Here is a 72,089-nt window from a genome sequence, read left to right on the forward strand (position 1 = left end):
TAGCAAGATAAATTAATTAATACGATTAAAATGATATTAACACATAACATCAAACCTGCATAGTTAAAAAAATAATACTTTAATTCAAGTATTGTGCAATTGCGCACAGGTAACAGGTATAGATAAGTAATATGTTTAATTAGTGATAAATTATAATACATAATACACGTTATTTGTGTATGTTAAAATTAGACATAGTGATTAGTGGTTACACATTTAAGTAGGTAGATTTTAAATCATTGTATGATATTTTAATAAAAATTGTGTTTAGAAAATAAATAAATACAAATTATAATTTTAAATTTTAGGTTCAAAGATTGGTAAAAACATATTAATTAAATGTTAACAAAAAAATGTATTGCTTAATTTTTCCAATAAGTTATTGGATAAATAAATGGAATCTTCCAATTGTAAATCTAAAGACTTCCCATGTTATTCTCATACTTTTAATAATTAAACACAGTCAATGTTATAAATTCATATAGCCATATGGTAGCTTTTGCGATAGCATAAATAATATAACTGAAAAATAGTATAATGATTAGTAGTCTATACAAAAATAAAAATAAAGTGTATAATTGTCTTTAAATTTACAGATTTTACCACAGGTAGTAACATTTCTAAATAATTAGTTCCAATTATTGATTCATTTTTGAAAAAGTGATACTAGTTCAAAGAACATGCAAAAAAAGGCTTTGAAAAGTATTAACCATAAATGGTATTGTGTTTGTTTATAAAATATCATTATAACTTATTAACAAAATTTTATCTTTAAGCTAGAAATACTTAATTTAGTACTGAAATTGAAATCAAGTATTAATAACTTATGTTGACAATGTACACTTATTTTTATAATTTAATATTATATTTTTGTTTCATAATTATTTAAGAATGAAATTGTATCATTTATTTATTAGAATTAAGTATTATATTTATAATATTAACAACAATTAACTAAAAACTTATATACCTACTATAATTTATTATTATTTGTTAAAATGATAAACAATTTCAAATTATTCTGTCTATCAATATTTATCATGGTTAATGCCATCTATCATCTTCACCTATGTTATCACTTATCAGTCTTCATGAGTTTTAATTTACACATGCCACCCGAATGGCATAAAAGTTCCATGAAATCAAAATTAAAAAATACTAAATTTACCTAATACGCTAGGTAAATATTGGGTATTCACCAACAATTGTATTTACCCACCACTACCCATTAGTGTGTAGGACTAAAAAAAAAATAGTTGTAGAAGTATCAATTATGCATTACATGAAAATTAACCACTACAGACAATTTATACCTTAAAACTAAATAGTGGTATACATATTTTTAATTTCAGAATAAATTCATAAAACATTTTTTTTAAAATTTTTTATTATGACGCTCCAATATGAATAGTTTTCACGGTAAACATGATCATATTCTTATATTAAACGAGATTAACATTCAGAGGATAATATTATTACATACATATTAAATGATTTGCCGAGTTTGTTATTTCATGGCGAGATAATTTAGAACACTTTTCTTAGTACCCATCATATAAGTTTAAAAAAAAAACATGATTTGTCATTTTGTAGTACACATATTATATGAGTAATGATTTCATTACTACATAGGTCCAAACATACATTAGGTTCCATATAATGATATATCTCATGATCAATCAAATAACAAATAATCGGAATACCCGATTGGTGGTCTGTGTAAATTAGAACCTAGACGAGTATTATTTATTGTATGTGTAATATTATATTATTTTTTTTGTATATAGATGAGTTTTTGAAAAATAATTTACTACAATATATTAAATATATTAATGTATAATACAATGATAAATAGTGATCAAAGTGAAAGGAATAATGCGACACTTTTGTTACGATAATTGAAATATTTAGTTAAATAAACATTTAAAAATAAGAATAAAACACCTTGTGTAATTAATACAAGACATGTAGAAATAGTATTAATTTATATTGCAACTGTACACTCTCCGTGAGTGCAATTCATTTATAAAATAATAAGATATACATAACATACAAAAAAAATTAACTACAGTAGGGTGTTTGTGCACTAGTTTGTGCTGTACAATTAACACACCTACTAGTTTGATTATTTTATAAAATAAAACATAAAATGAACTATCATTATTATTATTATTGTTATTCATTCACATCCTTAGTAACTTGGGTCCAATATATATTATTTCATTATTTTATTTTCATATTATTTGCTTTTAGAATCTAAACTAGGTAAAAAAAAAAAATAATAATAATAAATAATAATAAAATAAACAGTACATTGATAAATAAAAATAATATATGCATGTATATAGACATATAAAATAAGATTATATAAATAATAAATCATTAAAACGGGTTTAACAATATATAGAACGTAATATTATACAGTACGATTAGAGAACACACTTAATACGTTGTGCAATTATTAAGTTAGTTCCATGGTTTGGACAACACAAAGAACACAATGTACAATATGTTTATTAAGAAGACCATAATGGTTCAAATATATTATAATAAACATTTTATCAGTTCGGATACAATATAAAGTTTCTCTTTTCTTTTTGTGTAATTGGAATTAGTTGTTTTATGTATAATTAGATAGAAAATAAATAAATAATATAAACATTTACACGTTTATAAAGAAATATATAAAAAAAAAAACAGTAATAGTAAAATAAATAATTAAACCACCAATGAAAATTTTACTATTCTACTAACAATAATATTGTCTATAAATTGGTTCAGTTGATTTGTTTTTTATAAGCATAAAATAAAGAAAAGTAAACAATTACTTCAAACATTTTATTTTAAATTAATTAATTTTGTTGTCAATATTAAGGAATTAGGGCTCATACTATAAATGAATATACTAAATATTGGCCTACAAACACTTATATGTTAGATATATATAAATGCATAAATGGTACCTATAATTACACTTCTGTAATCCTTTAATAAATACATACACAGAATTATTTATATATATATTTAAATATATATTTATAAACATTTTTTTTTATTTATATGTATTTGCACATCCTTACAATTATGGGTTTGTTAAGTAATATTTATTAAACAACTATTAGAATTGAAAATTGTTAACAAGTCGAAATACATTTATTATAATTTAAAAAAAAAATGAATTTTAATTAAATGCTAAATTTTTCTAAGCTACAAACATCAATTTATTTAGTGTCAAAAAATGCTGTTCATAAGGACAAAAGAATAAAGAATTTCAATTTTTACTCTATTGTATTTTAGACACAATAACTATAAATGAGTACCATGTGTGATTGTACAAATTTTGTAATAACAGAAGTTATAAATGATTATGTTTGTTCGTTATCACAAGAATATTATTGTGCGTCATACGTACAGGTACAATATATGGCAACGATGACCATTTATTTAATATTTAAATAAATAAAAGATGCATGATCAAAGAATATTATGCCAGATTGAAACATAGTAGGTATATAAATAAGGAATTGTATGATCAATGTTTTAGGTTGAAAAAAATTTGTCTTATGAGTAGGTATATGAATAAGGAATTGCATGATCAATGTTTTAGTTGAAAAAAATGTGTCTTACGAGTTGGATTGGATCTATTAGCTTTTCATGGCGCAAACATGTACTGACATAAAACTATGTTTTGGATAGATATAAAAAATTTTTCAACTATTTGATAAAAAATAATTTAAGATTAATTTGAATCTAATGTTTCCCAAACAGAAAATTAATTATCAAAATTGTTTTTGTTATAGTTAGAACTTAATGCGTTTCGTAAATGTATAACAATAAATTAAGATTGTGAAGGGTAGTAGAGCACACAATTTTGGAAAATACTCATCAAGTTTTAACAGGTAAACCTATTATACTTATAACTGGTGTTTATTTGTAACCCTGGATGATTGAAAACGCGATTCAAAACAATTAATGAAATAATACAATAATAATGTTAAGCTCAATTAAGAAAAAAGACCAACTAAAATAATATATTCAGACTAGATTTTGACTTAAATACATGATTTATATTCAATCCAAATGTACACAAATTACATAGCAGCTAATATAATTGTATCAGTATACTCAAAACCCAGAAATTAAAAAATGTTAACATAGGTACAAACGGTTTTTAATACGCTACATTTCTTTAGTTGATTATTTAGTTATTTTAAAATTTATGTATTTAAAGAAACGGGCTATATATAATATTGATAAAAGAAATATTTAGTTATAAGATTAGTATTGGAATAATCGATAATATAAATTTTTTTTAAGTTTATGTATTATGCCATGGGAGGTTTGAGTTTATGGTGTTTTCAAAGTTGATGAATAATTCAATGAATTCAGTATTATGTCATGGTTGATTTATTGCAAATCTAAACCTAATGTGCTGATTTTTAAATTACCGAGAAACAACAGTTATTATTGGCAGCATAAATTTCAAAACAATCACAATTTTATAATTGGAACGTTTGTTAATGAGAAAATATTTAACACAAAATGATTGATGAGTTATTAACTTTAAATTGAGAAATGATAGGTAGCAGATTTTATTTTAAGACGAAATTTATATTTAACTAAATGTTGGCACTTTGATGGAAAACTGTGTTAAGAATATTAATTTTTTAAATAACATTTCAAAAATAGAGAAAAAATGTAATGTTTTCAAAAAATGCAGTTAGAAAAATAAGGAATTATTGACACATTCGATTTACAAACAAAAACGGCCAATTACACATTGTTGTTAATTTGTGTAAATGTTTTATAATTAATGGTATTTACAAAGATCCAGGCCTCAGAAAATATTACAATTTTGGCTATATCCAATAATGAACAATAAAATAATAATAATAATAATAATAATAATAATAATAATAATTAGGTACTTATAAATTAAAAAAAAAAAAGTACAAAAGCAATTTGGAAAAGTCGATTTAGCCATTTAAAATAAAAATTAGTAAGCAATAACAAATTTAGCATTGACTCATAAAACAATATTTTTACCACATTGTTAAACATTCCTTTTTTTCTACGTGGATTGTTGGCATTGATTGTTGTTTCATCATTGTTATTAAGCTATTTAAAGAAGAGCGCACAGCGACTTCTTTTTTTGTTTCTGTTTTTTCTCTGGACTTTTTTTGTTGATCTGTCTCACTAAGTCATAGAATATCTAAAACAAATAAATAAATAAACATATTTAGCATTCATCATTTTATAGCCCAATTTAAATGAAAAAAATAAACTAACATTTTGTACGTTGATGTACTTATAATATTTAGTATGGATGATGTTTATGAAATTAAATTAGTTTAAATAAAAAAAAATTGTATTCAGTATCATGCACTGTCTTTAAGTCTTATGTTATAAACTTAAATCCTAGTTATATAAAAACAAAAATTAAAAATATTTGTTAATATAAAATCAAATTTATTTTGACAATTCAGTTACTTATAATATTATGTTCTAACAAGAAAGATTTAAGTGGTTTAATGTAATATTATAATAAAGTTACTATTAATTCTGGCAATTAAGACAGGATAATAGTATATTATAATATTATTAAAAGGTAATACTGTTAATGTTCAAACATTGAAAGAAATGAGTTTTTAATGTTATAACAAATTCAATTTTTTTTAAATACGTAAAATAAATAAACAAAATAAAAAATAGAAGAATGGAAATGTTCTATATTAAGTAAATACAAATTACTAGTTTATTCTAATTTTGATGATGAAAATTTATACTAATTTATTAAAATACTCACACTTTGATGTTTCTAAAAAAAAAAAAAAAAAATTATAATAATAATAGAGGGAATGAAATTAAGATATTAATATACATATAAGCAAATCATGTCTATTTCACACTACTATACTATCAATAAAATATAATACACACATACATATATATATATGAAATTATAATACTTACATCAATGACATTGATTTTAGCTTTAGCGGATGTTTCCATAAAAGCACAATTGAATTGACGAGCAAGATTCACTCCATGTTCTTTACCGACTACTCTTTCTTCTTCTAAATCACACTTGTTTCCCACTAATACCATGGGGACATCATCAGTGTCCTAATTTTTTAATTTGAATTCATTAATATAGGCAGGAGGTTATTAAAGTAATAATTGTTTTGTTTAAAAAATAATTATACCTTCACTCTTAAAATTTGTTCTCTTAAATCTTGTAAGTCATTAAATGTTGATTGTGCTGTAATAGAATATACGAGAACAAAGCCTTGGCCGTTTTTCATATACAAATCTCTCATTGCTGTAAATTGTTCCTGTAAACAATTTATTATGTAAGCATCAATACATACATTTTTAAATAAAATATCTCAAGGATATTATTCAAAAAATTATTTGATTTGATTTTCTTGCATTATTGATATTAAATGACAAAGAATTTATAATTTATTTTCCTTATTGAAATATAAGATCTATATTTATGGTGAACAATTAGTATGTGTTAATATTATATATTAATATTAGTCAACCGTGTTAATGAAGTAATAAATAGAAATACATAATATTTTCATAATAAACTTTAATGTGAACAGCCATCCATTAATACAACTCAGTTGACATTAAAAAAAAAAATTTTCGTAAGCTGTATTAATCCTAGTCTGTTTGTACATCATAACAAATTTTATATTGCATTAAAAATATACAATTTTACAAGATAGAAATGAACAAGTCCATTACTAAAATCTAAAACAGACTTAACCTTTTTTTACAGCGGGACAAAATTGTTTGGGAAGAAATTGAGTAATTTATTAACATTTTATAGTTTTATTTGATAATCTTGTTTTTATTGACCTAAATAATTTCTGCACAATAACAACTCAAATATAATATACAAAGCTAGGATTTTGTAGTTCAAAATCAATACATAATTCAGCAAGGCGACAAAATATAATTAGAAGTTTCCACACTAATGATGATCTACAATCATTATAAACCCTATATTTCCAAGAATTGTGTTGGTATATAAGTACACATACGGTAGGTATATGTACTAACCTAACCATAGTAAACATATTATATTATTTAAAGTAACTTAACTTTCAGTTTTTAACAAGTAAAACTTATAGACAGTATTAAAATTAAAAAGTTGAATAAATTAAGATAGTGGTGTTAGTAGAGGTCAGAAAATTATTTTCTTAAACTTCTAATTAAATTCTGAATCCAATGGTTTACATCAACAATTTAAATTAGTTTTTAATATTAAGTGAAAAAAATTGTATTTAAAAAATTAATAATATTTATGATACAAACATACTTCAATGAAAAATGTCAATCAGTATAAAAACTTATACAAATAAACAAAATATTTTGAATGAACTAAATTAGTTAATGCTTGCTGCATAATTATGTAATTGTAGTAAAGGTGGTGGTAAAGACCATTTATTATAAAGAATGCAAAAACTCATACTGTTATATTTAGTCTTTTTATAAGTATAAATCATCGAATCTCTAGGTTGATCCAGAGTTATGATTGAAAAGAAATGTTTTTCAAGATAATTGTTAAACTAAGAATATCTAAAAGTTCTTCAGTGTTAGGTATTATAACATAAAATGGTTGATAATATGCTAAATGTTAAATACTCCTTACTAAGATAATCAAATTTTATGAATTTAATGTACAAAATATTGGAATTATAAAGAAGCCTAGTACTACAAATTTAAATTATTAACATATATTTTTAAAGTGGAATTTAACAGTAAGAAAATGCTTTACATTTTGCTTGGTTACCCTATATTTTAAGCACTTTTTAGAACTTCAAAGTTTCTGATATCATCTTGTAAATTGCATCTATAAGAGAGAAAATATTTGGAAAAATATCAATACAAATAATTAAGTTGTTGCACAGTATACCTATATGTGTTTATTATTAAAATAACCCTAGTGCATTAATTTACGGAACTAATAATTCTAACTTTGACTTCAGTTTGATGCGACAGTTATACTTGATACTTACCTTAATAAGTACCCAGTAACTTTATTATAGAATTAATTTTAATTTATTTACTGCAAATTTGAGATCAAAAGAATGATTTTTGTTTACTGAGTCATAACACAAACTTAATTCTTTCAATAAATAAATACAAGAAGAATTAGTAGAAAGAATCTAAACATCTGTAGAATATTTAATAATATTGGTCACAGAAGTCACAAAAAGGCCTTGAAACAGTATTTTAAGTAGTACAATATTAAGTTAATGTATTAGTTTACAGTACATCATCTTGTATAGGGATGAAAATAAAAACTTCTCACTTTTTTTTAGAACTAAATATTTAAGTACATTAAAACTTTGGAAGACGGAAAAATTGGACTCTACCTTGGTGAGGTTTTACTGTTTTTATACTTATTTTTAAGTATCAAATTGTTAATTATGTATTCATAAATAAAATATACATTTCTTAATACATACCGTTCCAGCTGTATCAAGAATTTCAAGCATACATTGTTGTCCATCCACTTCAACTTGTTTACGATAACTGTCTTCTATGGTTGGATCATACTTCTCAACAAATATACCTTGCACAAATTGCACTGTCAATGCAGATTTACCAACTCCACCACTACCCAGAACAACTATTTTGTATTCCCGCATTTTATTAGAAATTGTCTCAAATATATACTATATTTTTAAAATGTATCCTTTAGGTGCTGAAACAAAAAATATTTTATCACAATTAGAAAACAACAAATTATTTATTAATATACTGTAAAAAAACCCTTATTCATAACTTATGAAAGTTATATCTATAAAAATAATAATAGACAATGAATTGAAGCGTGGGTGCTGGTAGATACCTAATATTTAATTAAAATAGCCAGCATACAAAGTTCAATGCTTAATTAAAGATCAAATGGTTAGATAGCTACTAATAATATACGCAGGACAATGCCGAGGTAGGCAATACTATTTTACTGGAAAGTAGTTGATGAGATTCCTAAAAAATTGCCTCATTTAGTTTATAATATCACTTAAAATATTACGAAATATATTCTTCAGATACAAAATAAAAATACTGAATAAAAACACTCAAATTAAACAAATTTCAACTGTTTAGGTTTTGAAAACATTTAACAATCTTACCTGTTACAAATCACCTAAATGTATTATATTTAAAAACAAACAATAGTACCTATTAATTAGAAGATATTATATATATATGCAGATTTTACAGTTTAATTTTGCAAAGTATTTAAATTAACACAAGAATAAGGAGTAAGGCTAACAATATAAGACAATAGGCTTAATTATTGTTAGTCAAGATAATTTTAAATGTTTAAATTTAGTTCAAACTATTTTTTAAGTTAAAAACAATTATTGATAAAAAAATTTTAACATAGGTAAATGTTTTTTTTTTGTTTCTGACCGATGTTTTGTAAGGTTTACATTGTTATGGTTAATTTTTAACAAAAACATATTTATGACTCAGATTATTTAAAAAAATATAATATACCAATAGACATATTTTTTAAATTAAACATTGTGCAAGAAAATATTTTTTACAAGCAATTTATACTAGGTTAAGATAATAAATGTTATGTTTGATAATTATATCAAATTCTAAATTTGCACAATATTAACAACCATGATTTTTTTACTATAGAAAATATACAAATAACAATTATTTTTCCATAAAATGAATGATATTTTGTCACAAACCCACCCTTTTTAATGATGTTGATTGTATCATCTATAGGTGTGGGAATTTATTTATAATACATTAATGGGGGGGGGGGGGATTACATGAATAATCACTTAACATTTAACGAATCAATAATGATGAAACATGTTTAACATGATTTAGTGATTATTCTATTACACTTTATTGAACTATTAAATTCATGTATTTTTCATGTAACCCGGCACTAGTGTCGTTTAATCGCCTTACACAAAAAATGAGGGTATAATTGGAGAAATCATCAATTGACCATAAAATTAAACATTTTGGCTCAAAGAATGAACCGCTTTCAAGCACAAACAGTAAGTTGCCGATAATTGCCTGACCCCCACAGGCAATCAAATTACGTTCGGTGATTGGCAACAGTCAATGCAGTTTCGTGATGGCCGACACCAACAAGGGCGCTGTGGTGCCGGTTTTGTGACGAGAATGCCCAAATAAGATAAGTTTTGATTGGCTGAGTAGTTCATTCTTAACGTGAACAAAGTATTGAAGGTCAGGTAATTTTAACAGCATTTATTTTATCCATTATGAAGTTGTTTTACAAATCTTTCATTGAATACCTATGCAGTTGTTGTCATATAACTTGACAGTCAGCAGACCAACTAAGTTAGGCCACTGCCGTGCTAGCAATAATTTTCAGGTTAACTAGTTTTTTTTGATCGGTTATCACTAATCACTCAAAAACCAAAGATAGATATAAAATGAAAATAAGTATGTAATATACAAGTGTTTTATTTCACACACACTTAATTATAGAGATTTAATCTGAAGTTTAATAAATATCAGAAAATGCATAAAACCATTGTTTAGTGCTTGACAGTGGCGCAACACCAAGTAGGTATTCTGATAACGACTGCATATAGTTATGTATATTATTTAACATTACATTTTTACAGATAGTGAGATACATACACAAACAAGTGACGAATGTGCAAAATTAATAGAGAGTGAGTGATTTATATTTTATGTATAATTTAAATATATAAATAGCTAAGTACTCTAGTTTAGAAAATAAATACAAAATGTACCTACCTAAATCTTAAATATAACAAATTGGTATAGAAATTGTTTGAACAATTAAAAAAATATATCATATTCATATATATAAAAGTACCGAGCCCAGGTTGCTTTAATATTGATGACAATTAAATATAATTTGCAACCACGTTAATTTTTGTGATTAATTAATATTTAATTAGGTATAAAAACATTCACGGGAGATCACTGGTGTACCCAATTATTGTGTGTGTGGGGGAAAGGTAGGGAGGTAATCACTTGTACGTCGGTGGACAACGAGACATGCTCAGAGTACACCCTTACCGAGCGATTGATAATAAGTCGATTGTGGAAAAATGGGATATTAATTGGGGAAAAATCAAAGAAATCTTAAATCTTAGATCACCACTCAAGGTAGAGTGATGAATGGTGTCGGGGGTGGGGGAGGTGGATTTATAGCAAAGTGGACCAACAACAAGGGGCGGGGTATGCGAAAATAAATTCATACAGAAACGTGTTTGAGAAGGTACATACCAATTACCAACGAGAATCGATCCGATCACGAAGCGTCGTGAATGCTAATCGCGAATGACCGGAACACGAGAGTAAAAAATTGAAAAAAGCAAATACAACGCTGGCGAGAACAAACGACGGAAACGACGGCGTTTCGGCGTGCTGATAAGACTACGCGATTGACCGGACCGGAGCGGACGCGAACGGCGGATGATTATAGATGGGTGGTTGGGGGGCGGGGAGGGGTCGGAGAGACACGCTAATAACGGAATGATATTATTGAAAATATCGAAACGGAAAATCGCAACAAGTCCGGCCGTGTCGTACCGTAGTTTGCTTACGGTTTTAACAACAATACGAAACGTCGGCCGGACGGGCGTGAGACGACGTCGAGTGTTGGCGTGCCCACCGGTGAACGACGTGAGACGCGGAAAGGAAACGGCACGGCCACCGGAAACGTATCGGATGGGCGGACGATATCCGCCGATCGCGCACAATCGACGACAATAGTCGGAATAACAATATAATAGGTGTGCTTATGCAATAATAACGACAGAACAATAATCCGTGCTACCGTCGTTGGCGTGCGAACGAAAGACGACTTACCTGTGAGCTCGGAGAAGGGTGTAGCGGCGACGGCAGAAGACAGACGACGATCCCATGCAAAGCGGACGCTACCGGGGGAGAAATAGCGGCGGAAAGAAACGAATCGTAATAATGATGATGATTGTAGTAGTAATAATAATAACGACAACTAAACGAGATTAATAACTGTGCGAGTGGTCGGGCGAGTCGGTGTCGGGATCGCGTTATGATGGTATTGTATCGGCGTACACGACCGACGGACGCACTCACACACACACACACACGCACGCACTCACACACACGCACGAACACGCACAAACGTTCGCGCACGCACACACGCGCACACACACACACACACTCAAGACACACACACACAACACGCACCGTGCTATGTGAACGATGCGCTTTTTTACGACCGACTGACTGACTGACGACGACGAGTGACGACTGACGACGACGACGACGACGCCGCCGCCGCCGCCGCTGGTGCTGCTGCTGTCGGTACTCGGTCGAGTCGGCCGTACGTCGGATCGGCGCGACCTCGGCCAAGCGTACAGTGAATCGCTGCGCGGTCAGATAATTTATTATAAATTATAATATTATCGGTTTACTCCGACGTTTATCGAAACAATAAATCTGTTTTTGCTATCGCTGTGTTGCCGCCCCACGGGCGAGTCGCGAACGTCGATTTGGCCTGTACCGTTTTAATTATTCCTCGGGCAAATATTACTATCGTAAGGTGGTTGGTACGGCAATATAAATTATAATGATATCTGGTGCATAGGCGTACAGCAACAAGGGCGTTTAAAACACTCTCAACCGAGCGATATATGTGTGGCTCGTTTTTGGGGAACGGATGGGAAAAAAAGTTGATAAATGAACATGATTACACTAATAATAATAAGAAGAATTCGATAACCGATTACCATGTATTATTATAATTATCATTGTTACATTCGAATATTCGATACGAGTGTATGTATGTATACATGGGGAGCGTGTCGTGCGCGTGTGTGCATCGTCGTGTGTGCGCGCGCACGTGATACTACATCGGACGCCCTGCAAAGGTTACCGGCTACCGTGTTACCGATGCCCCATCCTATCACCGGTAACGAGGCGATACCGTCGAAAAACACGGTTACATTTCTACCATCTGCGTACCCGGTGTCTTGCTGTCATGCCGCCGTACTCGGTATACATGATAAACGTATTATAATATGTTTTATTGTATTTAGTAATATAGTATGGCGTACATCTGTATAGTGTATATAAAACTGTACACTACACTAGAAAGCTCAGATGACGCCCTGTTGGCTGTTTTTTGTAGGATGATCTAATTTTAGATTCTGAGCGGAGCGATGAATGTATTGATTTTACGATGATGTGTGTTTTTTTTTTTAAGTCTGGAGTCTGTCATCACTTTTTAGGGCAGTATAAGTGCTTCGATTTTCTTCAACAGCATCTTTTCTGGTAGGAAAGTGAATCTAGTTGGTACTTCGGTGGGTCAAAAGTAAAAAAAAAATTTTACTGAAAATTGATTTTGGTTTTTGATGTTATTAATAAAAATATATTATAGTCATTTTCACTGAATGTTTATAACTGCATTTTCCGTTCATAGTTTCACCATAATACTTTCAAAATATTTTTACTAGTGTTAAACCATTTATAGGCCTATGTGCAATTTTCGATTATTAATTGTTTTTTTTTAAACTGATGTATGTAAAAATTGTTAGCTCTGTCAAAAAACTTGAGTATGTAAAATAAGGTTTCTCGCAAATTGTTGTTAGTGGAAATTAAAGTTGAGCGGAAGTCCACAATATTTTTTTTAAGAGCGTTAGTGTGTTAAGTTAAAATTTTGACAAAATTGAGAAATGATTTTGTATTTAAAAATGTATTAAATGTTCAACTTTTACAGCTAAGGATTGAAAATGTACCCTAAAAAAATTATATTGTATGGTTTAACCAAATAGGTTTGTTGAAGAATATATTGTAGTTACTACTACCAGAAAATTGTAATACCTACATACAATATTGTATTGTTTTCAGTAGGTAAAGTTCTCTTTCTGTTAGTTGGTGATGGTGAAAAGAACAAAAAGATTTGCAGTGTTTAAAAATTATTACGTAAATACAACAGAATAATCAAACTAACAAAAGTTTAATAGATGGAACAATATTTCTGGTAATTTAATGTTTATTAGATACAATGTATTTTGAAACTGACTATTTTAATTTATATCAACCACTGAAAGATCTATAGAAAGTACAGAACATTTATGATTTCAATAAAACTGTGCAGTAATAACAAAAAATAATAAGGTTAACCCTTAAATATTTCTGAAATTATTAGATAATAGATAGGCCTATAGTTGATACTGAGTAGGCAATGTGGTGATGGATCTAATCGACACTGAAGAAGACTAGTCAGGGAAGAGCAAACTGCGGATTCACTCGTTGAGCGTTTAAGCAATTAACTTTGGTGACGCTGTTTGATATCCAAGGCAAATCAAAGAATTTAATTACCTACCTATTACCTAAGGAAATTCACTACTCACTAAGAATAATGTAGAAATTTAATTTAATTTGTTCACATAAAAAAAAACTAGTTAGTATAATTTAAAAAGCTTCAAAAATAGATTTAGTAGAATGAAATTTTAAATTAAAAAAAATAAGAAAAAGCAAATGAAATAGTCCAGGATATTTTACTGCCAATCATAATAATAATAAAATTTAATCATCTACAGTATTTTATTTTTTTCTTTGACTGAAAACAATAAAGATATGAAGACCATACCCTTGCTAACTGAAGCCACGATGATGGAATTAATTCCTAGTGTAATTTGTACACTTATTTGTAATTGTATTATTGTGCAACTTATTAACTATCATAAAATACCTATGTAGTACGTATTAATCTATTTTATATATCTTTATTCTCAACTATTATGTTTTGCATTAAATAGCATTAAATTATGTTTAATTTGTATTTACCTACCCTTATATTTGTATTCACCTGTTTTATTGACTAATTTTAAATAATACTGTGCAAATATATTTTTCAATAAAAGAAAACTGTTGACTAATTAAATTTGAAATTTTTTAATTTGTGATAAAATATAGTTTAGGACACTTGCTAGACAATTAGTGTTGAATAATAAACTTATAATTTATAATTATGATTTATGTTAATAAATCATTATTGTATATACAACATTTAATTTTTCAAGTAAGAAGTAGTAAATATATTATTGACTCACATAACATAAATACCTATATTAATAGGTTTATTATTATGACAATATCACTCATAATGACATTAAGTATATTATTACATTGTAGAATATATTAACTAAATATTTTACTCAACAATAATAATAGCTTGGTACCTAATGAACATGGTTGTAGTTAGGTATTAACTAATACATACTTATTATCATATTGACTTGTAATTGCAAAAAATTTATAATTTTTAACTTTAATGTTATTATTACTAAACACGTCAAAGACACAACTAAATTGTTTGGTAATGATATCAGAATTTATTTCTGTAACATCATAATTATTTTTTTACTTGCACTAATCTTCTGGTACTGATTATATTTTTATTTTTATTGAGTAATAACAACATTTTATGTTCATTGAAGTTACCCATACCCAAATGGTTTGTAAGGAGAACTGAACACGGTTTATATCTGATAACCAAATTTGATGTTAGACCAACATTTTATAGTTAACAAAATTTGATTAGTTATTGCGACTTAAATTATTGTTGTCCCCGTGGCAACCACTCTTCATGGTCACATTTACTATAATTCGTTTCCCGTAACAATATTTTTTTTTTGTGTAAAACAAAGTTCAACGTAAATATTTAATTCTGTAGCCTAAAAAATCTAAAAATAAACATAAATGCAGCTTTTTATATAGTTATTTTAAGTTCAAATTTAGACAAAATTACATATTATTATTTATTACAAAGAATAACGATTTTAGTTTTCAGCATTAATCTTCGATTCCAAAACAGCCCACTTTTTACATAAGTATACATAATATTTTTCCTGCATCACTGATAATTTAAGAATAATATTAATTCAACCTACCGGTTACCCTTTCAGTAATAATAGTAATAACAATATAAAATATCCTAGACTGACATACCGTCTCCGACCTCCACGAAGAATCGTTTTTCAAATACAATGATATTATATCATTGAATTCAAATTTAATACCATCCATTACAGCGACATTTTAGACGCCTAATGTACAGCAGACCAACATCCACTTACCCGCTTTTTAATTTCATATACCAATATAAATCAAAATATATTTCTGAGAATGTTGATACCTCCGAATTCTAAGTATAAATTCAGAATATAACTTATAAGTTATTACTACTTTGTTATTCATCCAAAATCGATTTGTACATACCTAACAGTTAACACCTAATATTGAACAATTGGTTATACAATTATAGTTTCTTTCATTTGTTTATGACTTTATTACTAGTTGCCAATTGTCAATATTAAACTAGGTAATTATAATTTTTTTTTTTTGATCTTTAGTTTCGGCAACAAGGGTCAATAAGGGCCATTAGCTTTATACATTATATTTAATTCATTATTTTTTTAAATTGAAATCTACCTACCTTCTTACTTTTTAAAACATCGTGTGTAATTTACTAATGTACCTAAAACTATAAATTACTACTAATCTATAGTTGTTTCTGTATAAATTACAAAGATAAAGAGTATATTATAATTGTAATATGAATATAATATTATGATGTTATTTATGTTCCCATTTCATTATACCTTATTGAGTTTATTGCCTTGATAAAATAATGTTTATCAACATTTCAAAATCAAATTAATTAAAAAAATTGTTTTCGTTAAAATTATTTATTTAAAAATTTTAATGCAATGTAGTTCATAGGTGGATATGATATCTATAATATTCATTTGATACATTGAAATTGTGTAGATGTTTAGTTATTACTATTATTATGTTTAGTAAATATATAATTGTATTAATTAGTATGTATTCGCTGGTTATAGACTTATAGAGCTATATCTGTGGAATAGATTAGCTCGAGCTAGAGAATAAGTTAATAATTAAAATATTTAACAACAGAAAATAGTTTTAGTTTTGCACAGCTAATGAACAATGATATTATAAAAAACAAATTGTGTTTACTGAAAGTCGAAAGATCAATAATATCTGTGGGGGCATAATAAATTGTAAAAGTTGTCCTATACTTATATTTAGAAAATTGTATACACTATATAATAATATGTAGGTATAATTTGGGGTAGGTACCTACGTATAATCTATATATTTTAAATTTTTATTTGATTTTACGATCATTATTTATATCATACCTATAGAGTAATAAACGCTTGTATTGAACGGGCTCATATTCAGACTGATTAATACTAATTTTATGACTACCTTTTAAAGAGCTGGTTTAGCACTCTGTTTTTTAAACTAACGGAGGCCGGAGCTAAACGTGCAGATCATAATTTGATCTTAAAATTTTCGACGCTACGCAATTGTAAGTCGGAGACAACACATGCTGGTATAACGTCCTCTTAACTGTTTAAAGTAATAAACGATATAGACCATCAAACTAAATGAATATAATTTCTTAAGTTATCACAAATAAATGGTAATAGCCAATAGGTACACTAACGCCGTCGCCTATCGTTATCGATTACTCCTTGATGCTAAATATTTATACATTATGCTGTAGATACATATACTTACTAAATACATCATACATCTATACATATTACCTACATATTCGATAAGTATACCTTTACATTAGTTGATCTGTACTGCTAAATAGTTTATTTGAGCTAGTACAAGTTCAATTTATAGAGATTCTGCCCCTAAATAATTAGATTTGTATATTGTAGTCTCCCGGGTAACGGCCGTTACCCTAATATCTTCGATTTATGGAGGGGACTGAAATTTATTACGAATTTTATTCGAATTATAGAGGTTTTCTCGTGAGAATTAGGGTTTAGTTCGATTTGGATTTTTTTGAACCATTAAGGATCTACTTCTATGACATTTAAATTTGTAATAGATTTTTTAGCATTCGTAAATTGCTATATTTTATAAATTATATAGGTAGGTAGGTACCAAGGTACCTACAACCTAACCTCAACGAAATCAACTCTTGATTATACATTCGTGTAGTGTACAGTTTAAATTATACTACACTAGAATGTATTATTGTAAAGCTTTTGCATACGATTGGGTATTTGGGAAATACACTATACAGTATACACAATCGATAATGGATACGTATTGCTGAATGTATTAATAAAGTGCTTAACGAATTAGAACTATGAGTGATGACAGAACATTTTCGTTGCAAAAGGTTTTGAAAAACAAATCCTATTATTTAATATCGAAAAGCTCCAACACAAAAATCGAACAAAACCATGCAGTTGGTTCATATATCTTGCATGATGGCACCTAGTTAAATATCGCCAAAGGCACCACCGGTACGCACCGCAATCATCATCCGGATCTACAGTTAACCAAATTGTTTTTATCATATTATTTAGCCTTAGTTAGGCATTCACTATAAAATGAAGTGCCAATATATAATACCAATGCGGCAATGCATAGAAATACAGATGAAGCCAACACAAGCTAGCCAATTTTGTTCATTCATAAATATTATCATTAACAGTTACATAATACGAGTATCTATGTAATATGTTTGTTATTATTGCATTGATTATGGTACTATACATACTAAAAGTGCATAACTATCACAGTAGGTAGGTAATAAATAATAGTAGGTACTAAGTAGTTATACTTATAATATAAAACAATTATTTTAATTAATTTAATCATAGTTGATAAAATATTTGATTTGATTTTTCATCATTATAAGTAAATATAGGTATCTAAATATTTATTTAGGTAATTATTATTATTTATTATGAATATGGATTTATTGTTATATGTGTTTGACATGAATGATCGCATATTGATAATTAGTGGATGATCTTTGCTTATTCTTATTGCTTATTCTGGTAATAGCAATATCCTAACGTCGTAGGTATGAGGTCTTAAGTTATACACCATTGTTTCACTGAACTTTTGATGCATTTAAGTTTATTGGTTGATGGTACGGGATTGAGTCCCCAATTATAACAAGATAGTTTAATTTTTAATTCATGTAAATGTATCATTTTGGATTCTGAGTGACGTGTTTATTGATTTTACAATGATGGTTTTTTTTTTAAACATTATATAGTACCCGAAATAATGCTTTGATTTCTAACTTCAGTATCTTTTCTGATGGGAAAGTGAATCTAGTTGGTGCAGTTGTTTTCAAAAGCGAAAAACGAAAAAAAAATACTTAAGAAAAAACAGGAATTTTTACGCAAAATCGGTTTTTGACAAAATTGACTTGGTTTTTGGTGTAGATAACTGTAAAAATATTTCCGGATATACATGAAATTTTTACTGCAAGTTTATATTAGCATTTTCTAACACCATTACATTTTCAAAAATTTAAAATATTTCGATTCATGTTGAGCAATTTATAGGCATATAACATTTTCAAATTTCATTCGTTTTTTAAAAATTAATGTTGATAAAATACAATTTGGTGTCAAAAAACTTGAAAATGTAATGCAAGGTTCCTCATAAGTTGTTGTTAAAATGGAAATAAAATAAAAGTTGAACTCAAAATCCACAATAATATTTTATGAGAGTCTGAAGTTAGAATTTTTGCATTTTTCATCAAAATGACGAAAATATGAAAATTATTAAGAGTTAGAAATGCATAAAAACTCATATTTTTTGTATATCTAAGATTTGAACATTTAATATAAGATTCCACAGTAGTTTATCTACTTTTAACAAAATAAAAATGTTCAGCGCACGGAAAAAAATAAATACTAAAATATTATAGTTAAAGAAATTATAGTAAATGTAACTATTTAATAGGTAAAATAACTAAAATGATTTACTTATTATCACTATTTATATATAGTTATTTGTTATAGCAATGTGTACTATATTTTATAGTTAACGCAGTTTTTAATTTTTGTATTAACTAAAAAATATAGTTAAAATAGTTAACTAATATTAATAGTTTAATGTATTATAAAATTAAGTATAATGTATACTTTGTATTAAATAACATTGTTCTGGAAAATACGATTTTCCCTATTAGTAATGAATTCGTTTAAAGCCGTTTACAGTAACTATTAAGTCGTTAAATAAAAATAAAATAAATGGTCTGTCTGGACTCTGGACATTCGCGCGTTATGAAGAAAATTGTAGATTTGACGAACTAAGCTAACATTACCTATAATACTCATTAGTCATTATTATATATCTGATACCTCCGATGATCTTCTTTGAAAACGCGTTTACGATTTAGCTAATGTTCGTTTGGATTTTATATGAGTGAATGCTACAAAAACATTTACTACAAGTACCTACTACGAATTAAAATTAATTTTAACTTATGTGATTATATATTAAGCAATGGGTAAGGTTTATTGCTACCAATCATACAATTTTAGAGACTAAATTATTTTACAATAACTGCAGAGACTGATATTTTACTGTTAATCCCAATCATATTTAATTTTTATACCACCAACTATTTACAGATTTATCAACATCAAATATGTACTACACTCTCCACGATTCCAAATATTCTGTGACCTTGTTACTTTCAATATAGTTAATAGTTAATACAAAATGCCTAAATACACCTCTATTTAAAAAAATTTAAATGTGACTACAGTGCATGTCTATAAAGGCAAAGGATGTACCTATTTAAAAAGTACCTTTGCCCTTTGTTATTAAACATCAATACCTAAGTAGGTAGTATAATATTTTATTTTTGTTAAAATATTGTAATATATCACATAGGAAATATTTTCATATTCAACATTCTCTATTTGTTTTATTTCTTTTTTTATGTAATCTGTAATAATGCATTCACCCGCAGTATTCTAAATTATAATTTAATATTTATTATAATTACATATACGTAAGTAGGTAGGTAGATAAAAACTATTTTTTAATATTCTTAACCAATTCGTATAAATATAAATATTGCAGTAGGTATTGCACAATACTACTACACTAGGTAATAATTTAACCATAAATAAATTATTATGTCTGTTACACGTGTATTTTTATGTAAACATATATAGGTATAAATATATATTTTAGCATATTATAATATGTGACAAGTAATTAAATTTGTTTTGCCAATGTATTATTTCGTATATGTAATTTAGATATGGATGAATTCACCAAAAATTGGTTAAATGACGTGGGGCTTAAACATTTAGTCAATAAGTTTGAAGATAAAGTATTTTGATTTTTAAATTAAAACACGAATAGGGATACCCAATATTATTTTTGGTTCCTTTTTTTAATTACCCTATGAGTAATGATTTAATACTGTAATATTGAGTATTAATATTATTTTCTATAACTAAGTAGTCATACAAATAAAACCAATTTAACTTTGATGTGAATGAAATATTTCAATACACTTTTCAAACGAGTTTTACTGACTTACCATTGATGGCGTTTATGTGTTTTCTTTGTCTCACACACACGTAAAAGTAAATCTACGTTTACCCATCCGACGCTTAGTACAGCTTATTCATAGTTATTATTAGCAAATTTACATTTATCGAATTTGTAGATGTGAATATAAACTGTACTTGAGCGAAAAGTTTTGTTTTTATATGTTTGTTTTAAAACTATTTATACATATTTTTAATTTTAAATAATTCAAGTATTTAAAACACATTAAAAAATTTAAAAATATAGAAAAAAACTCTTAGCTCAAGCACAGTTTATGTTTTCCTCTAAAAGTTCGGTAATACGTACGTCATTTTTCTCTACAATTAACCATAAACAAACTGTACTCTGTACCTATAGTTAAAATCCGGTACGTGTAGATTTGTTATGTTACGAGTGTCTGATGTGTATAACACGGGTATGTCCTTTTAAGATACCTAAGTATTTCATTTAATTATAGTTGTTAGTATATTATACTACACAATATTAATTTTCAGAAAAATAAATTAGTGAAACTAATTTGTTGTTGTTGACGGAATCAATGTTAATTAATTAATTTCCAAAAATGGGTCAAAGGGCTTCGATATTAAATGAGTTGGAAAAATTAAAAAAATCAAATGAAGTAAATATGCCTATATTACGTATATACAATGCCTAATTTTATAAATAACGATATTTTTTAAATTGAAATTAATTCACAAATAAGTATTCCTCACTCTTAATTTTTTATTTACTTGTAAGGCTGCCCAATTTGAAAACGATAAGCCTATAACAATTGAATCATTGATGAACATGGGTATTGTTATACAAGAAAAAGGTAACTAATAAGTGATAAAAGTGATAAAATGTAGTTTTCCTAACTTAGACTAGGTGTATTTAATTGTAAGATAATCATTTATTTTCATTGTTATAATTAAATATAAATTACTCATTATAGATTTAATATACACTCCAGATCCTTTGAATACAATTGTAATAGATGATACTACAAACAAATATGGTACTTATCAGTTATCATAATATCATTTTCCACCAATCATTTATTTAAATAATTAAATATTGAACTATTTTAGTATTATTATTTATATAAAAATAATAAAATAATAACAATAAATATATGTAATATATACCTACCTACATAAAGTTACCAATATATTTTGTACTTAATTTGAATAGATGTATCAAAACCAACCATAACTAATAGAAGCATTTTTGATGTGCAGATACTGAAGGTTCTGTAGATAGTGAGCAACGCATAGATAGAAATTCTAGTAATTGTAGAAAATGTTAAAATAATTTTTTTATACTAATGATTACAAAATTTAAGTTATAGACAATTTCATTAAAACAATATTGGAACAATTCCAAGATGGTCTCATTATACTCCAACATTATGTTCCAAATGGATGTTTAAGTTCTAAAATGAGAAATAGACTTTGTGGAGTGTTAATTAAACATGAATTATTCAAATCTGAAGGGGCAAATAAAATTGATACTTTACGATTTTCAAAAATTGCAAAAGGTTCATATTTTATCTTTAAATTGTTTTAGAGTGTGGTATAATTTATAAATATTTAATTTGTAGTTGTAAGCATTAGACAAAATTATTTTAAATATAGATCATTAATTTTGTTACTGTCTATAATACCTACCTATTAGGTACACATTTTAACTTTTTAATTTTTTTTTATTTTTATGTAAATGAGAACTTAATTTTTGTTTTAATTTCTAATATAACATCAACCTATAAATATTTTCAACATCATTATTTTGATGAATCAATTTTTGTTTTTATTAATATTTAAAAATGTATTTGTTAATGTATCAGTTTTAGGAGAAAGTATCATGACTGATCCGTTAAAAAATGTTTTGTCATAACATAAAGTTTATAGCATGTTATTTTACTTAAACATTAAATTCATAATAATATTACAAACTTTTTTTATTTATTAAGGTTTTTTAAAAATAACAAATAATATGTATTAACACTGAAATGTCCATATTTTAGGTATAGAAGAATTATTTCCTTCAGAAACCCAACATGTTTATTTCATTCCTTATTACAAGAAGGGAATAAAGTTAGCCCTAAAAGAGGGAAATTGTATGATAAGTATTGCAATAGCAAAAAAGAAATAAGAAAAATCAGTACACAAACCTTGTGATAAACAAAATGAAGTTTTCTCAAATTTAGAAGGTCATGATAATATAATTACTTTTTAGTATACTAATTATAAATTAAAATGTACCCTTAATCAAATATTTTTTTTTGTTTAATTTAAATAGCAACTTATTAGGTACCCTATATTTAAACTAATTTATTAACTATATATTTATCATATCAAACAGATATTTTAGATTCACTTGTTTGGTTAAAGCACAATATTGAACCGGAATTCACATTATACCAGCTATGGACAGAAACTGTTCATTATCGTTTAAGTAAACATAATATTGATAATAATGATAATCTTAAATATCCTGCATTAACAAAACCAACAGGTCACATACTTGTAAGTTAAGTTACACTAATTATAAACAGTTTTCCTTTTAATACCTACCTATATAACTCTGTTGAACATTTATTTATTTATAATAGGGACCTACGAGTACTCATTTACCTAATATTATAGTACCTATATTTAATTTTAACAAATTCACATATAGTTAAAATGTTTAATATTTGAAAGATATTATTTTTAATTATTGTATTTTAAAAATAAGTAGGTATTCTGTAAACAAATGTGCCTATTAAAGATTACTATTTAATCATATTTTAGATTAATATGGATTTTGATCATTTATTCCCTAAAAAAGATCAATGACTCATCCAAAAGTTTGACATTTTTAAAGAAATTTTAAAATTATATTTAAAAAACAAAGAAATTAATTTTTTTTTTATTTATTATAATTAAATGTTTCAGCATATTGCATGCTATTACAAGTAGATTACAGTTTAGAAGTTTAGATTACGGTTTATACAATAGAATATGGAATGGGGATTGTAGATAATTTTAATGAGGTTTGTTGATAAAAGATTTAATATTGGAAATAATGACTGCTATGGGAATATTGTTGTTAGTTTGCTTAAAATTACAGTTATCAGAGAAATTAATGGATTTAATAAAATTTTGAGTTCGTTCAAGATGTTTGACGTTGAATTTGAATTTGAATTTGTAGTACTGGATATTGGTTGGGCGGCTGTTACACTGGCATATGATGGGCCGGACCAGGGTGCATGCGATGCATGACGACGTGAGGTGTCTTGTTATTTAGGTATTTCTGTCTTTTTTGGTTTGTTTGTAGATTTTGTCAGTTTTTTGTAAATTATACAACCTTTGTATAATTTGAATTTGAATGAACAAAACTTGGTCAAAAAAATTTTAACACCTGATATATTGGGTAAGTTTTTACTATGATATCGGTATAATACTAACAATTATTATAGAATAATATTAACTACCTACAACTTACTATAATTAATAACTATCATTGTTTTAGAAGATGATGATTTAGCTGCAATTCAAATATTGCCTTACCTATTCAAGCCAGTAAATATTAAAGTCTCCAAAAAGTCAACAGCTGATGATGAAAATATTACAAAGTACTTAATGAGGAAACCGTCAAAACTGGAACAAGCTAGTGCTGTCATAGTCAACATTACTATAAGTTTAAAATGATTTATTAATTTACTTTATATTTTGGTCTGGAAAAGTTTAAGGGCAGGTAGTTTGACCACAGAAAAGATTAGGTACTTATATGATATAATATAATATAATATACTACCTATTTACATTTAGATTTGGTCTTTTTTTTTATTTATTTTGATATTTTTTTATAATATCAACAAGGTCCTATAGCAATATGACATGCTCACACATAATACTGGTGTCACCAGTTATTACAATAACACTACCTATATTTCTGTATAGTATATAAATATTAAAATATGTGTAGTGTATTGTATAATATGCATATATTATATAAGTACTAATATGCCTCATTATGCGTAGGTAGGTCGTAAGTACCTAAACCTATGTGTCCATCATATTTTATAGTATACATTATTTATATCAAATACTTAATCTGTACATTCTAAATTATTGTAACATAGAATTCTGTAATTAAGGTATATAATTAAATTAACTTTAATCTATAGTTGTTTATTACACATAGAACGTGAATGATCTCAAGACTACGCATCAACATAAAATCGACAGAGCATTCAATTGTGGTCTAACGGTTCAACCCTACGTTGCCATTGTGGGGAATTCAAATGATACAATTGGCTACTACACAGTAATAAATGATATTTATTATAAACTTGAAACCCCCATTAAAGCATTAGACATATGTTTTAAATCATTTCACTCATTAAATTTGCAATATCCCCAAGAAGCCGAACAAATTTGGTGGTTTATACAAGATTATTTTTTTAAAATAACAGATAAATCAGAAAAAAATTTATAGAGGTTCAGTGTTTGATAAAATATTTGGAATCAATATAGGTAATTACATAATTGTAATTACTAATAATTATTAGTATAATATAGGTAATAACTTTATACCTAAATTTAAAAAATTTCTACCTACTAGTAATATATTAGTATCTATAAAGTAAATGGGTATAATGAAGTATTAATTGTTTAAAAATAATTTGTGCCTATAACTATTATCTATTCACTATAAAAAAATTAAAGCATGTTTTAGATATTTATATTTAAAATTTTTTTCTGTATCTACCATACCTACCTGGCTTAAACAATATGTTATAGGCACCTATAGTACCTATTCAAAGTACCTACTGTTGTACATATACATAACAAAATTATAAAAAATAAAAACAATGATGCAAAATTGAATAAAGCCGAATCAGCAAAATTGCTACCACTACATAAGGCGACGTCTGCGACGGGAGCGGGGCTGTTCAGTTTTTGGATCACTCATTGTCGAGGCTAACAAGCAGTTTTTTTTGACGTTTCTTTTTATTATTTGTTTTTGATATTCTTTAATATATTATATTTAATTCCTTTAACCAAGTGTTACTGTTTTATTTACGATTATTTTAGAATATTTTATCTTGAGTGTAAAGAGGCGTTGGCGGTGGAAAAACACTTTTGAAAAGGATATTAAGACACTGTAATACTTACTTTCTCGTCCAGTACTCGTTATCGTGGTCAGTCGAGAAAGAGGAAGACTTTGCCTAGGTTAAAGACATCTCACTCTCAAACATCCAGTACTCGTTATCGTGGTCAGTTGTTAGAGAGTAAAGTAACTTTAGAGTAGTATTGTGTAAACCCTGTTTGGACCTAGTTTAATTATCTTTTGTGCAGTACTCGTCATCGTGGTCACCAAAAGAATAATTTAAATAAAGTTCATACAGCAGATATCGATAATTTACTTGTTTGACGGTTAGAGAATAAGAAACCGAAAGATATCTGTTGTATACGTCAAGCCTTTGCGTGGCGTATACGACACTACTATATGCACTATGTAGATTGAAGATATAAATGTATATTATTATTATATGTATTTATTGCATTCTTATATTTTTAATTTAATGCTATACTTACCATTAATATTTATTTTCCAAATAGTAAAACTGTTCAAATATTGTACTCATAATACTTTTCTACCAATTTAGATTTTAGATTAAGTACCTACTTGTTTTTGTTAACCTTTAATTACATTATTTTTATTGAATGCACCTTATACCTATAATATACCTAGCTGGTAATTAAATTTGTTAAAAAAGTTCAAAAATATTTTTGTATTGTAATTAAAATTTTCAAAATGGTTATGTATGGTTTTTTTATGTAATTACGAGGCACTATGCATAAGTCATTTGTTTATGCATTTCAATTTATACCACAATTTAAACTCAATCAAAACATTTAATTGTCCATTACAGGATTGTCTTAGAATATTTAATATTATCGATACTTATAAAAGACACCTTAAACAGCATGATTATGATTCTAAATCATAAATATCTGTTAATTCACAACTAACGCTAAATGATAACAAACTCACCAGTGTTCGTTGAAGATACAATAACAACATTATTTAATATAAATTTAAATATCTTAGATGATATTAAACAAAATGATAATATCCCTCCATTTGATGATTTAAAAAAATTACGATTAAATGCTTTAAGTATGATATGTAAATGGTATAGCGATACCGTTATTCCCAGAAATAAAATTGATAATTTAATTGATGATGTCCAAGATTTTATTGACTCAATTGTGTCGATTTTTAGTTTTAAAATAAATAAATGTATTGATAAATGTTGTGATACTATTGTTAAAGATGAATTATCGGTGGTGTTTAGTGAGATGAAAGTATTATCAGATCCCTTCGTTAATATGAAATCGGAGTACACGCGATTTAAAACACTCGATGAACTTGGTGTATTTATTCGTCCAAAAGAAATAGTTACTGGGCATAGACTAGGTGACAAATTAATTGATGGTAGGGTTGTATTAGAAAACGTGGAAGTTAAAATATGTGTGATTCCACTTAGAGATATTTTTAAAAAAGTCCTAGAACACTCAAATTTATTAGATGTCATACTAAGTTATATAGAAAATATGAAATCGTGCAATAAATTCGTTTACAACTTTATGCACGTACGTTTCACCAGCCCCCCCCCCCCCATTTCAATTTTCAAAACAATTGTTGGCTAAATATTTAGCGTACAATTAGCTTGAATTGTCGTGACTAATTTTGAAATTTGCGGGGCACAAGATCAACTTCAAAAGTAAAAATAGGGTAGGGGGCTTGTAGAAACGTTTCTACGACCCCCCTCAACCAAATTTTAAGTAATAAGGGATTTTTTTCCATCCTAATAATTAACGTGCAATTAGCGTGAATTTGCGTGACCTGTTTCGAAACCTTACGCCCAGGCCCCTGGCATCATGCAAATCCCCTTTATTACCTATATTATTGTTATAATACGTTAACATGCAAAAGTGAATTCTTAACATTTTATATTGATTGTGATACTCTATACTGATACGGGATGGGCAACTCAAAGTAACTAGCGGGCCACTTTTAAATACTTTAAAATCTAGCGGGCCGCAGTGCATAGGAGAAAGCAAAAAAAAATAGTATGTTAGCTATGCCATTATAAATATATATTTAGACATTTAATAATTTAGTTTCGGTTTAAAACTAGATAAGAATTTATATCTACATTTCATCAAAAAATGTAATAAAATAAAATACAGATAAGCGCTAAAATTATATGAAGTAATTTGAAAATGTAGCGCGGGCCAGATAAAAAAGGTACGCGGGCCGCATGATATATAGAGTCTATAGTATCATCTTCGTTTATTCAATATCACGTTTAATTATTTATTGTAATCATAATATGTCGTTCAAGTAATAGGTTTTTAATTTTGTCATGTGAACATAGAAATAGTAGGTACTTAATATATATTTTAAATATAGTTTTTTTTTTTATTAAGTCATATTAATGAGACATATTCCGTAAAAGAATAATGTTTCTTTTATTAATAAAACTACAAAAACATAATTACCAATTGTGTTCAGAAAACAAATAAATAAAAAAAACATAATAAAAATCATAACACCTTATTGAGAACAAATTATTTCGAAAAATAGTATAAACTTTTTAATACTATTTTTGTACTGATTTAATTATTTAAAAGTTATCTTATTTTCCACAATCAATAATAATAATAATAAAAAAATGTAAATGTTAATAAAATAATTTTAATGTTTTTTGTTTTTAGTATACCTACCTAAGTACATATGTAGTACATATTGTATTTATTTAAATATATAGTAAGACATAAGATGTTGACATAACATGTTGTCACATGCTGACATAAAAACATAAAGAGTTGAATATTTCATAAAAGATACCTATATGGTTTTATTGTATTTTATGTAGCGACTATGTTTCTTCTTACCAGTAATCCCATCTCTTTTGGGTTTTTCATCTGACCATTACCATTCATTTTCTCTGTTTTTGAGAAGGTTTTTCAGTGGCAAAATATGGACAATGAGGTGCTAGCATCAGAACAAATTAACCCACAAATCAATTATTCTTAGAAAATGCCTGTAATAGTATCAGCATTTCTTAAAGATTTTTCTGTCTTTTAATAATTAATCTTTTTTTTAATGTTGCGTACCTAGTTTCTTAACTAATATTAATTAAAACACTATAGCAATGGAATTAGCATTAAAATATAGTTATTTCATATGGTTGGTCTAACTCAGCTGTTCCCAAACTTTTTCCCATTGTGGCACATTATTATTAGTTTTTATAAGTCACGACACACTTTGGATAAATATTATATACTTATCGAATAATAGGTATATAATGATGTCGGGTATGATTATCATTATTATTATCGTTTTATATATCACAGAATATCATAGAACTAGAATTGAACTATTATGCAAACAACATCAAGCACACGTTTCACACTAAAATTTATAATTATATCTTTTTATTTGTGAATTTAAAGTTAATTTTTGTATTAATTATTTTAATTTTTATTATACATTTTAATATTTTGAAAAAATCATTTTATGTTTTTTTATAAAAAAAAAGTTCAAGTTGTTGCGGCACACCTTTCAAATTTCACGGCACACACTTTGGGAAACACTGGTCTAACTTATAGGTACTAATTCAGTGGTGGCTATATCCTATGCTGGATGTGTTGCTTGAGAAACACATTCAAAATTTGGTGTGTGGGTGGGTACCCGGATGGATTTTGGGTACTTGTGTAATTTTTTATCATACTATGACTTATAATTAAAACAAAACAATACTAAATACAAGTTCTGGAATAAATCGTTTTCAGACGAATATGTTATGATTAATAAATTATTATGTTATGTCATTTTGTATGCTTAGTTATAATTGTTATAAATAAAGATTTTATAATAGTAGTATAGAAATGTATATAGTAATAATATGGTATGTTATATTATTTACTGCTCTAATATATTGCCTATAATTCTTCCTTGAAGTAATTTATTATATCTAAATTTTAAACTAAACTATGAGTAACCTAAACATTTGAAATTATGAGAATATAATATTATTATATTATCATCATCATTATTTTTTATTTATATTTAATATATACAATATTGTATGGTATTGTACAGTACATAGTTTTTGATTTGGTTGTTCTTGTTTAAACTTTAAAGTTATAAGTAGGTATAATTAATTTTGTAACCAATTTAAAATATAGTGTTGTATATATATTTTTAAATTATCACATAGTTTAAATAACACCTAAAGATTAGAAAAATATGTGAACCAGTACCCACTGCAGATTGAATATTGGTAATTTGTATTTTCTAAAAAATATTGGAAGGTGGTTGGGTCCTCAGAAATATTTTCAGCAACACATATTTTTTTGAGGATAGCTGGTACTATTATGTAAACAATAATAATTATTTTTAAACAATATTACAATTTTTAGAATAAATGGTTATTAACAGTATGATTGTCATAAAACTTAACAAAATAAAAAGACACAACATTAACTTTTTTTTTTTTCATCGTTATCCTCATATTTTAATTTTATAATAAAGTTACCACATTTCTTACAGCTATCAGGAAGATGTAAATTATATTTTTTATTGAATGTTTCTTGAAAAATAAAAAGTGATACTGATTCATGAATCTCTTCTTTATAAAATTTATACATGCGTTTAATATTATTTTAGATCTGGAGCTAAATATTTTTTGTTAACTCTTTTTTTTCTAGAATAATGTGATTTGTATGGAGGGAATTTGTTCATAAAATGTTCTACATACTGTATTTTTAAATCACTTGTTTTGTTATTGTGTACATGTTTTCCTCTTTTATCAGCGGGGGTGGGGTCAGAGAAATAGATTTTGATTTTGAAATTCTAGTGTTCCAACAGATATACAAAATATATATATTTTTTAAGGATTTGCATACATTCTCCTCTTTGCATGATCAATGGGTAAATAGCAGGTATATCCTATTAAAATTTCTTGATGATTTTTAGTTTAAGTTCACTGGGCTATATACAATAGTCTGAAAAAATTTACACTTTATTAGGTACTCTACCTTTGTAAAAGTTAAAACTTAAAAGTATCAAATTTTTAGAAATATTCTCCTCTTTAACTATGGTTTGAATTAAATAATTAAATTTTTAATTTAAATTCTGTAGGTAAAATGTTGTACTTACATACTTTACTTGCCTATATGATAAATTATAATTAATATCATATGATGGAAGTCATAAGAATCATAGGAATGTAATGTTTTGCATATTTCAAAATTAATACACTTAATTAAAAACAATTAAAATTGATTTTTTATTTATTGATTTTTATAAATTAAGGATACTTTGGGGGGGGGGCTAAGCCTCCATAGCCCCCCCCCCCTCCCATATTTGCGCCGCTGGTTGTTACATAAATTTGTAAAACTCATAACATTTTATAACCAATTAAAAATATATAGTAATCACTAATCACTAATAATCTTTTTTTAAGTGTGGAAAACTGGAAAAGTATTCATGATTACAATAAATAATTAAACGTGATATTGACTAAACGAAGATGATACTATAGAGTGTCACAACCAATATAAAATATTAAGAATTCACTTTTGCATGTTAACGTATTAAAACAATAATATAGGTAATAAAGGGGATTTGTATGATGCCAGGGGCCTGGGCGTAAGGTTTCGAAACAGGTCACGCAAATTCACGCTAATTGCACGCTAATTATTGGCGTTAAAAAAAATACAAAAGTTTTTTTTTGTCGTCAGGGAGGGGTTGGCGAAATTGGTAAAAGGGGGCATAGCGCCTTGTACTCGGGGCTTTGGGCGTACGGTTTAGAAACAGGTCACGCAAATTCACGCTAATTGCACGCTAATTATTAGGATGGAAAAAAACCCCTTATTACTTAAAATTTGGTTGAGGGGGGCCTTAGAAACGTTTCTACAAGCCCCCTACCCTATTTTTACTTTTGAAGTTGATCTTGTGCATCGCAAATTTCAAAATTAGTCACGCCAATTCAAGCTATTTGTACGCTAAATATTTAACCAAAAAAATTTTGAAAATTGAAATGGGAGGGGGGGGGCTGGTGAAACGTACGTACTTTCTGCAACCTCAAAAATGGCGAGAAAAATGTAAAAATCTTCCAGCCAAAATTATTTTCCCTTTATTTTTATATTTTGATGATTTTAAGGTTAATAATCCGCTATAGGTTCACATGCTGGTAACCAAAAGTTCGGTGCAATTTAGCAATTATAGCTTGTATGCCTCCTGAATTATCGTCGTTGTTGGATAATATTTTTTTGGCGTCACTTTTTAAAACTGATGACAAAAAATATTTTGGGAATAATGTAATTTTTAAAGATTTAATTGCAGAGCTAAATTATTTAGAATCTGCCGGTATTTTCGTTACGGTTAATTATAAAGTTTACAATATTTTCTTCTCTTTGGGTTTAATTATAGACGATAACTTGGGGTTACATTCAATATTAGGATTTACGGAAAGTCTTGTGGCAAAATATCCGTAGCGATTTTGTAAAACAATAAAATATGAATGCTATGTAAAAACAATTCAAGTTGATACAAATCTTCGAAACCGCACAAATTATGACGATGATATCCTTCAGAAAGACATATCAATAACAAGAATTAAAGAACATGTGTGTGGAATCAATTAAATTAATTTCATGTAACGGAGAATTACTGTGTTGATATTATGCATGACATGTTAGAGGGTGTGTGTAATTACAATATTGGTTTAATGTTGAAAATTATGATTTTTGATTTGAAATACTTTTCAATCGATATTTTAAATAATAGAATAGAATTTTTTGATTATGGATTAATCGATATCCGAAGAAGACCAACTTTGATACTTGGCGAAACTTTAAAAAGTAAAGGTAAAATTAAAATGTCCGCCAGTGAAATGCTTTGTTTTGTAAAGAACTTGGGGTTAATTATTGGTGATTTAGTTCCCCGTAATTCCAAAATTTGGTCAATTTATATTATACTCGACAAAATTTTAAATATTATATTATCTAAGTGGACTAAAACTGATTTAATCACAGAGCACCACACTATATATATCTAAAAATATTTCGTACCAATTTAAAACCTAAACACCATCATATGAATCATTACCCACTAATACATAACAAATCTGGTCCACTATCATTATTTTGGTCAATGAGGTTTGAAGGTAAGCATAGAGAACTAAAAAATACAGCTAATTCGATAACTTCTAGCAAAAATATACAAAAAACATTATCGATTAAACCACAGTTAAGATTGTCATGCAGACTATTGTCAACTAAAAATAATTATTATACCATTCCGATCGAAATAGGACCATTATCGAAATTATTGCCAGTGGACATAGATTTGTATAATACATACTCCGGCAATTATGATTTGAATAACAGTGATGTATATTTTGTTTCGTGGGTAATTATCAATGGAGTTTCATATAACACCAAAAGTATGTCTGTAATTATTAATGTGTGTGATGAAAATAATGATTTATTACCTTTATTTGGATTGATTAAATGTATTTTTATTATAAAAAATGAACCATTTATTATATATAATTTATTTGATACTATTAACTATGATGAACACTTTGGTGCATTATATGGTAAAGTTTTCTTCCAAATTAAGTCATATAAAAATTAATGAATTAGAAAATATTTTTCCTGTTCACCATAAAAGTATTTCTAATGGAAATATATTTATAAAAAGGTTATTAAAAGTATAATATTATTCTATTTTACTATTAAACTTGTAACTATACATCTATATAAATGTTGTATCATGTTAATGTATTACACATCCTGTATTATACATTTACAATGAATATATTATTTTTATTTTAAATGTTATATACCTTCTTAATGTTTTTAAAAAAAAATATTTAAATATTTTACTTATCCATACAATTATCATGTATTAAATGTATTTAAATTATCAATAAAAAAAATTAAATGTGTATTAAAGCGGTTTTTTTTGATATTTTTTTTGTATCTCGCTTTTGTTATTAATCTATTAATCCTCCGATTGGTTTGCAATTGATTTAAGTTGTGCCTATAATCATTTTATTATTATATATATATATATAAAAAATAAACTTATTTGAATGGGAATTACCTACTGGTTATTATAAATAATAGTAAATAGATATTACTAAAAAAAAAATCAAATAGGAATAAGTACTACAATTTATAGTTGTAGTTGTTTCAAATTGTAGTTCAGTCAACTGTTTTTAATAGTAAACACTTATTTATTTTTAGTAATTGTCACTAAGCTCATAGTAGGGATAAATGTAAATATTGTTCAATCAAACTAAATTAAAACGTATTTAGCACTACAAAAATATAGTAAAAAAGACTGCATATTTCAGTTCGAATAACTATAATAACTTTACTATAATATTGTAGTAAATCTGACTAATCTTATAGCTACTATCCCTATAGCAATTATAAAATACAGTCAATCCTACTATTTTTATAGTACAAATAACTGTTATGTTTTTTCCGTGCGGATAGACGAGTTAAATTTTTATGACGTTAGATATTCATTCGATTTATCACAGAACGATTTTCTAATTTTGTTGTAATTGAATATGTATAACGAATCACAGTAAATGCTTAATATTTATACCAAATTCTATAGCTTGATAAAATTTTCGAAATATTTTGACTCGTTTTGATCTGTTTACGAACATTTTTAATTTTCAACTTTTTTAGTTTTTTTCTATAACCACCAAGAAAATTTTATTCATTGGACCAAAAAGCTTGAAAATTTAATAAAATAGGCTTCTCATAAGTTGTTATATAGCAGTTGAGAAATATTTAAGATCCATATGCACAATCAAAATCTCGAAAATTTAAAAACTTTTTTCTAGTCAAATAATTATAAAAAAAATCAATTTTTATAGCTAAGGATTAAAAATTTAAAACAAGGATTCTGTTTAACAGTACAAACTGTATCCAAAAAATCTTAAAAAACATAAAACATAATTTTTTGTTTACAGACATTTTAAGCTCAAATTTCAACGAAATTACATATTAAAACCAAGACCAAAGATTTTAGTTATTTTGTTGTACCTAATTTAAAAATATTATTTGTAGGTGCTTGAAACTTTTAGAGTATATTTTATAAGATTATATTTTATACACACCATTACATTTAGAAATACGATTTTTTTCGTCAAAAATGAATTTAACCTACTGTATAGTGTTAATGTCTAATAGTAAAATAAATATATTTAATCACAATAATATCATATAATATACTTTTGTAATAATTAATATTATAGGCTAAAGGATTGTCTTCGACCAGAATCGTTTTTGTATATAATGAATTTATATTATTATTGAATTCAAATTGAACACGTCCATACAAATACGTTTTAGTCTCTCTTGGCACCCAAATGTAGGTACAGTAGAGCGTTACCCACTTTCTCGCTTCTTTTTCTTCTTTAAAATTCTTTTAAAATGCTTAATTTATTTGAAAAATACAGGTGATTCGATGACTTACCTACTAGTTGAAAATTTAACAGTATGCATTGTCCAAATCGAAACTAAGCAGAATCTAAATCAACCTTAATCAGGCAATGCTGATAAACTGACAAAATATATTAAAAATGCAAACAGCTTCACATCTTAAGAAATGAAACATTTATCACATTTGATGAAAATTATCCTTTAATAAGTTTAGATATGTTGCAGAATTTTAATGAAAAACGATGTGAATCTTATATAAGACTCACTAGTAATAAAATGTTCTATAAATATTTGAAATGCTGTAAAAGAAAATTAAGTGTAACTTTTAATTTACTATTTGCATTAGAACAAAAAAGTAAATATTTCGGAAAACATTACTAAGAAAATAATGTACTTCTGTTAAAAAAGTTTTTACTAAACCAGTTTCCGACAAGATGGATTTTGTTTTTTTTTTGTAATTCAAAAATGTACAAATTACTATAAATACTTGATATTTTCACTAAATATGTATTAGCCTTTAGTACCTACATTACTATTATAGCTCTAGGCTGAGCGTCTGAGCAACTATTAGAGTGAACTACCCAATTTTTAAATAAGCATTTTCTGTACATGATAACATTTAAAAAATATTTTACTCTTTCTGAGCTTCGTGAGCATTTTTTCCAAATTATTGCTGATAAACAATTTTTTGCTCGGTTAAAAACTTGAAAATGCAACGCAATAAGGTTCCTTACGTTGTTGTATTGGTGTAATTTTTTTTAAAAAAAGGTTAAGCTTAATTCACATTTATTTTTATTGAATTTTTAAATCAGTACTTTAAAATTTTATGCAATTTATATATATTATATAGTCTACTATTAGAGATTAGAATAACGTATTAATATAGATAACTTAAATACTAAATAAATATTATTTTTTTCACACAAGTTGTATAATTTATTTGTTGCCTATAGTAACACGTGTGTGTATAATATTTCTACCTAATGATTTCAAATTTTGTAAATTTTCAAAAACGCATTTTATTTCTGAAGGACACATTTTAAATGGAACACAATTGCCCGTTGAATAAAGTTCAACTCGGTAAGTAAATTATCGCATTAATATGAATTGAGTTGAATTAACAATTGTTATTTCACAACAGTTAGCAAGTTTGTCAATATACGTTTAGATGATTGTTTTTAAATATCTAGGCAAAATATCGAAAAATTAGTATATAATTAATGAAAAATATTATTTTTTAATCATAAGAACGATTTATAGGTGTCAAGTAATGGTGCAAAATACTTCAAAGCACGTTTTGCAGGGTAGACTTTCCTAACTTTTCTTCATTGTATTATGGCCAATCACTTCTTGACTTTATTCCTTATAAATTATAATAATATCTAGATTCACACTTAGGTACCCCAAAATTGATATTGGAATATTGCTAGTGGGACGAATCTAATGAAGATAATGTAAGGAATAAAACCCAGTCTAAAGATAAATTAAAAACATTTTTACACACTTCAGAACAGATTTTATAATGTTTGAAATAATGAAATATTTTTATCTATAGGATATCATACCTGGAATTTGCTTCATACTATGGTGGCAAACTATCCAGACGAACCTTCACACCAAGAACAGGAAGATGTACACCAATTTTTTAAACTACTCGGCCGTCTGTATCCTTGTCAAGCATGTGGTCGTGATTTTTCTCATCTGTAAGTTACACACATATAATTTTATGATGCTGTAGAACTTATTTGTTGGTTGGTAGGTACCTTATGTCTTATGTGCCATTAATATTAATTTTAATATTTAGATCAGAATATTTATATATATAGATCAGAATAAATATATATATATATATATATATTTATAGATCAGAATAAATCAGGGGCGGCTTCTGAGACATGGTTGGGGGAGGGGGGGGGCAAGTCATAATTTTCAGAAAAATGTCTCTATTATAATAGGTTTTTTTTGTCATTTTGTAGTTAACAATATGACATTTTTAAGAAATACAGGCTGGGAGGGCCTAGGGCCACCCTTGAAATAAATATGCCTGATATGCCTAGTAAACATTTACATTTTTCAAGTATACTGATCTAGCTTTTTCGTTCATAGGTTAACCCAACGACCACCAGTAACTAACTCTCAGAATACATTATCTGAATGGCTATGTTCTGTACACAACGATGTGAATCAAAAAATTGGAAAACCATTTTTCAATTGTAACAAAGTAAATGAAAGATGGAGAGATGGATGGAATGATGGAAGCTGTGATTAAAATATAAATGTATAATATGTGCTTATTATATAATTGTTTTATTAGATACATAAATATTGTAACATATTATTTATTTTTAGATTTCAAAATACAGTTTGAGATTTTAAGCTGTATGTTAGAACTTAGAAGCGTTGTCATAAACATTGTACCTAAATACTAAATAGAAAGCTCAATAGTTTTATTTATTTCACATAATCAAATTAATTAGGTATATAAGAACGCCTATAGTTAAATTTTAATGGATGGTATTTATTGGTAAACAGTACACACTGAATAGAAAACATGCAAAATTAAATAATAATTAAATGTCCATCTATTTTAGTTACTAATTTTGGAAATATTTTTTTATATAAAATTACTACCTACTACCTATTGTCGTATATGCACTTTTCAAGTGATATACCTCTATACCGACGTTTGAGGCGCCAAAAGACCATAAATTAACCGGTTACAGTTTGGCTCTCAAAAGTCGATATCGTTACTTTACTGCTTAGACTTTTCAATCCTCAACGACCATGAATTAACCGGTTACAAATTGGATTGAAAAGAATACAATAACGTAAGATTACCTTTACCGTTTAAACCTGAAATCCTCAACGACCATAAATTAACCGGTTACAGATTGGATTCAAGGAGTACGGCAAATTGTGTGACTACTCAAACAGAACAGATAATTTTTGGGGGTCGGAAACACTTTTTATTGAAAATGAACATAAATAAAACACTTAAACTAATTCGGATCGCCTAGCCCGTATTACGACCGCCACCAGAAGGTCGTCGTACCCGCGTCCTCGCGGAGCGACACTCAGCGACGACCCGACCTCTCGTGCCTGCGCTTACGGCGACGTTATATACAAAATATTATTGTCGCCTCAGCACATTTAGCTTCCTAGGCTTGACCTATCCTAATATCTTAATTGCTAAAAATATTCCTACCTAAGTAAAATAATTATACCGACGACTGTCTACAATATACGACACTATATACCTATACCTACTGTATATTTCATTAAGACAATAATCAATGTATTTTTTTTTTAGTCTGTTTTCAGGCATCAATTTTTGTAGCAGTTAAAATGCTTCATAACTTTGAGGGTGATTTTAGGTAGAATTTCTATCCAATTGATACTTTGGCATTAGGGAATCAAGAGTAAAAAATTGCTAGTAATTTTCGAAATTGTCTGGAAAAACTTTCAAAAAGATAACGAAATATCAAATTTTTCTGCAATATTTTATGACTATATACAAATGTTATAATTTGTATTCATTAAAGTACAATTGTCATTATTTTTTAAGCTAATGTGGAAATATGTACTTATTAATTTCGTACAATTATAACCAGTTGAATATTATGTTAATATTATCAACAAAACGGTTTCGTCAAAAATAATTAGATACGGTAATTAGTAGGAATATTTATTTTTTTTATAATTTATTTGTTATAAAACGAAGGCTAATAATATTTGTAGTTTAATGGAAGCTCAGGTATTTCAAAAAGTTGTGGAGGTTCGGGGCCCTGAGCGTTAGGCATCATACAAATTGGGATTGCACTTTTTACCTAAATTAAATGGTCGAACTGCACTCGAGTAAAAAAAAGTAATGATAGAACTGAACTATTGTTCAAAAAAAATGTTGAACAAAATTGTATTTCAATGAAAGCTATACAGTTATTTTTGATATGATTTAATAAGCACGAAGAACCACGTCATTTACCTTGAAAAATTATTTCAAATTCAGCAAAAAGAGAAAAGTAGCTAACCAATTGGTATTAGACTATTAAAAATTATTATGGAAAATATTGTCAACGGTTCTGCAGAACTCACATATTTATTTGATAGTTGCAACATAAATAGAATACGAAAAAATATCAACTATGAACATAAAAAAACTATCAGATTTTACCAAAATCTCTTGACACTCATGATACTATCAACAAATTACAAATTAAAAGAAATATACTCACAACATAATAATATTTTCACCCAAAAAATATTTTAAATATATTTATGAAAAAACAATTATTTTTGTGGATTGCGTGTTTTCACATTGCCTGAAGTTGTTTTTATCAAATGTTCACACTGCATACAGTTCACAGTTATTATTACGAGTACCTGCGTACCATTAATCCGTATTTTGCTTCCAAATAAAACTGTAGATACGTATAAAAACATGTTTAAATTAATTTGTGAAAAATGCAATGAATTAGGCTTGATATTTAAGCAAAATTTATTTGTAGCGGCAAGCAATTCATTATGCTGTCTATGAAAATGAAATGTTTCCTCTATGTATATAAATAATAGGTTGTAGATTCCATTTATCTCAAATATGGTGTCTCAAAATACAGAATTTGGGCCTTGTTACTGATTACGAATCTAAAACAGAAATTGGAAAATGGCTTCGTAGAATATTTGGTTTAAGTTTTTTGAATTCAGTTGAAATTGGCGAATCTTATACAAGTGATTTAATGTCAACTGCTATACCAGAAAATAACGCTGTTCAAGAATTTAGTTATTATTTAGTAGATAATTATATATCTAATGAGGCACTTTTTTTCGCATCCAAATTTGGACATCGAATTCGATTTCTAGTCAAAGGACTACAAATTCACGTGAGTCATTCTCCGCAAAGTTTAACAAATTATATTCGTTCCACATCCAAATATATATGTGTTAATTTGTTTGTTTCTTTTAACACAATTGCAAATAGATACTTATATTTCAATATATAATACTGACACAAAACCTTCACAAGACACTGACAAAGATTAGAGTTTTTGAAATCAGTTTCTTATAATTACTACAAAATATAATTAAAAATACAAGATATAATACTAATTTGACAAGTTTAAAAAACGTTTTTAAAAAAAATATTACACATTTATCACATTTACTACATCATAATATGTATATTAACTATAATTAACATAATTATATATATACAATAACTCATTTTTAACCACACCTATGATTAAAATCATTGTCAATCCTAAGCCTGTAAGTGGGAAGGGAAATGATTTGACCCTTTTTGAACTCGAGTTCAGTTCCAAGATAACCTGCTTTTAATTATAGTGCAGTTTTATCATTACCTATATTTACCCGAGTGGCCGAGTGCAGTTCGACCATTACCTTTCTTCAACCCAAGTATAATTGGACTAAAATAAATGCGATTCAACCTTACTCATACAAATCGAGGCTGGTTTATATGGTCCATATTTTGTGTCTAAGGTACACCCTTTATTAATTTCTTGATCCACCTCTGCTTTTGTGTAATGTTTGGTTACAATTTAATTTTATCCAAACCACAAACTTCACAATTTTGTCTAGGTATCTTTTAATTTTGAGTTGCCGTTCACAAACAATTGTACCCAGATTTCCAATTGGTGTTTTTAAAATCTGATTTGGAAGTATCATTACTATATTTGACATTTAGAAAGCAATATTTTTTTAGAAATGCTAAAATACCCATTTTAAGGGTTTCCCATAAATATTAAGATTACTTGAGATTCTATTTTTTGTTTTCACGTTTCATACAAATCAATGATGGCCAATTTATTGAGCTAATTTTTGTAAATATTTCAAGTTGAATTATTTATTTCAATTATTATTCTATATTCTGATACATATTTAAATAATAGTAATATGTTTGTAGTGTAATTTTGGCAGGAGATGGGCATAGATAGTAATATTAATATAATATTAATTACTATTAATATTAAATATATGTATAATAACATTTATGTATTTATTATAAATAGGTGTTTGAGTGTATAAACGAGAACAAACACGATGAGACACTCAAACTCAGTACATTTATTATATATTTAATAATATTTTAAAGTTAGCATCTATATCACTTTTTACAGTAAGCACTTTACAAGCATCTGCTACAACTGTTGCTTATATAAAATAATATACGCAAGACACAAGGGACCGTTCAACCGTTGTGAATCGTGGGTGTACCTATTTGTTGTGCGTGTAGCGGAGGTTTTCGTCGACAGATTTATATTTTTGACAAAAAATCGATTTACCCCAGTCGCAAAATGTATACTTGTTTACTTAGCCGCCCACCCGTCATGCGTTCGCAACATAATGTATATATATATACCTTTATACATACATACATTTACTATACATGGTGGTTCGTCAATATTTAATAATAATATGATCGTCGCGTACTATTATTATAACAGTAGCCCATACATAACACTATTCTACGCGCATGTTAAATATCGCTTCGACATTTTAGAGTGATGGTCGCACGCATTTCGTTGTAAATCCATGTATTGTATACATGAAGCAGAGGCCAGGGACTTAGAGAGTTAAATCAAACTAAAACAAGTTTCCTCGTAATTCGTATGATAAAACACATTTTTAGAACAATTGATAAAATTGACGATACATTTTTTTGTGAAATGTTTGGAATTTTTCTTTAAGCAATAAGTAATAACAGTGGTGATATTGATAATGAGTAATGACTAATAATAAATACAAATGTATAATACCCATAAGAACTTAAAACCAAGTTATAAGTTTGTAAAATATATTAAAAACCACCAACTCCCATGAGAACATAGATCCATATCCAATATCCATATACCTAATGATGTTCCATATTTAAATTTGTGAAAAGGTCGATTTACTCTCAACATTAAAAGAGTGTTACAACATATTAACATTATTAATATTAAAGTACCTATTTTATTGTTGATGTGTATAATTATAAATAATACAGTGAAAACTGTGTAATGCCGATCCTGAATAAAACGGAAAACTATCCAATACGGAATTTTTTTATGGTCTCGGCATTTTCCTATAGATTTATATAGACGCCGGGCCTCAACGAAACAGAACCTTCCTAACGCGGAAATAGGACAATTTTGTAGGTCCAATGCAAGTAAAAATCTTGCATAAATCGGAAATATGACACGAGGCACGTTGCGTTGATGTGAGTATGTATAGGTACCTACATCGTAAAACGAAAATTAAGATAAACTGCACTACATAAGATAATTCGTATTTTTGGTTATCGTATATCTGCGATACAAACTTATCCCATATGTACAGCTGTGATACAGTTGTGCACCAAAAATTTTACACTGAACAGTGAATCAAAAATAAGTTAAGTATATAAAGTATTAAAGTAAAGTAATACATTAAATTTATAAATAGTCTCTAACTCAAAAATAAAAATTATAAATGTTACGTAAGCTAATTTTTAAATATGAAAAATGTAAACGAATTTATAATTAGGAATTTTTCTTTTCTATTCAATAAAGCGGAAAACTGCTTAAAGCGGAATTTTCGGTCTGTCCCATGCTTTTCCTCATTAGACAGTTTTCACTACATATTAATTTCATAAGTTATTATTTTGTTTAAATAAAAAATTACTTAACAATTGATATACATTCTTATATTATTTATGCACATATAATACGATATTAATGCCGATGTAAGTCTATTAAAGTAAAATTTTTAAATAAATATATAGATGAAAGAACAATCAACTATTGTATTATGAACTGAAAATGAAACTACGTTTAAATTATATTGGTAACAAGTTATTAACTCGTGTACCAATTCAAAAGTCGTAAAAATTAAAAACTTTTTGATTTTATTTACCTATTTGTTTATTTTGTAATTGTTGAAATATCATGACTTGCTATTACAATAGGTAAGTTTCAAGAATAAAAAAAATAATAAAAATCTTGTGTGATAGATAGTTTTGTGTAAATTACAATAAACCTATATAATTGTTTTTGATTTCTTAATTTTTGACTATCGTCAATCGTACATACTTCATGTCAACAAAATTGATAATTAAAATAGACTGGGAGCTACTGACTATTCGACTTAGCCCATTTTAGCTCACTTGGTTTCTTACGGTCTATAGAAATACGAAATTGGGCCTCCCGAATACAATAAAAAATTGACAAGCTTTACAAAAATGTTTTTATGTTTAAGTCCGGATTTTGTATAATATATTTAAATAATCTAGAATTAATTGGTGTTAGTGGCATACGCTTTAAAATTGGTTGATTTTTTTTTAATTCTCCACCCGCCGAGCTGGTTCACGCGTTAGCCGATTATTTATTGTACTCGCGGACTCAATTCTATAGACTATAAATAAATCGAATGAGCTAAACTGGGTAAGGTCAAACCGTCAGTAGCTCCAAGTCTAAAATGTTATATAGGGTTGTACCAACAAACTACAGTCGGGCGTGGCGCGATAACGAAAAGAGTCACGAGTACTCAGAACATTGAACATTGTAATTTGTAATGCGGATGTTAATAATCGGGAAATTTAAAACTGCTATTCGCAACTCGCAAGAGCTATGACTAAAATTCATTCTTTTTGTGGTATCAGGAATTGCGTAGGACTACAGATGGACTTTCAAAATATAAAATAGATAGATTTGAATTGTGTTTGTATGTTGTTTAATTTTTGTATTAATTGGTATTTATATTGATATACCATATTGATATTTATATTATATATGTAATATACTAATATAACTTATATACCTAAGTCATTAAAAACTGAAAAAAGTATTGTTAGAAAAAAAGAAAGTGATGCGATTGTAATGGCATCGAGCTTTGAAAGTATAACAATACATTAATATTGACTATATAATATAATGACATAAAACATTTTTGATAGAATCATTAATTTGATTACAGCATTTTGAGTTTGTATTTTAGCAGGAGCAAAAAGCTGCAGTTAACAGTACTTGTAAAATCCATATCTAAATCTAAAAAACAAATACTTTGCATGATATTGTCTCAACTCTAAATAAGTATTTAAATTTAAAATAATCGTGACGAGAATTGTTTTTAGTTCTTTAATTATGCAATTTATAGTTAAAGGTAATAACTAAGAATTTAAATGGTTTGAACATTTTTTGGTTAGTCACAGTTATTTATTAAAAACTAAAATAAAGGTGGTAAACTATGGGTTACTTATTATTATTAGGTATTATCGCCGTATAAGATACGTATTAGTTATTTATTAATTATTGTGTTGAAGTAATGAAGTATGTAATATTATGTAATATATTATATTATTATTATGTATAAAATATGTCATATAAATATATTAATATTTTACTGTCATTTATAATTTTATAATAATTAGGTCATATGACATTCATACAATAATACATAGGTAATATATTAACATATGTTACTAAAAATTAAAATACGAAATATTAAACAATGATATATATCATATGGGTATATATTTTTGTGATTGATATCATACGTCGGAGAAAACATTACCAGTTATAATAAGTACGCCTGTCATATTTTGTTTCAATTACTGTAATGTACCTTTTCGATATAATCACACTTTGTGAAGTGTAAAGTTTGTTTAATGTTCCATATCAATATTGTCCAATTAAAAAAAAAAATGTAAAATGGTCAAAGAGTAGATAACTTACAAGGTTGGTTATTATATCACGTTACTTAAAAACTGTAAAAACATTATTTATACCATAAATACGGTGCAATAGTCTGAAGTAATAATGTCTAAACTCAGTTCAGAATTGTTATTTTTTTTTATGCGATGATTTAACTTTGTTTTCAAATAAGAAAATAAGGGAATACATTCAATAGCTTGAACCAAGATGATTCGGTTTTACAATGAAGTATTTTCTTAAATGTGGTTTTTTCAGAAAACAATTTTCATGCTTGAGTTAAAGTGATCAAAATGTTTTATGCTCCCCCATCAATTGATTCTACCTAAATCAAGCAACAGGTGGCACTTAAATGTAGGTATATTATATTATTTTCCTGCTTTTCAAATTCACCGATGCAGTGTCCCATTAAACATGATCGAAAACTTTAAAAAAAACGACGAAATGTTAAAGCGAAATCAATTTTAACTTATTTCAAAATATTTATGGGAAATACTTATACTTATTGCTATTTTACAATTTATTATGTTATTTATTTATTTAAATAGACACTAACTAAAAAGTAATCTAAATATGTTTTAAATATCATTGTGTATACCTAGTAAAATAATGATATATTATCAATAGGATGCTTTAAATCCAGCCCAATATCGAACATAAGAAATATTGTGAACGAACCTCCACCTGATATAAGAAGAACCCTTAAAAGTGACGTACATTTCGCCAGCCCCCCCAAATACAATTTTCAAATTTTTTTTGTTGTTAATCATTAGTGTGCCATTAGTGTGAATTTGTGTGACCAATTTCGGAATTTGTGCGATACTGGATCAAACGTAAATTCAAAAATATGTAAGGGGGGCTGGAGAAATGTTCCCCAGCCCCCCCTCATGGAAAAAATTGCGATTTCGAAATTTTTCTTTTGCCAAACATTATTGTGCCGTCAACCAGGTAAGTAAATAGATGTTCTCATTTTATTATGTCGTGTTTTTATTTTAGTATTTTGTATCATTATTCATTTTATAGAGTATTTACCAATAACAATTTTGTAATGAATTCTGCCTAAGTTAAAAATTTAACTTTTTGTTGAATTTAAAAATGATTCTTATCTAGAAACATTTGATTTAAACTTTGGATCAAATTCAAAATTGTTGATATTCAGTAATTGTTATTAAATTTAACAACTATTGTTACTAATAATGGTGCTTTCATATTTTAGTATTAATTTCGTCGATTTTAGAACATAAAGGTTGGCGCGCAATCACTACCCACTCTGCTGATTGAAACCACTTTTCTTAAAATGATAAAAAAAATCATGAAATTTTGGTAGTCTATAGGTACCGAGATGGTATAGTTTACATTTTATATATAACTATAATTTTTTATTATTTCACGTTATTCCCACAAATATGATATAATATAATTGTATATATTGATGGCGTATGTCAGTGTAGATTGCCGAACATTTAGGTACTGATCTGTCGACATATTTATATTATTATTAGTTACCAGCAATAATTCTAATTTTTCTCGCCGTAAAAACCATCCTTGAACTTCAACGAACATTTAAAAAAAAGATTTGGCCAAATTGGTCCAGGCGTTGTTGAGTTATGCGCTTACCAACACATTTTGCGATTCATTTTTATATATAAGATTAGTTATTACACGCACATAATCACCAAAACAACTTTTGAACACGAATATTAAAGTGACTAAATATTGTTTTGATTAAATCATTCCATAATATTATTTTTGTCTTGGTACTTCTTATAAGCGATTTAGTTTTTATTATTAATAACATGCGTACAAATATACATCAGCTAATAATAACCTTATCGTGGAAGAATAATTTCAGTTTATTTGTATTTATGTATAATGTATATTAATAGTCTTTAATTATATTTCAAACATAATATTTATGATCTGTTGACTGTTGTATTGATATAATGATATTTTAACAAATCAAATCCGAATAATATTTTGTTCTTAGTGACGTCTTGATATTCATCGAGAACGTATGTTATTTAAAGTGATTTTTTATTAATTTTATTATTTTGAGTTTTATTTTGATCAATTGTGATTATGGGTGGAAGAAAACCAGCCGTAGCACCATCTGTGACAATTGATGCAATTTTACTTTTTAAAGACAAAATTATTGTTACAGATGACGCCGGTAATACTAGTAAGTACCTAAAGTAAATTATAATGATTGTCTGTTATTGACATATTAAGAACTATATACTTATTTCAATAAAAAAAAAAAACCGTTAGTTTAATTTTGATATGTGGTACATATATGGTACATGTAGTACTAAGACTTGCGTATTATGGATAAGTATAGTCAATTATTATTTTTATGTTATATTTTAAGATTAATTAATTTGACAAGACACTGATTAGTACCAAATAGAACTTAATGTAGGTAAATTGAAATTAAATGTAATGCTATGATATATTTTATTTTACCGATTACCAGATAGGGTCGCCGAGTCAACAATGAAACAAGACTGCTTTGGGACGCATAAAATATTATGTAGCGGGTCGATGAATTATATTATTATTATAAATGTACCTTTACTATTTGTAAAATGATACATATGAAATAATTATGTGTAATGATTTCGTATTGGCGTGATAAACGAAACGCATGAAAGATGAAATTAGCATTTATAGGTACTGTCTTGATATATTCAGATTTCAGGGTATATCTTATGTCGTAGCCCTCATAGTTTTTTAATGATTATGGGTCGACAATTAGAATTTAAAAATAAACAAAATATGTGGTTCTTTAAATTTTGAACTTTAAATGCTTATAAAATAAAATTGGGACTACTGATTTTGAATATTTTTCATCTGCCTTTGAAATAATGTATTAGGAGCCTTTTATTAAATTTTCAAGCTCTTTTACTCAACAAATAAAATTTTATACTTCTATAGAAAAAAATTGAAAACTGAAAATGAACATTTTATTTTATAAGCATTTTTAATTCGAATATTGCAAAATACGTAAAAATGACGAAAATTTGCAACTTATTTTGAGTTAGAAATTCATAAAAAAATTTCTTTTTAAATATAAAGTTTGAAAATGTAATACAGGATTCCTCATTTTTAAGTTTTTCTGGCTTAATCAAAAAAAAAAAAAAAAATGTCTACAAGAAAGTCAGTCAAACTTTATGAGCGTTTTAAATTCATTATTTTACAACATTGAATATTTTCGATTTTTCATAATATAGCGACTTTTTTATTTTGTTGTAATTCAAAAACAAATTACTGTATATGCATGAAAGTTTCACTGAATGTTTATATTTTCATTTTATATACAACATACAATTTTGAAAATATTTTGACTTGTTTTGAGCTATTTACGGACATTTTCAGTTTCCTATTTTATTAGTTTTTTTTCAAAATACTAATACAATTTTATTTGTTGGGTAAAAAAACTTGAAAATGTAATACAAGGCTCCTGAAATATTATTACGATAATAGTTGAAAAACATTGAAAATACATGGTCACAATTTTTTGTTATAAGCAATTAACGATTAATTATATATTAATATCAAGAATAACGATTTTAGTTTTTTTAATTTTAATTTAAAAATATTATTTGTTGATATATGAAACTTTTAGAGAGTATTTTCATATTTTATATACACACAATGACATTTTCAAGCATAATTTTTTTCGGGAAAAATGAATTTAACCTACTGTAGAAAATACGAATGTCTAAAGACCGGATTAATATGTTTTAACATGTCATTACTGGGTCTATGCAGTCTTATGACTTTATGAGGGTAAAAAATGTGGACAATTCGTTCAATTCTGAATACGTAGAAAAATTTTTTTTTGCATATTTGAGAATATTTCATGGGTTAGAGAATATTTAACTCATTTAACATATTTTGGAATATTTCGTAAATTGTGAGAAAAAATTTGTATTTATTTTTAATTTTAATATTACGGTTAGCCAGAAAATTTTTTTTTGAACATTTACAATTTATTTATTTTTTATAATTTTGATAAAAAGAAAAAATGCAGTGTTATCAAGGTTTATCTACAAACCTTGCAGTGTTATACTTATAGCGTGTGTTATTAATACAAATTTGAAATAAAATATACCAATTGTTTTTATGTTATAATACCTAATTAATACCTTAATATTGAAATATTGTTGAAAATTTAAAAATGCATATTAAAGCATATTATAATGATGTTTATTGTATATTTTTGCATATTTTTTAAATTTTTTAGAGAATATAATGAGAATATTTGAAGGTTTTTTAGAGAATATTAGCATCTTATTTTGGGTATTTTAAGAGAATCAATCCGGTCTTTACTAATGTCTAATACTAAAATTAATTACTTTAGGTAGGTACTTACAATTATATCATAAAATATAGTAATATTATAGGCCAGACGACACACCGCCTCTGCTCAGAATCGTTTTTTTTATACAATGATATTATATCATTAGATTCAAATTTAATACCACCCGTTGTAGGTACACTGACCCACTTGTAACCTACTGTACAGCAGAGCGACACCCACTTGATCACCCTTTCTTTATATCACTTATAGGTAAAAGGGAATGTTATATAATTATCTACCCCTTTGCCACAAAAATGTTCATACCTGTTAATATATGGAGCTGCAAATTTCAAAAAGCATATTGCAAATAGGTGCAAAATATCAGTATAGGTTTGAAGTAAATGTGGAATGGGTAAAGTTGGGGGGTCAACTTCAAGAATGTGAAAATTAGACGTAGTAAATCCATTCATAAACATAATATTTACCTAAAATGATAAGTAAAATCTTAATCGTGGTAATGTGTACTAGAGGTAAGGTATTAAATTATTCTAAACTAATGACTAATGAGTAATTACTAAATTTTGCAGGTAAGTACTAAAAAGTTTATTCATATTATATATATTTTTATATATTTATTTATGCCTAATTTATCGATTTATATATGTATATGTTTTTTAATTTTATTTCAACCAAGTGAAGTTACTATTGCTATATGTTAGCTATAAACTTTTTAAATAATAATAATTGTACGTAATATGGAGAATTGTCAGACAAACAAATTTTTGTAAGGTAAAATCGTTATTTTTTTGTTTGACAAGTAAGTATAAAAATCATAAGCATTTGAACTTTGTTAAAGTTATAGAGAATAGATAAATAAAACAAACAAGTTGCAAACTCTTACAAAAGTAGAAAAAGCTTGTGACGTTTAAGCTGAGTTGATATTATAAGTATTATAAGGAAAATTCGTACATAATTATAAAATAAAAATTCTAAAATTTGATCTGAATACTAAACCATTTATTAGATCAACTTCTTTTGTTACTTTAAAAATTCTCGAATAAGTTGCTATACGCCTATACTTTTGTTAAGCCTTAAAAATAAATTTTAAATAATTACAATTATTAAATAATATAATTATAATTACCAATGACATCATAGCTGCGCAATGTTAAAATTTAGATAGTGAGTAAAAACCTGGAGGTTTTAGGCAAATGGGATTTATTATCAATCCATATGCAACTGGCTTTTTAACACTATGATGGTTTTAATGATTATCAAATGTTTTTGGGTGTTGTAATTGTAATCACTGTATAAATAATCAAATTGAACACTTAAGAAAAAAATAATTAAAACTTCCCGAGGACACATTTTTTTGATAAAGATAAAAAAACTATCTAAGTATGAAAAGGCAATTGACACAAAATGGTTACAAAAATTAGTTAGGATAAATTTATAAATTTTATAATATTCATTTTTTAAAGGCTCCTCTTCAATATAATAAACTATTTTTGTTTTGATTAGAAATTGTAGTGGCTACAAATAAAATATGAAATGATATAAGTCAACACTTGAATTATAAAATGTCTCCTAATGCAATCCATACATTCGTACAGTTAGGACGACATGGTATTTTGGAAAGACTTGGTGTTCACACAGAAAAATCTGTACCTGTAATCGCCCCAATCACCGACTTTGAAGATTACAGAAAGAGTGGTAAGTAACTTTAAATTTAAAGTCAAGAATAATTTATTGATTTTATAAATATTTTGTAATTATTTATAACCTCTAGTAATTGTTTTACCTACTGTAAAGTTTTGTTATAAATAAAATCAGTTATTAGACTATATGCATTTCTTATTAGATTCTAAATGGAGAAAAATATTCAAACAATGAATGTATGATTTTACAGTGAAGTGTGCTTTTTTTTATTGTTTTTTGTCACCAGAAGACACCAGACACTAAACAATTTTTAATCATTAAAAAATTCTTAAATCTTCAACTATGATTGTGATTTCTGATGGTAAATAAAATTTAGACGGTACTTTGGTCAAAAGCTAATCAGTAAAAATATCAAATAATTTAAAAATTGAATACAAGGTTAGGTAGTTGGGCAAGTTGTACTTAACAAATTACAAAAGGTTACAAAATATAAATGATTACAAATGAGTTAAAAATACGATTTGTTTCCGAGGTTAAACATTCAAATGCAGAAACAAAGATATGATGAAAATATTTTAAAGTAAATAATTTAAAACATTTGTCTTCAGATGAAAGTGAAGAATTTAGTAGTGAAAATGATATTGATATGCCATCGAAAAATTTCATATTTACTTTATCGGCTGAAGAGTGGCAAAAAATCCAACCAAAAGAAGTTGTTTATAAATTAACAAAAAGTCATACGAGTTCTCGATCATACATGGTTTTACCAAAAGGAAATTGGACACCAGTACTCGCGGAACATTTTTGGATCCATACGGAATTGCCTTGTAATTTGGCTTTCAAAAGGGCTAAGGTCTATCCAATTGGACAAGTGTATGTAAAAGTTGTAGGACGTTGCTCGGCATGTGGATCAAATTTTGAAGGATCTGTATTACACAGACCAGCGGAAAACACAAAGTAATAGGCATATATTTACTTAAGAGAATTTTTTTGAGAATTAACAATTTAATTCAGTAGTTAAACACACAAAATATTTAAATAAACATATATATTTTAGAGTACTCATGGAATGTACGTACAGAGGTAATTTCCAAGAAAAACACAACAATAAAAAAAGACGAATGGTTGGTCCAGTAAAAGAGAAAGCAGCAAAACTTCTTTGTGAAAATGGAGTTTCTTGTCAATCGTATAGAGAATCAGAAGCTAATCGTATTGTAAAAATAGGTAGGTGTCTATAATAAAAATGTTCAAATTACAAATTTATCAAAAACATTCTTTCAATTTATAATATATATTATATAATTTATATATAAATTATTTTAACTTTGTGTAAATACAATTACAATCATACATTCATAAATGTAATAATTAATTTGAAATATAAATATTTAGGAGCACCAGAACCTGCGATTTTACCTTCGGGAAATGCGTTACGAATTTTAAAATATCGTAACATTGAAAACAAAAAGAGGCATAAAGATGCATTAACCGCTTTGTCATTTATGAGAGAAGAAGATGAGTTTAAGGATGTTCTTCATAGTATGGGAATACATCCATTTTTTTTACATTACCATTGTAACGAACAAATTCATATTTATCGGAACTACTGTGGTAATGTAAACTATCCAAAGTTGATTATTGATGCTACGGGATCAGTCGTTAAGAATTTTACGAAATTTGGACGAGAAAAAACCAAACGCGTTTTCTTATATGAAGCTCTTGCCTATGATGATAAAAAGAAATACGGATTCACTGTATCTAACATGTTAAGCGAACGACACAATAGCGCATCAATTTGTTTTTGGCTGTCCGAATGGTTAAATTGTAACGTTCAGCCACCGAAAGAGACAGTTTCTGATATGTCGTTAGCACTTTTATCGGCGATTACCCAGTGTTTCACACAATACTCTTCACTTAGAACATATATTCAAATTTGTGCTGATATCGTTATAAAAGAATTACCTCTTCACAAATCAAACTACATACCTAGGTACGTATCTACATTATATATACATATTTTATATTTTATACTTTTAGATTAAGAGCGGAGCAATTAATATATTATATTATATTGAGTTTTCCAACAATACTTTTTCGTGTGTAGCTTTTTTTTATACTTAGTAAGAACTTTTTTAGTAATAATTAAAAAAAATACAACATTTGTTTAACCTTGGTTACAAATACTTCGCAAAAACTTTTTTTAGTTGAATAAATTGTATATAAAATAGTTGTCGGTTTATCAGGTAAATTTTAACTATTATGTCAGCGTATTTGATTAAATCTAATAGATTCTTTGAAGTATTACACAATTTTATTTTAAGAATTCAATTTAAAATAATAAAATAGCAAAATATGAAAATATTGGTTGTTAAAATACGGCGGTAGAACGTCAAATAATAATACAAAGAAAAAGTATTTTACATTATTTAAAATACATTTGTTAAAACATTTCAGGATTATTTGAAATGCTAAAAAAATATTAAATTAAAAATATTTTACTTTACAATACAAGCTGGCTTCCGCTCAGCATTTCAGAATCTAATCTAAGAACCTTTAGTATGATTTAATGTAATATATGGAATAAACACATTAGCAACGAAATTTATTCTAAATTACTTATTTTGTTCCATAATAATTTTTGATTAACTGTATAATATATTAAATACTTTACAATAAACTAATATTCATACTATTGTTTGTAAACATTATTATTTAAGAATGTAATAAAATAATTTTGCATTTTTGCGCAATACAAACCTAAACCATAAATTGTTAATAACGTGTCAATATAGTTGTATTAAGTTTTAATGTATATTAATACCGTTTTTATTTAAACATTAAGTCAATGTAGTATTAATACTTATGTGGTTGAAGCCTTTCACCAAATCTAATATAAAGAAAAAATAATAATAAATAAAATAATTTAAAATAAAAATTTATTTTTATACTTTAGATGCTTCATCAGAGTGGATGTTGCGCATTTTATTAAATTAGCTGCACAGTGGATACCTCTAAAAACAATATCCAGGCGTGCTAAAGAAGTTATTTTAAGAACAATTGGACAAATAATAAAATACCAACATTTTAAAGATTTGGAACATATTGTACTATCGCTTTTTGTAGTTTTAACGAACGAAACAGATGGATATGACACAAGCTCAAATATGGAAACTCAGTGTGAAAAACATAAAAAAAAATTGATCGAGTATACATCTACAGGTAAATTACATTTATCCAACTACCAAAGACTTAGTTTACTCAAACATTTTTATATTTTAGGTATTTTTGATAGTCAACTCGAATCAATTATAGTTAATGACGAAACTGAGAGTGGTGACAGAACATGGATGGAAGAAGGACTGGTGTATGAACCAACGGAAGACAACCCCTTTCAGAAATGGGCTGAAACCATTTTTGAAAAAAGTAAAAAATTTGTTCATGAAGGAAATGGAATAAATGCAATGTATTTACCATCATTGATTCCTATTTTAATAAAATCCATGAAACTCTTACCATTATGGTCTGGAATTATGATTTCTGTGTTTGGCTATGGTTCAGAGACTGCTAGTTCTGCAGCAGTAGAATCCAGTTTTAAAAAACTTAAGAACTTAACGTTTAAATCTGCAACATTACCTGTCAGTATCGAAGAGTTTTTGGAACAGCATATAAGTTCACTACGTGGAGTATCACTCATCCATTCAACGAAAATCGGATTTGGAAAAACTAGTGAGACTGATGAAGATAATACAGTAGATACAAGAAATGAATTAAAACAAAAAAAATCAGCTTTCCAAGTAGATATGATGATTAGTTCAGGCGAAGAAAACGATTATCTAAGAATTCCAGACAAATTAGATTGTCCTCTGTGCTCTACCGGTTCCTTACCTTCTGAAAGTGGAGCTCATAAATGTGTTGTTTGTGGGATACCGGTACACGCACTATCTACTTGTTCTAGAAGTAGATCTGGCCAAGATGATGTAAGAGTTTGTTTCTCGTGTTGGATATTGGAGGAAAATACGTATGTAAATAATAATTATTGTAAAATAAATGAAAACTCAAACGAAGAACGAATAGCTGTAGAATCGTGGAATCGGAAAAGCCAGAGAAAAAATAAGTCTTACCTTATCACAAACCCACACTTAAGACATTTGGACCTTAACAATTCAAAAAAAATAACGTCGCTTCCTATACTGAAAAATGGATCTCGTTCCACAGAACTTAAGAGTGTTAAGTCTAATGTAGTACAAGGTAGAATTGCATTGACTAACACTTGTGCATTTGACTCCTTGGCTTCGTTGTTGATGGTAAACATTTTAATTTTAACCCCGTTGATATATAATTTGTGTATGACTTAATTTATTCAACCATTATTTTTTTAGGTAGCGTATTGTGATAGCCAAAAATATTCCGAAAAGGTTGATTCTGTTGGTGCACATCATTTTTTTAATTTTATTTCAAAAATTGTAAAACATGGGATATCATCAAGTACTTACTCGGAAAGAGCTGATCTTATCATTGATAAAATGAACCCTGAACTTCAACCTTTGGAATACAATATAACATTGGCAAAATGTGAATCGACTTTTGCCTATGTTTTAGATATGATGTTAGAAGATTTTCCATCTGTTAGAGAGAGTGTACAATGCTCGTCAAATTGTGAGCTACGTAATAAATCCACCCATTCCCTTGTATATTTAACGTATCAAACAACAGATGGTAAAATTAATGACATCCAACGACTTTTGGATAACCGTAAACGCCCTGAAACGTCTTTATGTGGTCGAATTGTGTGTGATTCAGGAAAAATATGCAACGGAATAAAAGAAATAATTTCAGATACATCTGAAATGCATATCCTTATTGATAAACTATATTGGGAAGGTAAATAAGGCTTTTAATCATGAAGTATTTAACTCATAAAAATAAAATACATTTTTTACTTTAAAAATAATCTTATTTTGAATTTTTGATTATTCAAGGAGAAGAGGTAATTTCATTGAACCGTTCATCTGAGGCTGCTGCACATGTTGAAATAAAATTAGCTGACATCCCTCAACTACTGATACATAGTTCAAAAACATATGAACTTAGAGGGGTCGTAAGTTATAAAAAAGGTCGGACTTCACTTAGGAATTCGATAGGACACTACCAAGCATATGCCAAAAGGGGGAATAAAAATTGGCAGTTATTTGACGATTTAAACAAAAAAACCATTCCAGTGAACGAATCTAAAGTTGTATCGTGTGAGTTTTTAATTTATACAATTTAAGTATTATATATTATCAATAATAAATTAATTTTGTTTTCGTTATAATAAAAGAAAAAATATACAGAATACAAATATCACACTAATATGTTTAATAAATTGAAGTACACAAAACCTATCCTTACAGCTTCAACACAACACTAAATTTACCTATGAGTCTTGTGAAAATGTTAGACGTATCAAGGATGAACAAACCTATAAACAAAATAATACAAACAAGACCGAGCATCGATATTCTTAGATTTATATCGGAAAAACAATGTTAGCAGCAAGTGCACAGCCAATATAGGAGGTCTAAGTGAACCGAGCACACATTAACTTACTCTAACCCAGGCCCACTCAACCACTATACAAAATATAATCATTTTTACCACGTATCAATAAAGTATTTATGAATTTATTATTTTAATATAAATAACAAAATTCATTTAGCTTAAATCAAAAGATTAAATTAAGATTAAAAACAAACGTCATAATATTAGAAACCTTAGTTTGACTAATTTATATTAATATGTAGTGTTATTTATAATTTTTACATTTATTTGAATTAAATATGACCTACCAAAACGATTTATCAAAAAAAAAAAAAAGGGACATTATAGGCCTTTAAAATGATATAGAAAATACAATTATGTGATATTTTTTTCTGAAAAAGCATGCAATCTATAGGTCTTATTTTATATCTGTATACAATGTACATACTATTATAGTAATTGGAGATTACTGATTATCAACAATTTTGAATTTGATCCAAAGTTTAAATCAAATGTTTCTAGATAAGAATCATTTTTAAATTCAACAAAAAGTTAAATTTTTAACTTAGGCAGAAATCACTACAAAATTGTTATTGGTAAATACTCTATAAAATGAATAATGATACAAAATACTAAAATAAAAACACGACATAATAAAATGAGAACATCTATTTACTTACCTGGTTGACGGCACAATAATGTTTGGCAAAAGAAAAATTTCGAAATCGCAATTTTTTCCACGAAGGGGGGCTGGGGAAATGCGAAAATTAGAAAAACGAATTTTCCGAGTACAACGGATATCGCACAAATTCTGGTTATGGTCGCACAAATTCACACTAATGGCGCACTAATGTTTGGCAAAAGAAAAATTTCGAAATCGCAATTTTTTCCATGAGGGGGGGCTGGGGAACATTTCTCCAGCCCCCCTTACATATTTTTGAATTTACGTTTGATCCAGTATCGCACAAATTCCGAAATTGGTCACACAAATTCACACTAATGGCACACTAATGATTAACAACAAAAAAAATTTGAAAATTGTATTTGGGGGGGCTGGCGAAATGTACGTTTAAAAGTGTACTCTACCCAGCTCGAACAATAAAAAAAAGAATAACCCAGTAAACTATTATACAGACAACAGAATCAAAGAAGCCGAAAAACTACAAATAAATAGAGGAGAAAGAGTAACAAGAAAACCACAAACCACACCACCCTGGTTAATACAAATCATTATATTATGTATTAGAAAACAAAGAAAAAACACACAATAATTATCTCGTAATCAGTGATGACTCATTCGGTAGCATCACAGTAATCCAAAACACAACACACCCATCATACATATTCAAACTATACCTGAAAAAAAATTACGAAGCACGAGATATAACCATATGGGCACTGCGAAATACAAGGCAACGAAAAAGCAGATTTAGAAGCTTCGAATGCTGCCACCTCCAATGACACCATAATCCTCGATATATACACATATGAAGACATATAAAAACAAACAGATCATATCCTATTTAAACCAATGGACAAACCAGAATACAAAGTTAAACAAAAAAACAAAAAAAACATCAAAGTTATGACAATACCCAGGACTAAAGAGGAAAGAGAAAAAAAGAGAAATTTATATTAAATCGGCCACGAATAGGGTATACATTCATCACAAACAACCATTTGACATACATTTTCAAGGGGAAGGTAGCAATATTTTTTTAGTTTTTAATTATTAATTTTACTATCCGATTAGTTATAGCTGATAAAGTAGTTTGTGACATGTTAAGTCATCTTTCAGCATTAATTTGAATTAATTGATATGTTATATTATAACTACCTGCAACAAATTATTTTTTTTCAATTTTATCATTAATTTGATAATTTTGGGTTATTTATAAAATTAAATGTTCCCAGCTTATTCATCCATCGATATCTACCACAAACCTGAAACTATTGTATACAATCTATGAACATTTAATTATTTTATAAAAATGTGAAAACTTGTTCACACTGTTCTTGGCCCCATCATTACATTCTATAAATCTATAAAGGCAACATTCTTAGTTTCGACGTTCATAGAGTGTAATAAAAATCCCTAGGTTGAAAATTGTTTATAATTTTTTTTTTGAATATTTATTTAAAATATTTTATTTTACATAATGAATAAGACTAAGATTTCGATGCATTTAGGATTCGTTTTCCGAATCTAACAATATAGTCGTCTTATAAAATACATGTTTCATATATTTTTGAATCATAATAAGATTTTATTTTGTATTTGTTAATAATTTTAAATTTTATAGTAATTTTTTACAGAATTTTAAGTTTTGTGTGGCATTTCTAAATTTTTTTGAATCCAAATTTAGAAATTTAAAATTTAATTTAAGATTTTATTTGTTTTTGTATGATTTTTATAGAAATTAACAAACTATAACTATAGAAGTAAAAGGAAATAAATATATGATCTAAATCTATAAAAGAAAAAACAATAATTTATGAAAATAAATGTGTTTCCAGAATAAAACATTTCAAAACGATAAGTTCGAACTGTAAAACTTTTTACAATCCTTTAAAATGTATATTTTCATTTTTACCAAATTTATGTAAAAATTATTAAAAATGTAAATAATGTAGTCCATTTTTGAGTGCATTATTCTGAGTTTTTAGGGCATAGAAGTATTTTGTTTAAAAAAACCCGGCATTAAAAAGATTCTGAATAAAATTGTTCAGATAAAAGCCCAGTGAGGAACTGCCTTTACTTGCACAATCACTGCAGACACCCTTGATTAACATGAAATAACCACAAATAATACTACATTTCTAAGAATAACTAATATTTTATACAAATTTATTATTTTGAAAGAGAATATTTTTTCTCATAATGTTAAGTTGTAAGTAGTGGTAGTCTTTTAAGAAAACTAGAGAAATCGCCCAGACAAAAAATATTTATATCAATAAATGTAGTGATTTTACCTTTTAGTGCTTTAAATCAAATAAGAAAAATTCAAATTCTACACATGTCCAAGAACTAAAAAGATATTTGTGCTGTAATATACATTAAATATTAATTACATATCATTAAAATAATTTTTAAAAATAAAATCTACAAAGTAAATTTATCTACATTTTTAAACTAATTATAGTATAAACTAAAACAATATTGAACTGCAATAAAAATGAGTAAGAAAATTAAGGCTACAATAATTAATTTTGTTTTAACAAACTCAGATAATGTACAAAATAATTATTTTTAATATATAAATAATAACCAATATTGCATAAAATGTTATTATTATGAAATATAATAAAATTTTCACTAATTTAATCACATCTATTTTTTTATTGATTTATCCATTAATATTCAATCAACTATAGTACATTTCCAAATGACTTTTTCATTAAATTTACCGAGTTGAAATCTTCTTTGATTACTGTATGCATTTCGAATATCATTGTTTGTTGAAGTTCTAAGAACTATTCAATTAAATTACAATTTTTTATAAAATGTATTATTATGTTAGATGTACAATATCTTTATATTAAAAATTAATTATATTTTCACTCACATGTTTAATTTTTTCAGCTACTTGCAGAATACAACCTAAATTACTTTCAGTCTTCAGATAGTTCCAAATTTTTCAATAATAATATTGTTGTTTAATTGATTTTTCATTGTTTTTTCTTCAGGCCTAAGAGCCATTCCTCCATTGAAGATGACCATTTGACCTTCCGATACTTTAACAATCCTGTGTGTTAGTTGATCTATTTTGTCTGTGCATTGTTCAAGCTTAGTTACCACTCTTATTTTTTTTCTAGCTAATTCCAATAATCTGTCTGCAATACTGTTAAGTATTAACTTATGTACAGTAACTTGTTCATTATGACATTTATGCTTCCAACATCACTCTGAAATACCAAGTTGGCACTGGTATGAATACTGCTGGATTTTGATTATCTGCTTCAGCTTGTTTCCAAACTCGTGCATCAATTCCTATAAATATAAACAAATATGTTTTAATAAAATTATAGGAATACCAGTGTTAAATCAGCAATCAAAATACTAAGACCGTAATATATAAACACATCAAACTAGTTAATGATAACGAATTTCAAGAAAAATATCTAGAACAAAAGATTAATTAATTAAATCTAATACTAAATGCTGAATTTGAGATACTACTACTTTTTTCTAGCACCCAATACATTTGTGTCGAGCTTTGGACCTATGGACTGATATCATAAAATAGGTACTCAATTCAATTTAAGAAAAAAACACTGAGACTCGAGTTGGAAAATAAAATAATGGGACTGTTAAAATTGAAAATTTAATTCTCCCTTCAAATGATGAATTTAACTTTACAATGTCTTACTTATCCTGCAACCATCAATCCTCATACAAATAATTAGTTATTACAATATACGAATATGCAAGTATCAACTATGTATGAATAATTTATATATATATATATATATTTTAGAAGAATAATTTTAATTAAAAATATGCATTAATTAATATTTTTTTAAAAAACAACTAAATTATACTTCATAGCTGTTATGAAGCATTTCGACACAATAATAAAGTTGTATAATTTATCAAATTTAATTTGAATACCTTATTCAATACAATTTTGCAAAATTAAAATAAATTTATGTTAAAAAATATATTAAGTAAAAAAAATGTTCCAAAATATCCTTTCGTTACAACTTATAATGAGAATAACTACAAGGGGGCACTATCAAAATATAAATCAATATTAGAGAAACATATTTATACTTTACTTTTCAGTTCAATTTTGGCTTATGATTAAAAATCAAGTGTAGTTTCTTAGTATGTACTGTACTAAAATATAATTTATTAATAGTTAAAAAATTTTAAATGTTTATACCAGCAAGATTTTTTCAGTAAATCCAGTATATGGAAATATATTTTCAATGCTCATACTTGATAATTGTTGCTTGGGAGCTGCTTGCATTAAATAGTTGACTATATCAATATTATAAATTTGTTTTGTCCTTCCTAGAATTACACAGTCATCATTACTTTGTTTTCTCTTCGGATCAAAATATATGGAACACACCATTCTGAAGTTTTTCTTCAACATATATTAAAACCATTGATTTGATTTCTGTATACGATTTTAATGTATCTAAATGTACACTTATAATAGGTTTACTACCCAAAACCTCAAATAAATTGGACATAAACTGTACTTCTTGTTTTCTAACAACAAAATTTAAATAATAAGATATAAATTAAAATTAATAGATAATAAAATAATAGGTAATTTACAATAATTTGTACTTTTTATACTTTACATAATACACAATAATGTTATCTATGCTTATAAAAAAATAATTTTTGTTATTAATACAAAAATTATATTCAGCCAAAATCATAGTATGTTAATAGCAGTTGCTTGCAGCGTTGTTTCTTAGTTATTTTAATATAACAGTAATTTTATTATGATTTATATTTAAGAAAGTAAGGATTAAAAAATTTTATAATTTAATAACAACGTTTTTTTTATTTTTAACCCTATATTGTTATTACTTTTGAGCTATTTTGGCAAAGATCCATTTATATGTCAAATGGGACAATAAATATCTTGTATGGCGGTAATTGCAAACTTATTACTATTTATTACTTTTATTATAGGTAATTGTATAATAAGTCATAAAAAAATAGATGTTATTTGAAATTTCTATTTTTAAAAACTATCATCACTGTATTTCATCCATTTTTTATTTTATATTCATTGCCACAAGTGCATCTCTACTTGATGATATTGGTTTCACACTCTCTGTAATAGCTTTAAAACGACAGAGCGAGTTTTGACGAGTATACTTAACTGGTCGCATATTCAATTCATACAATTCTAAAAAATAATAATATAAATAAATAATAAACCAACAAAATAATATCACCATTAATATTAATAAATATGAAATAATACAGAATACTTTATGGTTTATACCTTTTCCAATACCCCAACAAGCTTGCAGCAAGTTAAGTTTACAAATAACAAAATCTCTTTTCATCTCCAAATAATTTACAAATTTACAATTGAATTAACTACCCAAATACTTAATACCTAGGACTAAATAATTAGAAAGGGATTGTTGTTGTGGTAATTGAATAGTATTACCTGAAATTTAAAACATTGAATCATTTAGGTATATTATTACTTGAGATTTGAAAAAAAAACTCCGAAATGAGAATATAACCAATGCTCCAGACATAGTTTTGACTGCTCTATCAGTTTCGATGGCTTTTAGCCCCATTTCTAATTTAGGTCCACTGAGTGTTATCGACATATAATGGGGCTATTTAGCATATTATTATTCTATAGAGTATACAATATAATCAATGTGTATGAATTGATTTGTATATAATTTTGTGAATACAGACATGTGACTGCCAATTGTTTTTAGCTTAAGCACAGAATAGATTAATATAATTTATTCTGAGGTTAAAATCTTAAACAAATACTAGCTGAAATAATTTAGTGCATATAGTACTTAAAAATGAAAACAAAATATGTGGTTTTATTCATTTTGTACTGTAGATGCTTACAACATTTGTATTTGGTTTAGCTTAATACTAGATAAATAATATTGAATAATATTCACCTTGAGAAAAAGGAGTGACTAAACAATGGAAATGTAGTTGCTACTGTTGTACTAAACGGCTTGGCTTCAAATGAAAGATTTACAAGCACCACATTTTTTTTTTTTTATTTAAAAATATTACAACCTGTTTACACACAAAAACAATAAGTAACAATTATGCCAATGATTAAAGAAGACATGTAGCACATGAAAAGGAGACTGTCCAGTGACAGAACCTCAGAAAATTTGAGTTTGGGCATTGCAATTTTTTTAATTATTTTATTTTTAATTTTAGATTTAGTTTAGAAGGTCTCTAGCCCAATTTCTTTTTAATCGTTGAGGAATATTAAGAGGTAATGTGAGAGAAGACATGTTGTTGATAAAGGGGTAAGAATGATTAATTAATTTGGAATGGAATTTTTTATAGTAGCTTTTAGCAAGTTCATTTACTATGGGAAGTTTTAAGTCATTATGGAGAGCTGAATTTGTGATATACCACGGAGCACCGGTTAAGAATCTTAATGATATGGATTGAAAGGCTTGAATGGGGCGGATGTTAGCTGGTTTCGCTGGGCCCCATATTTGAATACCATAGGTCCATATTGGTCTTATGCTAGATTTGTAAATTAATATTTTATTTTTAAAGCACCACATTGAAAATTAAAAATAGTATTTTATTTCGAGTAAAAAAAATTAATTAAAATATCATTTACCAACTGATAGAGTAGGTTGTGATTGCCCTAAACCAGAAAATATTGATTGCGATGATGGAGCAGCAGCAGCTGCACCAAACCCAAAAGTTGGTACTGTAGTAGTAACGGTTACAAATCCAAATGTTGGTGCTGCACTAGTTGAAAGTACTCTAAAACCAAAAGAAGAAGCTCGACTACCTGACGTTGTAGAAGAACCAAATCTAAATGGCAGTGCTGCAGATGATGTAGAACCATATCCTAATAAAATAATGATGGCCTTAGAATTTTTAGTATTTCACTATGTAAATGATTTAATTTACAAGATAAGGAAAATCTTTAACTTATAAAGATTGTCACAATCAATAAACTTACTATAACCTACTATTATTATTATACTCTTCATCAATATATTTTTTAAATATTATCAATAGATAAAAATATTTGAGTAATAGCTAAATATCATTTATTATTCAGTAGGTATGCATCACTGATACTTAGCAATACTACGATAATACTGACGTCGCGACGTGCTGGACCCGGCTCGCGCACCCGAAAGTAGAAACGGCATTTCATCTGTTCGTTAGTTCATGTCCACCCCACTATTTAACGGGTATCATTATTTATAATTAATGCACACACGAAATGCCATGTATTTTAAAACGCTAAGGATAAATAAATAATTTTATAAAATATTTGTTCATATCATTATGACTGTAACAAATTAAAGCAAATTCAGAAATGTAACCAAGAAACAAAAAAAAAAAAAGTGTAGATAACTTTTTTTTTTTAAAAAAAGGACATTGTTTTGATAATGTCGTACTCAGAAACCTTTACTACGTACCATGCACTAAAATCTAAATTATCTTAGCTCATGTAGGTACCCATCAGATATTAATATATTATGATTCATGAATCAAGTTTACAACATAGCACCTACATACAAAGGCATAATACATTACTAACATTTTGTAAATATATATTTTTATTTCATAAAAAAGAGGATAACAATTTTAAAAATTAACTTAATTTTCCTAATGCATTAATAATTTTTTTGGAATGTATAAAATTAATTGATGCAGTACCTATCAAAAATATAAATTTAAATTTGGCACAAATATTAAATAACACGTTATCAACAATGTTATCGCTTTAGTGTTGAATACAAATATGTATTGATGGAAGTATAAAACTGCTCTGCAAAATGTCTTCTTCTTTTGTAATGTCTTTTACAGGATCAACAAACACTGGACCTGAAGTAAGAGTGGATTTGAAGTTCACTAATTTTAGACCAGATACTATTTATTTTGAGCATCCAATGCTAAGTTCAAACCTAATGCATTACAATTCAGTAACACAAAATACAAAAAAATTGTCATTTAATATAATTATTATAATTAGTTACATCATTTTCCACCATTCTTCGTGTTTTAAGGGCTGGTGTACAAAAATTAATACCATAAGGATTCATGCACTTTTGTCACCGGGAACTAATATTTAAAGATAAATTATTTATAATATTTCCAGTTTAATATGATATAAATTGAATATAAATGTCTAGACTCTAGATTAATTTCCGGTATTTTTATAATACGTAATCTCTACGGTTTGTAGAGTGAAGTTTGCTTTAGAACCTGTCAAATAATTGGTCGAAGATCAACTAACCACATATGAACATCTGTACCATCAGTGGTTATCTTGTCTCCGATATGTCATTAAGAATTCAGCTAATTGTTTACAATTGCTTAAAACTCGTTTTTAGTAGTCTTTGAATTCCTGGGTAGTAGCCAGGCGCATAGCAGCTGCTATTCCTGCAATACCGTTATAGTGAGATCATCCTTGAAATCCTGGAAAAACAGCAGCATTTACATCTCATTAAAAATATTTATCCATTGGTTTTTGATAAGTCAGTTTAAGTCTATTACGATATTCGTCTTTACGACGTCTACTGTACGAGTGGCTAGTGTAGTAGTGACGTACTGGACGGAGCAGTGTACATCATGTGTATCTTTAACGTAGTGTGCACATAAATCTGTAGAACTCTTACAAGATTATCAAATTAAGATCGATTTTGAAGATATTGATAAAACCTCCGAGAAATCAAAACAACTTACAAACAAACACACAAAAACAAAAATGTCGTGCAGAATAGATGGATCATCATTATGATTAAGTTTTTTCACATCAGTTATAAATGAACCACAAAAAGCGAAATGTAAGTTATGTGTCATTGATTTAACAACGGAACCAACTATTAAAAAAATCAAATCACATAAAAACCATAAATCATTCGTTCGTTTAACCAAAATTATAGAACATCCGATGAATAATTAATTTGTATTCAAAAGGCTTTAGACTTCAAGAACAAATCAAAAAGGAGAAATAGGTATTATGTGGATTTATAGCTGAGCATAATTTTTCATTAAATATTATAGACCATTAAAATAAATTATACCAAGAAGCATTTTATGATTAAAATATAACAAAAAGTTTAAATATCGGTCGAACTAAAGCATCGGCATATTATATAAAAAATAATGTTATCGGGAAATGCTATCACGAACTTTTAGCAAGAAAATTAAAATTCTACTAATTTAGTGTTGTATTAGATGAAAGTACGTATGTAGGAGCAGTTAAGAATATGGTGATTTGTATTGAACACTGTGATTTGGAGATAAATAAATAAGAAACAAAATGTTGGGTATTAGATCAATTCATGGACCCAGAGAGTGCGAAGAAACTGCTGAAATATTATACAGTACAATACCTACTAAATTCTTTTAATGAAAATAAAATTGCATTGAATAATATAATTGGTAAGCAAATATCAACTACAAAACAAATAATTTTTAAAATAACAATTAATATTTTTGTAAATTACGTACGTGCCCCGTCGTTTATTTTGTACACAACATGCATACACATAAGAAATTGCCTATATTAAACTCCTTAAAAACGGTCAGTATTGACTATTGAATCCCATTTTTCCCACTTAATATTATATTTTATTTTTTATCAAAAATATGTATAATTTAATTTAGGTTTCGTGACAAATAGTTGTAACACCTTGTTGGAGTACATAATTTTATATTATTTGGAGAGCAAATTTATTCTTTATTTTATTATCACCAATAAATACTGTATGTAATAGTTTTTGTATTTTCATTGGTTTCTATCTACAAAAATGTATTTGTCATAGCCTACATGTTGTCGCTAATACGGCCTGTAAAACACTTCCTAGAAACTGCAAAGACCTGGTAATCAAGATTAAATTATTTTAAAGCAAGCTGCAAACGAATATCAAAATTTAAAGAATTTCAGGATCTCTGTGAGGGTAGATGTTTCCATTAAATATAACCATCCCAAACCAGATGGTTATCTCTTACTATTTTAGTTTATTGTATTATTGAACAATGAGTGACTAAAAAATATTTTGCCAAGAATTATAAAGATGATAAGCTAAAAATGGTAGAAAACATTTACACGATCCTTTAGTTTGTGTACTATACATTTCTAAACTATATTCTTGCTAAAATAATATTTTTAAACAAATTATTCTAAAGTGATTAAACAGTTATTGATTCAATATATACAAAAATGTCTGACCTTTATAAAAATATACTTTTTTCATTTGTTAAGAAAATTCCAAATCTATTTATAATTGATTCCAAAGACAAATCACAGTTTTACAACTTAAAAGTATCTATTTAGGTACATCAATATTTGTATTAACACAAAATTAGAATATCAATGTACTTTGATGAGTTAAGAAGATGTAGACTTTTTTTGATTAAAATAATATTACGGTTTGATTTTTATGATAAAATGTTATCTTCACTACCTATATTTTATATCACCTTTATACCAGACTAAACATATATTTAGTTAACAACATTCTAATACTTATGTAAATTTTATTATTTTATGCCCAAGAATATGTGATGATGAAAATCATAAGCAATTGATTGATGCTGAATGATAAAAATTAAATTCATAATTTGATTCAGAAATGATATACTTAAAAATAAAAATGTAGACATGTTTTGGTTAGATCTTTATTTGTACTAAGTCAATGGGAATATGCTGTTTCTTAATCTTGGAGAGTTTGTTCTCATTGTTTTGTCTGTACCGCGGTAAATTTGTTTTCTCAAGTAAATCTAATAAAAACCAAATTGAGGAATAAATTAATGACAAAAACAATACATGGTTTGATAAACACTAGTGAATATGTGAAAATCACTACATGAGTTAAATTTGAACCAAATAAAAACATGTATGCTTGTATGAATAATGGGATGTATGATTTTCCGAAAGATGAATTAAACAGTGAAATACTTTTTGAATATTATATTATGTACCTATTAGATAAATTAAACATTTGTTTACGTAACCTATGTGTATACAAAACAAACATCAGTGAAAATTAACTTAAAAGTAAAATTCTTATCTCAATTTTCAAGTCAATTCATTTGCTGATATAATTAACAACATTTTTTTTAGTATTAAAGCTAGCACCATTATTTCAATTTAATATAATAATAATATATGGGTAGTTGTAGGCGTAATTTGGGCACATACAGCTAGAGAACTTAGATAATCTAGGCTCTCTAAATACAGCTAATATATGGATCATGAAGTATTGATATTAATAATACAAATTACTGGTTCAAACTGTACGTTAATTCAATATTAATTAATGAATATTTTAAATAGACGATTACTTTGTATTATTTGAGCGTTTATTTTATAATAAAACTACTTATAATTTATAACATAATATTATTTGTAAAATATTTTTAGATATGTAGTACTACATAAAAAAACAATTACTTTTGAACTGATACAAATGTAATAATTTATATAAATTTATATTGATGATGTAAATGAATATTTTTTATAATTTATCTAAAATAAAAGTATGATAACTATCAGCTATAATTGTGAATCTTTTTGATAAAATGTTGGTTAGGTTAAAATATCTACTTCCTTGATATATTCAATAGTAAAATAATAATACTTGTATATCATAAATGAATCTATAACTAAATATAATAATAATAATACTATGACTTTAAGGTGCACATCTAAGTTAAATTATATTTAATAACAGATATAAGGAAGACATAAATGGGCTGTATAAAATATATGAATCACATTGTTCCGAATTAAATTTCAAAGGACATTATACTGGTCAATTTTAATCATTAATTTTCATACTCCGTGTAAATCAAAAATAAATAAATATGTTTTTTTTTTACAGCATTTAAATATGTTTTACTTTTAATTGCATACATACATAATAACATCACACAATTATAAGAGTAGTTTATTAAGTCTATGGACAATAAATAATAAAGCGTAGAAAATAATAATTTTTGTATTTACAAGATAGGTAAAAACAATATTTGTTTTAAGGTAAGTATACTAGATGTATTCACAATAATTAAAACTAATGAAGAATAATCAATAATATTTAATAAGTAAAAATATTATGCGTGAGTAAGTATATAAAATTTTAACATAATTGTGACTAAATAATTATGAAAGGCTACTTAACCCTGTTACTTTCAACGGCTTAAAGTATTTTTAAAACATTGTATACAATTAAATTAGATTTTTATAAATTTTATAAATTTTTCAATCAAAATATTATACTTAATTAAAACCAATGTTTATAATCCACAATTTATACATAAAGAAAATAATAAAATCATATATTTTGACGAATTCTTTTATTACGTGGTAAGAATAGTTGAAGTTGGATTTAAAATTCAAAATTATTATATGTTATCTTGTAATACAGAGTATTTTTAAATAGATACTTAAAAATGAAAATTCAATAAAATAACATAATTATTGTTAAAATTATAGAAAGGTATTAACATAATACAGGTGTCCATGAGGATTTACAAATTACCATATCTCCTGAGATAATAAATATATCATAAATCTGTTTTTTTTATTAGACTCACAAACAAGGATTACATATATTTTATTTTTTAATTCAATTAAATTTTTGGCAAAAAAGTTTAAAAATATATTTAGGTATTCATTTTTTTTTATTTTTGAAATAACTGAAGTTTAATAATCCGTTTTGTAGAGTTTATTTTTCTAAAAAATTTGACCTTTCAACATTTTATTTTCATTAATTTCATAATTTTTAATCATTTTTTAGTTTGTAGGTAAAACAGCAAAAAACCGGATTTTGTCCACCTCTACAACTTATGGGTATATCCTTAAGGGGATATCCTGTATATGCTTGTAGAAATTATAAGTTGTTAATAATTATTCCAACAATTTTAAGTCTTATTGGATGCAAACAAAAATGAATACAAAAGTGTAATAATACATATATATAATAGATTATATAAAATATTACATAAATATCAGTTATAAATCTAGTATGATGAATACCTACTAGGTGGGAATCAAAATATAAATAGATAATGGTTTAGTAAAATAAAATAACAATTTCAAATTTGTAAAATGAATCAAATACAAATAAAAGTATAAAATTATAACCTTAATATTAATATACATAAATGATCATTTAACATTAATAGTTTGGCAATAGTATAAAAAACCAATTATATAACCTTAAATATATCAAACACAAATTTTCAAGAGTATAATAACTATTAAGTCTTTTAGAGCATATTAAACATAAAATTTCAAGTGTATATTCACTATAGTCTTTCAAAACAATTAGGATCAAGATAAAAATTACTTTGGGAATGATACATTTTGAGATCAGCTCATGAATCACTGTACTTAAAAAATTACATGAAGATAAGTCAGACTTGCATATTGTGTCTTAAATTTAATTAAACTAGCTGTAAAAAACATTTTTTAATTATTTGGCTAGTTTTAACACAATTAACAGCATTGATGATTAAGATATGCATAATTTAAAGAATAAATATTTATAACAAGTGATTAAATGTCATAGATATCTAATTTCACTTACATACACAGAGAAACATCTAAATCATGACACTCTTGGTCACTAAAATGTTGTCCAGTATTCGGAGGTATACACAATTCAAAGGGTTCAGTTTGTATCCGAAAAAAAACATCTGCTATTTGGAGGTGTCTGTTAGGGGAAGTTTCACTGTACTATAATTCTTAGAACTCCATAGTTCTACATTTGTTTGAAATGTTATTTTTAAGTAACAATAGCACACATATTTGCATGTGTATACAGAATTATTAATGTATAAAAAAAAATGAAAACAGCCAAAATACTTATGTATAAAATAAAAACAAATAAAAATTAAACATGGTTTTTATAGTTTAACCTATGGAAAAATATATAACTATACAAGACTTGCTCAACTAATTATATATAAAGTGAATGCAGAATTGTTATGAAAATTATATCAAAAGAACTAAAATGTTTGACAACAAATGTTCAAGCAAAGTTGTGTACAATAAAAAACCATTTAAAATTATTTTGTTTACAACAATACGTAATATAAAAATATTACAAATCGTGAAAAAATTATTTAACAATCTATTTAATGAATGGAATAATTTTTAAAACAATAATAAAATATTACGTAAGTTAATAAATATAAATATGAACCACACACATCAATAATACTCTTCAAGTTTATGAATAGTTGTCTAAAATAAAAATCAAATCATAACAGTAAAATACTTCATATTTTGCAGTCATATT

General features: G+C 26.7%; 2 protein-coding genes and 1 pseudogene across 5 annotated transcripts; 1 reads left to right on the forward strand and 2 right to left on the reverse strand.

Annotated features, from left to right (window-relative positions):
• Window positions 1–2,565: 2,565 nt before the first annotated feature.
• LOC111035585 (ras-like protein 3) lies at window positions 2,566–12,277 on the reverse strand. 3 transcript variants are annotated; one of them, XM_022317264.1, is made up of 6 exons: window positions 11,872–12,277; window positions 8,487–8,725; window positions 6,207–6,335; window positions 5,974–6,126; window positions 5,807–5,818; window positions 2,566–5,212 (listed from the first exon to the last, which is right to left on the reverse strand). In XM_022317264.1, exons 2-6 carry the CDS (start codon window positions 8,667–8,669, stop codon window positions 5,123–5,125), a joined length of 567 nt encoding a protein of 188 aa, XP_022172956.1. In that variant the 5' UTR covers window positions 8,670–8,725; window positions 11,872–12,277; the 3' UTR covers window positions 2,566–5,122. The 3 variants fall into 3 exon arrangements, with proteins under 3 accessions (XP_022172956.1, XP_022172964.1, XP_022172969.1); XM_022317272.1 differs by lacking the exon at window positions 11,872–12,277 and adding an exon at window positions 11,287–11,431; XM_022317277.1 differs by lacking the exon at window positions 5,807–5,818 and having other exon boundaries at window positions 11,872–12,273.
• Window positions 12,278–36,472: 24,195 nt separating this feature from the next.
• LOC111035632 (FAD-linked sulfhydryl oxidase ALR-like) lies at window positions 36,473–38,522 on the forward strand. Of its 2 annotated transcripts, XM_022317337.1 has the most exons (4): window positions 36,473–37,028; window positions 37,504–37,651; window positions 38,055–38,226; window positions 38,298–38,522. In XM_022317337.1, the coding sequence occupies exons 1-3, from the start codon at window positions 36,992–36,994 to the stop codon at window positions 38,215–38,217; spliced, it is 348 nt and encodes a 115-aa protein (XP_022173029.1). In that variant the 5' UTR covers window positions 36,473–36,991; the 3' UTR covers window positions 38,218–38,226; window positions 38,298–38,522. The 2 variants fall into 2 exon arrangements, with proteins under 2 accessions (XP_022173029.1, XP_022173021.1); XM_022317329.1 differs by having other exon boundaries at window positions 38,055–38,522.
• Window positions 38,523–60,479: 21,957 nt separating this feature from the next.
• LOC111035519 lies at window positions 60,480–66,078 on the reverse strand (annotated as a pseudogene).
• Between the last annotated feature and the right edge of the window lie 6,011 nt (window positions 66,079–72,089).

The sequence above is a fragment of the Myzus persicae genome, unplaced genomic scaffold (genome assembly GCF_001856785.1).
Source record: "Myzus persicae strain clone G006 unplaced genomic scaffold, MPER_G0061.0, whole genome shotgun sequence".
In the NCBI taxonomy this organism is placed as follows: Eukaryota; Metazoa; Arthropoda; class Insecta; order Hemiptera; family Aphididae; genus Myzus; species Myzus persicae.

Excerpts from the sequence above, each read along its gene's own strand:
- LOC111035632 (XM_022317329.1), top strand. The coding sequence starts at position 36,992 with ATGGAACACAATTGCCCGTTGAATAAAGTTCAACTCG. Across the intron at positions 37,029-37,503 it reads GTTGAATAAAGTTCAACTCG|GATATCATACCTGGAATTTG; the intron begins GTAAGTAAATTA and ends TTTTATCTATAG. Across the intron at positions 37,652-38,054 it reads GGTCGTGATTTTTCTCATCT|GTTAACCCAACGACCACCAG; the intron begins GTAAGTTACACA and ends TTTCGTTCATAG.
- LOC111035585 (XM_022317264.1), bottom strand. The coding sequence starts at position 8,669 with ATGCGGGAATACAAAATAGTTGTTCTGGGTAGTGGTGGAGTTGGTAAA. Across the intron at positions 6,336-8,486 it reads TTCTTGATACAGCTGGAACG|GAACAATTTACAGCAATGAG; the intron begins GTATGTATTAAG and ends AATTGTTTACAG. Across the intron at positions 6,127-6,206 it reads AACAAATTTTAAGAGTGAAG|GACACTGATGATGTCCCCAT; the intron begins GTATAATTATTT and ends TTAAAAAATTAG.